Raw genomic sequence first — 64,837 nt, forward strand, 5'->3', positions numbered from 1 at the left:
CAGGCACAGCGTGACAGACGCAGCCACGGACCCTCAGGGACACATACGCCCCGTTCAGTGACAGGCTCAGCCGCGGACACACTCCTGGCGGCGCCATCCCGGGATGGCACACGGACCCCCGTCCTGAGTCCATCGTGGCAGCAACCACACGATGGTCACACACACACACACACACACACACACACACGCACACACAGACCCGAGACTGCCTGGCTCTGCCCACCAGCCCCACACAGACCACCTCGCAGACCCATCGGGGTCCCCACCTCCCCCGGGCCCATCCCACTCAGTGACACCCGCCCACTGCACAGGCGGCCCCAGGACTGGGGGTCCAGCCTCTGGTTCCTCACCCCAGGAAGTGGAGGAGGTATTTTTAGTTACAATTAACCTCCCGCCCAATTTCCCTCCTTGCCGGTGGCACATCCAATTGGTTTAATTAGAGAAGATTAAGTGAGAGGCATTTCCAGGCACCGGGAGAAGGTGGGGGAGGAGGAGAGGAGCCGCCCTTCCTCCACAGTCCAGGATCCCCTATTCCCCCCTCCCTCCCCAGCCAGGCAGGGGTTGCATGAAGGCAGCGGCCTCCCCTTAAAGCAGACCTCAGGCCTTGACCCAGCCCTGCCCTTCCCCAACAACCTTTCCTGGCCTGCCTTCAAAGGGGGTGGGGGGGGTGGGGGGTCGTTGGAAGTCCTTCCCACTGTCTATCCCTCATCCATCTCGCTTCAGTCCTGGGGAGTTTGGGGAGAGAGAAATACTAATCACAGTCACCAAAACAATATTGAACCCAGAAAATAGTTAGTGTTAGGCCCTTTAAAAATCATAGAATCTTAGAATTATGTTTAAAAAAATGAGAGGCCGTGAGCGGAGTGTTTAACGCGCAGGCTCCCCAGCTGCCAAGCCGCCTGGGTTGGATGGAGACGCACACTCTGCAGCTGTGTGACCCCGGGCGAGCCATCTCGCCTCTCTGAGCCTCAGTTTCCTCATCTGGGAAATGGGGAGCCTGCTCCAACCTCCTGTTGGGGCTCAGCGGTGGGGTTTACCGGGTTGGTAGGTCTGAAGCTCCTGGAAAAGAGCGTGGCACACAGCACGCGCCGGACGAAGGGTGAACGCATGCATACAGGAGGCAGGCGCGCTCCCACCCCTGTCACCTTTTCACAGGCTACACGACATGCTCAGGTGAGGGGTCCACTGTGGGTTTCCCCCACGAGGACATCAGCTCCGCGAGGGCAGAGGTCTTTATCCACCGACGTGCAGGGACGAGCAGAGAGCGCGGGCGCAGGAAATCCCTGCGGCCCGAATGAATGAATGACACGGTGGAGGCGGTTGCGGCTCAGAACTACGGACTTGCCTCCTCCGCTCTCCTCCTGCCTCCTGCGCACCCACTGGGTGCTGGGTGCTGGGTGCTGGGAGGCCCCAGGCCATCCGAGCTGGTGATGGAGAGACAAGCTCTGCCTTCTGACGGGCTGGGGTTCAAGCCGATCATGAAGCAGGCCAACAGGGGGCGCTAGGGAGACAAGTGCCGGTCGGAGGGCGGGATGCTGTGGTCTGGCCGCTCCTGGTTTTTGCGGAGGCGACCTCTGAGCCAGGACAGGTGTCCCAGGCAAAGGGAGCCGCCAAGACAGAGGCCCCGAAGTGGGGGGTCTGGTCGTTTTCCACTGAGAAGAGCCTAAGCCACTGAGCGTCTGCCCTGAGCTCCACGGCGTCTGGGGACAACACAGCTGGGCGGTCAGACCCCGGACTCAGCAGCGGCTGACCTTCCCGTGAGGGATGTTTCATGCACGGCCGCCTCGTCTGGGGACCGGGGCCTCTCCCTGGAGCCTGGCGCCCCGCCTGGCAGGAGGTGGACAGAAGGGATCCGCTGTGTGAATGAATGAATGAACAGAATCTCAGAGTCTTAGGAGACGGGTCTCCCAGTCCGTGGAGCCTCCTTACACCGGCCATTGTGGGCCTAACACGGCTGGGGACAGAACAGGCCCAGGGGCCCCGGGCCTCAGTTTCCCTGTTTGCACAACGAGGATTCTGAGGCTGCAGCATCGTAGGAGATGAGCGCAAGTGCCTGGTGCTTCCAGGCGGGCTCTGAGGGTCTCGGCACGTCCCCAGCCCGGGTGCACCATCCAAGTGAGTGTCACGGGCTGGTGAGTGGCAGAGCGGGGACTTGAACCTGGGCAGGTCCTGCTGGAGTCGGGGTTGTGATCTCCCTGCTGTCTGGCCTGTCGGTCTGTTGGTCACACACGAATGTTTCTGCAGGTGGCTGTTTCTGGAACTTTCCCTGGTGTCAGCCTCTGCCCACATCCTGTGGGCACCCCCCCGGGTGTGATGTCGGTGAGTGTGGGAGCATCAGCACATGTGAGCATGAGTGAGGACGAACATGCATGTCTGTGAGTGTGTGTTTTGTTGTATGACCATGTGTGAGCGAGTGTGAGCTGAACATGTGTGAACGTATGAGTGTGAGAATGAATGCATGTGTTTGTGATTATATACGAGTGTGAATGTGTGTGATCATGAGTGTGTGACGTGTGATGCGTGAGCATGTGTATGCCTGTGTGCAAATATGTGTGTGAAAACATAAATGTGTGGTGGCTTATCTGTGACTCTTCCCGGAGTCACAGTGTGTATGTGTGTGTGTGTGTTTCCATGCCTGTGTGTGGCCGTGTTTCTGAGTGTGGGTCTATCTTTGTGTGTGTCCTGTGTGTGTGCTGGGGGTGTCCGGTTGTGTGTATTTCTGAGTGTCAGTGTGAATCTTGGCATTGGCTATATCTGTAGCAATGTGTGTGTCTGTGTGAATCTCCGTCCGGGGTCTGCTGGGTGGGGCTCAGGGGCACACATCTCTCCTGGTCCCCCACACCCACCATGACACACACAGGCGCCCAGGGGCCTCGAACACAGAGCAGATGTGAGCACGATTGGGGTGGGGCTGCCCTGACAGGCGTGACACCCTTGCATGATGCCCTGTACAGATCTAAGGAGGGGCCAAGAAGGGCTAGGGGGCCACCCAGGAGAGGGCCTGGGGGCGGTGAGGGGAGAAAAAGCAGGGGCCCTGGAGAGAGAGACCAAAACTGAAAAAGATGGAGACAAGAGACACAGAGTGAGGCGAACAGGACTAGAGAGAGACACCCCCGCTCTGCCTTCTTGGTCTCTCTGGGGGAGCAGGTCTGGGAAGCTGAGAGACCCAGGGGCTCGGTCAGCCCATCAGCGTCTCTAGTCACAGACCGTGGCCTCTGCCTGTGACTGAGCAGGGCACTGTTCTCAGCATGGCCCTTCCACACCCCCATCAATCAGCTCAGCAGGCCTGTGCGCAGGTATCGCCACTCTCCCCATTTTCCAGATGTGAACGCTGACGCCCAGAGAGGGGAAGTCACTTGCTTGAGGTACCACAGCTGTTATGTTCCAGAGGCTGGATTTGAACCCACGTCCATCACGGTGAGGCTGTTCAAGGCCCAGCCTCTTCATCTCCCGTGGGACAGATGGAGAAGGTAATCTGAGAGCCACAGTGTGGGAGACTGATGCCAAAATGGCCACAATTCTTCCTCCCTCCCTGTACCCACATCTCTTGCAATGTGAGTTTGCAGCCACCCCAGTGGGCGGTGGAGTCTATTTCTCCTTCCTGGAATCTGGGCTGGTCTTGTAACTTCCAGTGGCCGGGAGAATGCAGCAGAGATAATCACGTGGCAGATCTGAGCTGGGGCCTCGAGAGGCCTTGGGCCCATCTGCTCTCTCCTGGAGTCCAACCAACCCTCTATGTGAACAAACCAGACAGCCTGCTGGTCGGTGTCACCACGCAGTCCAGTCGCTGCTGTTGCCCCTGTTGCCAGCCAGCGGACCCTCAGAAGCAGAGCCCCCAGCAGAGCCGTAGCTGCCCACAGATGCACAAGAGAGCCCTGTGGCAACCACCAGAACTGCCCAGCTGACCCTAGAATAAGATACCAACCCACAAATAAGGAGCTAAAAAATAGTTGGCCTTTTGGGCCACGAATTTTTTTTGGGGGGGGAGGTGTTTGTTACACGGCAATAGCTGACTGATACATACAGAGTGCCCAAGAAGAGAGCAGGATAAAAAGTATCAATTATTATTACAATTAGTGATTCATGAGCTTCAAATTGATGAGAATTTGAGTCTGGGAAGAGATACAAGAACACAGATTGGTGGCTTTTTGTTTTTAAGACTTTATCATTAAAAAAAAAGTAGAAGACATCAGAGAAGGGAGGTAGGGGAGAGGGGAGGGGGGTGGGCTGGGAGGATGAAGGAGACCTCTCCAAAATGTTGGATCCAGGTGACCCTCCTTTCCTGATGGCCCCAGCCCACCTCCGATCCCTTCTTTGTCCTGGAGGCGGGGGACCCCCAGCCGCCATCTTATGAAGACTCAGGCCCAGGATCTCAGCTCAAGTTCTGGGCGGAGGTGAAGGCAGAAGCAGGGCGCAGGGCCTGGAGGCCTTGTCTTTGTCCTTGAGAGACCCTCGCGTGGGCGCTCAGGCCCCCCATGTCCCGGAGGGGCCCCAGGGAGGTAGGCGTTGAGTGAGGGAGCCGTAAGAGGTGGGGTCCTGAAGCCAGAGGGCCAGGCAGGGACCAGAACCAGATGTGAGCCTGGTGGTCACAGTCCGGAGGCTGGGGTCTGTGGAGAGGGGAGGAGAGGTCACATCAGGAGGTAGAGGGGGGGTCTGGCCCCACGTCAGCCCCCACCAGCCCCACAGTGAGAGGGACGCAGAGAGGGAAAGAGAAACAGAGAAAGAAGGAGACAGAGTCAGAACAGAAATGGAGGAGGGACAGAGACAGACAGAGACGATGAAAAAGAGACCAGGAGACAGTCAAGACCAAGAAAGACTTAGAGAAAGACAAGGAGAGAGAGACACACAGAGGAGGACAGAGGAAGAAACATCGAGAGAATCAGAGATGAAGACGTGGAGAGAAGGAATGAGGTGTACAGAGGTAGGAAAAACAGAGAGAGACAGAGAAAAAGACAAGGGCAGGAGAGAGAGGGAGGACAGAGAGAGAAGGGGAGGATCTCCATCTCCTGACCCCAGAGGTCCCCTGACGCTCACACCAGGCCACACCTGTCCACGACTGATCAGAGCAGGGCCAAGACCCCCACTGGCCTGCCAGCTCTGAACACAGCCAGCCATCTGTCCTTCCCACGCTCAGGCCTCCAGTGCCCTCCACGCCTAAGCCCTCCCAGGTCTCCAGTCCCAGCTCCCAGCCTTTCTGTTGACCCTGAATTCACTACCCACCCACCAACTCACTAGCCTCAGTCCAGCCCAATCCTTCCCCCCGCCCGTGTGTGTGTGTGTGTGTGTGTGTGTGGCTCATAGCCAGGAAGCTTCTAAGTGCACCGGGCCTTTGCACATGCTGTTCCCTCCTCTCCTGCATCACTCCTATTCTGCTGGTCTCAGCTCCAAAGTCCCCTCCTCCAGGCAACACTCCCTGAATCCTCCAGTCTGGGTCAAATGCCTCCTCCTGCAGGAAGTCCTCCCTGAACCCTCCAACCTGGGTGTGATGCCCCCCCCCCCCGGGCCCCTCCACTTCTTGGGTTCCCTCATCCCAGCCCTGAGAACTCTGGGTTGTCACTGTCTGGGGACACGGGTGTCTTCCCCACTGAATTATCAGTCCCCTGAGGACAGGGCTGGAGGTGGTATGGTCATTATGGTGTCCCGAGCACCACCCAGCACAGGGACGGGCACAGAGGAGCTCAGGGAATGTGTATTGAATGAATGAATGAATAGATGCTAAACTAAGGAGTCTGGACTTCATTCAGAGGGCACTAGGAAGCTATAGAAGAGTTTTAATCCAGGGAAGAGTCAAAATCTGTGCTTTAGAAACTCCAGGCTGCCTCTTAACCCTGGGCCTTTGCACATACTGTTCCCTATGCTTTCTGAGCCCAATGAAGCTATATAAGTGACCTCTTCTCTCCGAGCCTTAGTGTCTCATCTGTATAATGAAGATAATAATAATCTCTCCCTCTTGGGATTGTTGTGAAGGCTAAATGAGAAGATACTCTAAAGTCTTAAGACCTGGGAGAGTACAAGAATGCACCATACTACCTTGCTCCCCACTCTTACCCAGTGGACTCCTATTCATCCTTCGATGCCCCACCCAGAGGCCGCTTCCTCTACAAAGTCTTCCCTGATATCTCAGAGATAGCTGATGACTCCCTCCTTTGAGCAAGCTGTGTTTTATTGTTTCAACTGTTGCACAGGATTGTCATTGGTTTCTGATGTCCCCTTCCTCAGAAACCCAGAACCTTCTCAAGAGCTGGATTCTACCTGAGGCATGTCAGGACGTGGAGTGGGGGTTCAATATATGTTTGGAGATGTAGGTAATGTATGGATGGGTGGATGAATGGGTGGGTAGGTAGGTGGGGGAACACAAGGATAAGTTGACAAGTGGGTGCACACATGGGCAGGTGGGTCAACATGGAGGTGGGTGGGTGGGTGGGTGGGTGCGTGGGTGGACAGATGAATGAATGAGTAGGTGAATGCGTGGTTGGATGGACAGTGAGTGGATGGATGTTTGGTGGACGGTGGGTAGATGGATGCCTGATGAAATTTATGGATGGATGACTGAGTTGATGATGGATGGACGGATGGATGGAGAGATGGATGAGTGAGTTGATTATGGATGGGTGGATGGATGAGTGAGTTGTTTATGGATAGATGGATGGATGAATGAATGAATCATCTTTTCACCAAGCCCTGGAGAACCCTCAGTTCAGGGAGCCAGGCTGACCCTGCTCTGGGTGGGCACACTATTGGAGTCCAGAAGTCTTAAGAAGGTTTGAGTCACACAACCTCCAACCCAGTACCCCTCTATATTGGACACTCACACTTCTGAATCCAGCGTCTACAGATAATGCCACTCTCCTTCTAAGTTCAAACTCATCCCCATTGATCCTGGAGACAAAAGAGGAGTGTTACTGGGTCTTCACCAGACACCTGCATATGCCCTTAAGTCCCTCCCACCCCTTCCTTCCCCAGGGGATCCTTCTATTGGGACACACTGAGTCATCGTTTAAGAGGGTGCTGGTCCTTTAAGGAAAAGTGGAGCCTTCCAATGGGTGGGAGGAGCCTGGAAGAAGCCGACCCAATGAGGACCAGGAAATCTGCATTTGCATCTCCAGCTCCCCTGTTATGCAAATGAGTCACTGTATTATTCATGAACGTAATCCCATGAACTTAATGCCAGGAGGGGCGTGGTGTGCTGGGGGCGGGGCTTAGTTAGGGGCGGGGCCTTACCTGGCGGCCTGCCGGTCATGTGTGGCTGAGTCTCCGTGTAGCCCGCCATGGGCTGGCTCTCCGGGCTGAAGGCTGCACCCTGCCCTGCGAGGGGGGTTGAGGGTGCAGGCTGAGCCCCAGGATGCCGGGTCCTGACATTCCCGCAGGAACACGAGGCCCTCTCTCCCCACCTTCTCCCTGTACCTGTGCGGTTGGATTGATCGATCATTGGTTGCACGATGCGTCTCCGGGCGTTAATGAACCTGGGGGGGTGGGTCATGGAACGGAGGAGGGTGTAAAGAGTAGGAGATGAACAGACAGAGACACTGAGAGAGCCGGGAAGAGAGGACAGGGAGAGGAGAGGACAGGCTCCGAGGGGCGCCGGGGCCTCCTTCAGCACCGCGGACAGCGCCCGGCCGCCCACCCCGGCTGCCCCACGGACAGCCCACGCCTCCCGGGTCACTCACCAGTTGTTGACCTGCAGGATAGTGAGCCCCGTGTCCTGCGCCAGCTGTTTCTTCTGCTCCTCCGAGGGGTACGGGTGCTGTGGCCACCAGCAAGGGTCACCTGCCGGCCCGGCGGCCATCTGATCCCCAAGGCCTGGCCCTTCCGGGTCCCCGGGGATGGCGAGCCCAGGCTGGGGCAGGGGCCAGGACAGCCAGCGCGTCTGAGCTTCTCTGGGCTCCCCCGGGGCCCAATGGAGGGAAGCTGAACCGAGCTTAGGGCAATTACGCCCGTGGGCGCCCCGCCTCTTCCAGCAATTAGAGACTAACTGGCCAGCTCTCATTAGGGAGACAGAGCGTGCGGAGGGGGCCAACACCCGGAAAGGAGGCAAAGCCGGCACCAGCCCTCTGAATCTCTGTCAGAGTCCCCCGTGCATGACTCTCCTCGTCCCAGTCTCTATCTTTCCCTGTGGCTCTCTCTCTGACTTAATCTCTCTCTTCCGCTCTCCCTGTCTCTGTCCCTCTGTGACTCAGTCTTTCCCTGTGTCTATCTTGCTCTGATTCAGTCTTCCCATATCTCTCCATCTCTATCTTTGTTCCAGCCTCTCTCTGTCTCTCTTTTTCCAGCTCTCTCCAGGAGGCAGTGTTGTGCAGTGGTTAAGGCCAACTGCCTGTATCTGAACCCACTTCTGGCTGTGAGACCTCTGAGCCTCTGTCTCCCTGTCTGCAAAATGGAGCTAATAATAGCCCCGCCATCATAGGGTATGCTTGGCTGGATGGTGGATGATTGACAGCTGGGTGAATAGATGGGCGAATGGGTGGATGGGAGGACTGAATGAGTTAAGAGCCCTCAGCGGCGCCCGGCACCTGGCACCCAGGTAGCGCTCACGGATGTCTGCCCCTGTCAATCATCTTGAGATTCTCCCTCAGTACTTCTCTCCTGCCTCAGTCTCCCATCTCTGGGTCTCTCTCGGGGCCTCAGTCTCTGTGCAGCCATCCTTTTCTCTCTCCCTCTATGCCCACCCCGCACCCGGGGCCCCAGCACGCTCACCGAAAGATGCTGGAACAACCAGGCTCTCATGATGTTGGTGGCCACCTTGGGGAAGATGCCCCTCTTCTTGTTCCGACGCCGCTCCTGGTCCAGCTCCTCGTCCTCTCCCCCAGAACTGGGAGACGCCACGCTTGTGTCCAGTCCGTCTCCTGAGGGGCGAGAGGCATGTTGTTTGTGGACAGTGAGGGTGGGGGACCAGGGGGACCCAGAACCCTCACCCAAGACACCACTTCACATCCCAGCCGTCTTTGCCCTCTGGAAGTCCTACTTGTTGTCTAACTTCAATCCTCAGACTGACTCCCACATGTCCCCTCCACCTCCCAAGCTTCTCACCTTGGTCACTAGAGTTGTCCCCACTCTGGGAGGCCAGGCCGCCACTGGATGGACCCGGGGTCCCCAAATGTACAGACCCACTGTCCTCATGGTCTCTAATCCAGGTATTATTCTGGAAAACAAGAGTTGAAAGTCAGTGCCAAGGCTTGGGTACCATATAGCACAGTGGCTACGATTGTGGGCTCTGGAGCTAGGACTCTTGGGTGTAAAGCCTGTCCCTGCCTCTTTCCTGGCTGTGTGACCTTGGGCAAGTCACTTTACCTCTCTGTGCCTCAGTTTCCTCACCTGGAAAATGGAGGACAATAACGGCCCCCACCTCACAGAGTGTGGTAAAGACTCAATGAGTTAATTTATGTAAAGGCACATAGCAATCGCTCAATAAAGATGAGCTTATACAGACTGAAGGCACCTTATCTGAAATCCTCGGGGGCCTGCAGTGTTTCAGAATTCAGAACTTCTCACATTTTCAGACAGTAAATCAGTGCACACACCGCGTATTTCATAGCACCCCCAGCAGGGTCTGGGGCATAACCTCATCATCAAACCATTCACATTTCTGCAGCAAAATGGATGAATATTTAACTAAGTGGAATAAATAAAGGCTATAAATAGTCTCTCATTAGTTCAGGTCAGATTTTGCTGCCAAATGAGTCTGCACTCAACTTATGGGGAAAAAACCCCACAACTTTCAGTTTCAGAGATTTGGGGGGGGGTCTCAGAATTGCAGATCAGGGAGTCTGGGGCTGTGTTTTCTTTATGCAAAGTCCGACACACTTTGAGGAACATGACAATGTGGTGGAGTCACCCTCTGCCCCAGCTGTGTGTCCCAGGAGGCCGGCCCACCCATAGATACTGCGTGAAGACCTCTTTGTTGATTACCTTAGGTTTGGTCCAATTTCTGGGAGGCAGATTGGGTGCAGGGGGGTGGAAACAGTCACCTGCTGTTGCTGAACCCTGGGTACCCCCCTGCCCTACTGATTGCCCCAGACCCTGCCCACTGCTTTATAAACAGTCCCTCCCCAAATGTGGGTGCATCATTCATGTCCTGCTGGGGCCCAGCCAGAGACACCGGAGCTCAGAGAGGATTTCTGCAGGCTGGGTATGTGTGCATGGAATTGTGCATTTGAGAGCACCGGGGACGGGTTGTGTGCAAACCGCAGCAACGTCGGGTCTGAAGGCTTTCGAGCACGGCTCTCACTGTCGCCCGTAGCTCTTCTGCCACCGGATCCGATCGGATGCTGTGGGTGAGCATCCACATCGGTGTCCCTGAAGTTGTCCTGACACTGTCGTGTGTGTGTGGCATGTAAGTGTGAGTGTGCCTACGTCTGCGCCCGAGATGGCAAGGCTGTCTCTGGAGGGGAGGTGGCCGTGGCGTGGTTGTTCCACGGGCAAAGCTGGGATATGCAGTGGTGTTCGAGCATCGTTGTGTCACCCTCTGAGATGGCCAGGTGGCTCTATCTGACTATTGCAAAGCCACGTTTTTCTGTTTGTGGCTGTAGTTCGAGGGGTGGTTGTCCTATTTGTGATCCTGCTTCCTGCACAAGCAGGCGGGTGGCTCTGTGACTATATCAGGGTGGGCCACGGCCATGGGGGGTATCAGAGCCCATATGTGTGGCTGTTGTGTGGTTGGGGTGTGTGTACCACACACACACACACTCTAGAACAGCACTGTCCCAATCAGGCTGTGTGGTCTATGACGCTGTCCTGCAGCTGGGGTGTGTGTGTTTGAGTTGGTGGCATACGTTATTGCCCGGCTGTGAGTGAGAACGGCTGTGACTGCATAGCTGTGTGGGAACCCGTGTGGGTGTAGCCGAGTCTAGGGGTCCTGTCTAGGGGTCCTGTCTGCAGCTGTTGGGGTGTGTGTGTGTGCTGTCGTCCAGCCGTCTCCCTGGCTGTGCGGCTGTTGTGTGGTTGGCGCATGCCCCGTGGACAGGCCGTGTCTGACCGCGGCTCTGAGGCTCTGTAGCGTGTGTGCCCTCAAGCTGTGGCCCAGCGGCCCGGACACGGCTTTGGTGGTAGGGAGATGCCTGGTGCCCCACCTGATCCGGGAGGCTGGGGCAGGACGCCGGGCAATCCTCAAGATCCTCCCTGTAGCCGCCGTCCCGCTCCTCGATGACCAGGTCGATGGGCATCTTTCCCTTGAGGCAGGTGATGTAGCGGTGACAGAAGTTGTCGCACAGGTCGTGGACCTGAGGGGGCACCGGGGGTACTGGGGGGGCCACCCGGGGGCCAGGGCTGGGGTGCACAGGGATGGGGGTGGCATTCTGCCCCAACTCCGGGGGAGGGGGAGGGGGGGCGGGGGGGGGCAGGCAAGGGTGTGAGGGGAAGTGAGAAGCACTCACCTTCTCCAGTTCCAGCAGGTGGCAGCGGAGCACCTGGATGGCCTGTATCATCTGACAACAGAGACGGGGGGGGGGGGGGGGGGGGGGGGGGGGGGGGGACGGGACGGACCACAGAGGAGGGAGAGAGGGAGGGAGGGCAGAGCGAGAGGAAGGAGGATGAGGAGGAGGAGAAAGGAGAGAAAAAGACAGACAGAGAAACACGAAGAGTGAGATAGAAAGACACAGACAGAGCAACAGAGAGAGAGAGAAACCGGGAACAGAGATGGAGACCCAGAATTAAGGGAAGAGAGAGCGTTACATTGAGAGTCAGAGACAAACGAGGAGAAGGAAGAGGTGCAGGAGACAGAAGGGGGTCCATCACAGGAGGAGCGAGCCGAGGGGTCTGTAATAATACTAGCCCACCCTTCCCCTGCCTGCCCTCGGCTCCGTGTCCCACCCTTCACCTGCGAACTACATTTCCCAGAGTCCTTTGCCAAAGGGTTCAGCCAATAGGAAGCCCTCGTGGGAGCTTAGAAAACAAAAGGGAGAGAGAAGCCAGGGTATTTCTCCCTCTCCCTCTCCCTCTCCTCCCTGCTCTTCTCTCTCCTTTGCACCTGAGTCCTTGCACTCATTGTGGCGCAGGCTCTGTCCTCCCAACTGATAGAACAGCTTATCAAGTCCCCATTCGGTGCCAGGCCCTGTTCTAAGCTCCCGTGAACTCATTAATTACCCACAACAGCCCTACAGGATAGAAGTTACTACAGGCTACACTTTACAGATGAGGAAACTGAGGCACAGGGAGAGGGAGCTCCTTTCTCTGGTTCACAGAGCTAGTAAGTGGCAGAGCTGGGATTTGAACTCGGGCCATTGGTCCTGTTCTCAAACTCCCGGCTACACTGCATTGCAGATGGGCCACAAATCTCGATATTTGAGAACGTGGGTCAGCTCCCCCAACCAACCCCAGGGCTATGGAGGGCAGGACAGGAGACCCCTTGGAGGAGGGGGCATTAGGGAGGGCCGGGGTCTCACCAGATTGTCCAGCTCTGGGTTGGAGGAGAAGAGGGGCCTCTCGGAGCAGACCTGGGAGGAAGAGAGAGGCCAGGGAGGGCACGTCCTGTCTCCCGCCCGCCCCTCCTCACTGGCACGTGGTGGATGGGGGGTGCCCACCTGCTTGGCAAAGGCAGCAATGTCCTCGTTGAAGGAATCGGAGGAGCAGATGTCACCGCCCGGGGGTGTGCCCAGCCCAGCCCCGGCCCCATCACGGGGCGAGCACGTGGCCAATTCACATTTCTCAAAGACCAGGGCCAGCAGCGGAAAGAGCGGGTGTCTGGGGGGAGCAGGAGAGGAGAGGGTTCACGAGGGCAGGGCAGGGGTCTGCGAAGCATGGAGCAACTGGGAGGGGGACAGGAGACCCAGAGAGGAGAGACGGAGAGACAGAGAGAGAGCGAGATGGAGTGCGAGAAAGAGAAACAGACCCAGAGAGACAAAGAAACAGAGAGTGGGAGAGAGGCCCACATCCCGAGACCCCACGGAGCCCTCGGCCCTCACCCCACTCACCCGTAGATCTCGTCCTTCTCCCTCTTCAGGCCATCGCTGTCCAAGCCCGGGGGAGGGGGCTGGGGAGGCCGGTGGGGGCCGTAGGGCCCCGGGGCTCTCGATGCCGAGGGCACTGCCTCCGAGAAGCCAGCCAGGGCTGCAGTGCCATCCACAATGCCTGGGTAGTGGGGCAGCTCATCGTACTGGGGGGAGGTGAGAGACAGAGAGAGAGAGAGATAGCCCCAGGGAGATGTCAGCGCCAGCAAGAGACCTCCCCACCCTGGGACCCAGGAGATGCCCCCTCTCTGCCCCAGGAACCCGCCCTTCTGTTCCCCGAGTGTCCAAGCTCCACCTCCTTATGCCCCCAATGTCCGTGGAGCTGCTGGGTGGGACTGAGGGCCTTGTCTCACGGCCTTCCTTGTACCCCTGGACTGTGACAAATGTCCCATCAGAGATCCTTGAGGTGAGGGCAATGAGGGTCTTGGATCTGAGGGTCAGGGTGGGAGGTCAGAGGTCAGGGATGGTCCGGCTGGTAACTACCAGCTCCTCACAGAGTGAGGAGGGGAGGGAAGAGGGGAGAGAGCCGTGGAGAGAGAGACAGAGGGGAGGAGAGAGAAATGGTGAGAGAGATGGCAAGAAAGGCAAAGAGAAAGACACAGGAGATAAAGAGAGAAATGCAAGGAGACAGAGGGAGAGACAGAGAGACGGAGGGAGAGGCAGAGAGAGACCGAGTCACGCTCACGGACACTTCCCACGAAAGCCATGCATCGTTCAGACACGAACCTACATACAGTCTCCCCCACTTCAGTTTCATTTCACAGCTGTCAAATCTGCACATCTGAGTGTGTCTTAACAACCTGTCACACCCCACCCACCACGTGAATCCAATACACACACACACACACACACACACAGCCAAACGCAGGGCACAGGAATGAATGAATGAATGAGTGAGTGAGTGAAGGAAGGAATGAGGCCTTGAGCACAGTGCCTGGCACACGTTCAATAAACGCTTGTTGAAGGAAAGTATGACCCTGCACAACCACACAAACCCACTGTGCAAATAGCCCCACAGAGAAACCATGAGCATCCGGGTGAGATTTCTGCGTCCTGTCATCACAGAAGCGCGCGGAGCAGGGAGGCCAGAGGGGCCTTTAAATCACAAGGTCAAACCCTTTCCTTGGAGATGAAGGAACTGAGGCTCCAACAGGCGCAGGCACCAGGGACTCGGGAGAGGAGGAGCCAAGTGCTCCCACCAGGGTCACCTGCGTGTGTCTCTCCTTCTCTCCGCCCCTCACTCTCTCTTCTCCCAACTTCTCCTGAGCCCTGAAGTTGCTCCCGCCTTTCCCCGCATCCCCAAGATGTGTGCTGGGGTCTTCAGTCCTGCCACGTTCGCATCCTCCTCTGCCCCCAAAGGTGCAGACTCACCTCCTCGCCTGTCTCCTCCGGGTTCGCCCATCCCCAGGACCATAAAAGAGAGAAGCCCTCGGCCCTGCCTGGTGAGACCCACCTCTCCCAGCACTGTGCCCACCCCTGACCCCCAAGCACTGGGAACAAAAGTAGACCAGGGAGAAGGACTGGGGAGGGCAGCCAAGGGTGGGGGGTAGGATAAAGGGCCTGAGATAGAGGGGGAGACAGGGGCAGAGAGGGGGGAGACAGAGGGGCAGGGAGAGGGGAGACGAGAGGGGCAGGCACGGGGGAGACAGGGGCAGAGAGGGGGAGACCGAGGGGCAGGGAGAGGGGAGGCAGAGGAAGAGATGGTGGAGAGGGCGGGATGGGCTGGGGGAGACGGAGGGACGGGAGACGCGAAGACGGGCTGGGGCGCACGGTGCCCGCCCTCAGACCTACCCTCCGGGCCATGGGCTGAAGCCGGCGGCCGCTGCTGGGTCCCTCCAGGGCCTGGCGGGCGGGGAGGGCGCAGCCGGGGGCAGCGGCCCGGGTGGCCGGCGGGGCCGACGCCGGGGGGTGGGGCAGGAGGCTGGGTGCCCGGCCCCCCCACCCCCCCGCCGTCAGCGGCCGGCGCCGGGCGGGGTGCAGGCTGCGCGCATGGACCCCCGGCGCCCTCCCCCGCGGGGGTCACAGCCAGGGGCGCATGCCGGCCGGCGGGGGGCGAGCAGCGGGGGCGGGTCGCCCGAGGCCCCCTCCCCGGGGCCCCCGGTCCCTGCCCGGGTCCTGGGAGGACTGAACTCCCCGAGACAGACGGCCAGCCCGCGGGCCGGGGAGGGGCGCGGGTCCCGGCGTCGGCGCGCCCGAGGGATGCTGGCGCTCGTCTCCTCTCCCCTCCCGGTCTCTCCCTCTCTCTGTGGTCACATCCGGAAGTTCCACCGCGGAGATGCTTAACCCGCTGTCCGCCGGCGGCGCGGGCGGGCGGGCGCGTCCCCAGTCCCCTCCCCCTCCCCTCCCCTCCCCCACCCCGGCCCCCTTCCCGGGGCGCAGCGCTTCTCCCGGGAGCTCGCGTGTCGCAGCCTCCCTGGGTCTTCCTCGGTCCCCACCCCTCCTGCCGCCCTCTCTCCGGCTCGCTCCCCACCCCTCTCCGGCCTCCCCCCACCCGGGCCGCCACAGGTCCCTGCCCCCCTCCTCTCCCTCTCGCTCTCCGCCCTTCCCCTCTCTCTCTCTCCATCTCCCCGCTTCCCTCTTCTTTCTACGTCTTCGAGTCTCTCTCTCTCCATTTCTTTCTCTCAGTCTCTCTTTCTCCCATCTCTGCCCCACACATCTCTGCCTCTCTCCATCTCTCCCTGCCCCTGCGCTCCCACAGGCCCCCCCACCCTTTCTCTGTTCTCTCTCCCTCCCTCCCTCCCTCTCTCTCTCTCTGACTGTGAGATAGCATCAGAGGAGAGAACTGGAGGCTGGAAGTAGCCAAACCCCATATTTTAGTTTCTTTTCTGCCTCTGGCCCCCTAACTTCCCTCCCCTGGGAGACAGGGACACGCGTGTGCCTGTGGCTGAAGCCGTGTGTGTGTGTGTGTGCGCGCACGCACGGGTGTGTGTGTTTGCAGGAGTGACTGCGTGCGTTGTCTCTGTCTCCGAATATGGTGAGTATGGGGTGTGTGTGTGTGTGTGTGTGTGTCTGCCTGAGTTTGTACATACAATATCTAGGCCCTGGACATCAGGGTGTCGGCACAGGTGTGTGTGTGGTGCGCGCGCGCGCGCACACGCCTGGAGGTATCACTCTCTCCCTCTGCCCATTTTTGGCCCCTGCCTTTCAGAAGATTCTTAGCGTGAAGTTCCCTCCACTGCTCTGAGGAGTCTGTGGAATCTCCAAAATTGAGGGTAAATGATGTGGCCGGTTGCGTATCTGTTGGAGCGCAGGTCCATAGCTTCTGTATGATTCCTGAAGGAGTCTGGACCCACCAGCTTTTGAAACTGGTGCTCTCAGGAGATAAGATTTCTGCAGTGAAAATTTATTGAGCACCTCCTGTGTGCTGGGTGGTGTTCTGGAGATAGAGCAGAGAACAAAAGACAAGCTTCCTGGCCTCCTGGCACTTGCATTCTTTTTTTTTTTTTTTTTGTGAGGAAGATCAGCCCTGAGCTAACATCTATTGCCAATCCTCCTCCTTTTTGACCCCTTTTCTCCCCAAAGCCCCAGTAGATAGCTGTATGTCATAGCTGCACATCCTTCTAGTTGCTGTATGTGGGACGCAGCCTCAGCATGGCCGGAGAAGCGGTGCGTCAGTGCGCCCGGGATTCAAACCCGGGCAGTCAGTAGCGGAGCGCGCGCACCTAACAGCTAAGCCACGGGGCCGGCCCCTGGCGCTTGCAGTCTATTGAGGATGGGGTGGGGGAGAGAGAATAGTCCAGTAAGTAAATGTATAAGTATAAAATAATGCCCAGAGGTGACAAGTGCTCTGAAACAAAGTAGAATAAGGATGGGTGGGGGGGTGGTGAGGGGAGGCATGATATAAGCTGGACAGGGAAGCCCTCAGAGGAGGTGACATCTGAGCAGAGACCTGAGGAAGGTGAGGCGGGGAGCCATGCAGACATCTGGGGGAAGATCACTCCAGGCTGAGGAACGGCAGGTGCAAAGGCCCTGGGGCAGGAATGTGAACAGTGAGGAGGCCAGCGAGGGCAGGATAGGAGAGAGACACCTGGGATTCGTTCTGTCACTGGCTTTTTCTACATTAGGGGTCTTTCTCTTCTGGTGTCCTCAGATTCCTGAGGGGATGTGCCAATGGGTGTCAGGAGACCTGTGAACTCCCTAAAATTGCATGGCAAATTACAAGTTTGGTGCTGATGTATTTTTCCCCCATGAAGACTGGCCATAGTTTTCATCCTATTGTCACAAAAGTTTACTTGACCCCCAAAAGTTACCACCCATCACTCCAGAGGGATAGCACCAAAGAGAAATGAGACAGATTGAGAGAGAAGGGGACAGAAACGGTGGGAGGGGGTGGGGGACAAGGACCCAGAGGGAGGAGGGACGGAGATGGAGGGGGAAACAGAGACCCAGAGAGATGAGGACAGGGGGCCAGAGAGAGGGGGAGAGAAATGCAGAGAGAGGGGAGGCTGAGAGAGGGGGCTGGAGGCAGTGTGCCCACCCCTGCTGGGCGCTCTAAGGATATTTTTATGACTCTCATAAACAGCTCTACCTCCCCCGCCTCCGGCTTCTCCTCATCCTCCCATCTTGTGGAAATTAAACAAAACTGCCCCGGCCCAGGGCGGGGGGCAGCCAGCTGGAGCTACAGCATGAGGGATTGGGGCTAGGATAGCAGCAGCACTTCCCAGCGGGAGAGGGCGACAGGAGGCTGTGGGGAAGGGTGAGGACGATGGCCCTGGTCCCTCTTGGCCCCTGCGAAGGCCCCTCCTTTCCCATCCAGGCTCAGCCTCACCCTCAGGCCCCCTCCTCTTCTCTTTGTCTCTGTCTCTCCCTGTCTCTGTCTCTCCCTTCCTCGCATGCCCTCACTCTCTGTCTCACCCAGGATCTCTGTCCCTGTCTCTCTCCTGTCCCTTCTCTGTCTCTGTCCCTGACTCTTGTCCTCTGACTCCCCTCAACACACCGACACACCGTCCTCCCTGGCTGTCTCTGGGTTTTCTCCAGGAATCTGGGGTCTGGACCCACCTCAGACTGGTCCTTCCCTCCCTAAGCCTCAGTCTCCTCATCTGCTGGATGGGCGATGGGCTTGGGTGGGGGGATGATGGGGAAGCGGTTAAACCAGAGGGTGCCAGGGCTCCCGGGGCCTTGGCTGAGTCTGGGGTCCCCCAGGCCAGTGGGCGCTCCCCCCTAAAGCTCTCACACTCAGCTGTCCACGGGTGATGCTGGCCCTTTAAGGAAGGCGGAGGGAAAGCCCCCCCCCAGCCTTTAATCACTGCCACACACACCCCGCCCCCTAGATAGGGGTTTTGGAGCAGAAAATTAATTTAAATCACTTTTTAATTAAAGATGCAAAGCTCTTCTGTCTGCCCCCTCACTGCCCTCAGCAGAGGTGCAGGGTGGGGGAGCACCGGTCTGGGCCCCCAGCCTTGCTTTGAGTCTTGGGGGTGTGCTGAGGTCCCCCCCAAGCTGATTGTGAGAACAAGAAGTGTGGCCTGACCTGACCATCCCAGTGGGGCCGGAGGACAGAGGAAGGAGGCGACTGTGATTTGACTGGGTGGTGGTCCCAGCGAAGGCGTGGGACTCGGAGAACGGCCAAGACAAAGTGGCAGGAAGAGACACGGGGAGATGAAGGAAAGGGGGGCAGACTGAGTTATCGGGAGAGACAGACAGAGGAGGGGGTGGAGAGAGACAGAGGAAGAGACAGAGAGAGACAGAGAGAGAGAGAGAGATACACAGAGACAGAGAGAGAGAAAGGAGAGACAGAGAGAGATGGGGAGAGAAAGAGAGGAGAGAGACAGAGAAAGAGACACAGAGAGAGAGAGACAGACAGACAGACAGAGGGGGGAGAGACAGAGACACAGACACAGGGAGAGAGAGAGGGAGAGACAGAGAGAGGAGAGATGGAGGGAAAGAGAGAGATTGAGAGGGAGAGAAGACCGAGACATAGGGAGAGATGAGTTGTTTCCTCCACGGCTCTGAGCTCAGAGAGACCCTCCAGCCCCCAGACAAGGAGGAGGGGCCTGGACTCTTGGGCATAAATCTTTTTAATTAAAGAGAGGAGCGAGCTGTTGGCAAGGGAGAAATAGGAGTGTCTGGGAGAGAGACTGATGGGGGAGGCAAGGGGCTGGAGGGAGGAGGGGGGGAGGCGGTCCCTGGGCTTTCTGACTCCCATGCCCCCTGTCTGTCTGTCACACACACACACACACACACACACACACACGCACACACACGTACATGTCCCATCTCTCTCTGACCTCAGGCCTCCTCTGCCAAGCAGTCTTCCTCAAATGGTCCTGGACACTTGGACCCTTGCCTCCCGGGGGAGGGAGCAGGTGGGGTCCTGGCTGGGGGGCCCGTGCGGCTGCATCTGTGAGGCTGAGGTGGGGGCCCCTCTGTGCAGTGTGTGGAGGCGTGTTAACTGAGCGTGCGCGTGTGCGTCTGCTGGTGTGTGAGCCTCTCACTCAGCGTGGGCAGTCTCCCACGGGAGCGCCCCCTGGGAGGGGCCCGCCCTCCAGCCCCCCTCCCCATTCACCAGATGGGAAGGCCCCAGGCCTAGCCCGTCCTGTTGAGCCCTCCCTGAGTAGACCTGGGGGACCTCCCGGGTCTCCCCAACACAGGCTCCCCCAGCTTGGCTGCCGACCTCCCAGTGGCCTGGGCAGTCCCCCCACCTGCACACTGACCCCTGGGGCTGTGCCCACCAGGCAGCCGCCGTCCCCAGGGACCCCCAGGCCCCCCCAGGATCTGCTCTCAGTGGCTGCCCAGGGCCCCTCCTGTTTTCTTTCTTGGTCCTACTAGCTCTCTGCCTCAGTTTCCCTCTTTGTCATCAGCTCTGGCTTGTCTCTCTGTCTCTGTCCCTCCTCCCTCACCGCTAGACTCCCCCCAAGGATCTGTTTCTCTGCTCAGGGGTGGGGGAAGAAGGGGTCCTAAATGAGGGACCCTCTGTGTCTCTGTCTCTGTATCGGGTGTGTCTGTCTGTCTCCTATCCCTCCATCTTTCTCTCTGTGTCTCTGTTTCCATCTCTCTTTCTCCCAGTCTCTCTCCCCCCCGCCCCCACTCCATCTCTAGGGACCTCCGTCTCTGGGCCTTTGTGTCCCCCCCCCCCCCCGCCTCTGTCCCTGGGCTTCAGGCCTTGCAGAGATGCATCGCCCCCCGAATCCCCACTTCCTGCCTCGCCTGGCGGGGCTGCAGGGGGAGGAAACATTTGTCTTGGCGGGACCCCCACCCCGCGCCGCTCCTGCGCCCGCGCCGGCCCATCCATCACCGAGCTGGCGACTCGGGCGGCTCATTTGTCACCACCGCCTGCCGCCCCGCCAGGCAATCATACCATTAGCCACGGCTCGGCACAGGCCACCGACCCGCCTGACCCGGCGGCGGGGCACGGGCGCGACTCCCCAGACCCTTCCTGCCCTGTCCGGCTACCTTCTTCTCGGACTCTGCCTTGCTCTGCACTTTCTCTTTGTGCCCCTGGGTCTCCTCCTCCTCCTCCTCCTCCTCTCTCTCACTGCGTCCCTCCCTGTCTTGGGCATCTGTCTGTCCACCCGTCTGTCCCATGTGTATCTCCCTATCTCTGTGTCTCTCTTTCTCTGGATGATTCTCTGTGTCTCTGTCTCCCTCTCTCTCTCTCACAGTCTCTCTCCCTCCCCCTGCCCCCGATCCCCATCTCTCTCTTTCTCTGGGGACCCCTGTCTCTCCGCCTTTGTGTCTCCATCTTTCCACCTCTGTGCCCCAACCCTCAGTCCCTGGTGACTTTTGTCTCTCTCCTTGTCTCTGTGTCTCTGTCTCTGTGTCTCTCTCCCTCGCTGTCTCTCTCTGCCCCTGTGTCTCTCTGTAACTCTATGTCTCTGTCTCTCTGTCTCTCTATCTCCCTCTGTCTCTGTCTCTCCTTCTCTCCCCCACCTTGCCCGACTCTGGGCCCTGTCTGGCCGTCCCTACGCCTTTTGGTCTCTGGTTTTCTCTCTGCGCACCCTGGGCGGCGGCCTCTCTCTGGCTCTGTGTGCTGGTTAAGGGGCTGGAGGATAGCTTTAAACCTCTGGCACCATCTCTGCCCGGATTTCTCTGTCTCCCATCTCCCTCAGTGTTGTGGTCTCTCTCAGTCTAACTCTCTCTCTCCTCCTGTCTTTATCTCTGGCTCAGTTCCCTGCCCCCGCCCATGTTTTGTTCTGTGACCCCGTGCCCCGCTCCTCTTCTCTGTTCCCTTCCCCTCCACCCTGTGGTCCCTCCTCTACTGACCCCAACTGCCCCTTTCAATCCATCATCCTTGACATTTCCTCCCCTCCACCTCGCAGGGAGAAAATTGCAGGGAGAGGGCAGGGGACCGGGAGGCGAATAGCTGGGGGAGGGGGGAGACAGGACAAGAGGGCCTTGGGAGGCGCTGGAAGCCCATCCTTTCTCTCCCCCGTCCTGAGTGCCTGGAAGTCCTCCCTAGAGTCTGACTTCCATCCTCAGGAGGATGGCAGGATGCAGAGGAGGTGCCAGGAGTCAGCCTTTCCCTGTTCCCGAAAAGGAGCAGAAGCCGTGTGCTCAGAGGTGCCAAGAAGGGATCTGGGGGCGTGGGGCCAGGAGACGAGGGACCTGGCACAGTCGTGGTGCCCATGCATTTCCCTGGAAGAGGGAGGTGGTAAGGCCCTGTGGGCTGTGGATGCCCCTTCATGGCCCTATGACCCAACAGCAGCTCCCTGGCAGGCACCTGCGACCCCCCACTGGATGCGCTCTCTGGCCAAGGCACGAAGTGCCAGGTGTCAACCCCCAGAATCAGCCCTCCATCAGCAGACAGGAGTTAGAGGATGAACACCCAATTTCCCCGCCCTCAGGTTAGGCACCCCGGGAGGACTCTACACAGTCCCCTGTGGACCCTCTGCCCACAGGGGGTGACTGCTCATCAACACAGCCTTTAATGGTTCCCCTCCCTTCCCTGGGACATGATGGATGAGCAGAGAGGGGGGCAAGGGGAGAAGAGATCCCCCTGTGTTGGTGAATTGTGTACGTCCACTTGGCTAGGCTATGGTGCCCAGATATTTGGCCAAACACATTCTAGATGTTGCTATGATGGTATTTTTCAGATGGGATTAACATTGAAATCACTTGACTTTGAGTAAAGCAGATTACCCTCCATAATGTGGGTGGGCCTCATCTAATCAGTTGAAAGCCTTAAGAGAAGAAGACTGAGGTCCCCTGAGAAAGAGGGAATTCTGCTTGCAGACGGCCTTTGTACTTGACCTGCAACATCATTTCTTCCCTGGGTCTCCAGCCTGCTGGCCTGGCCTGCAGAATTTGGACTTGCCGGCCCCCACAATCACGTGAGCCAGTTCTTTAAAATAAATCTCTGTTTATCTATCTACATGTCCTATTGGTTCTCTTTCTCTGGAGAACTCTCACTAGTGTACCTCCCAAATATAAAATGCTGTGAGCATGTGAGACATGGCAAAGAAACAAAAAGAACACAAGAGTTCAAGATGGAGCATCCATCAACTGATGACTGGATAAACAAAATGTGGTACATTCACACAGTGGAATATTACTCAGCCATAAAAAGGAATGAAGCCCTGATCCAGGCTACAACATGGAGAGATCTTGAAAACATCATGCTAAACAAAAGAAGCCAGCCACAGAAGGCCACATATCCTATGATTCCATTTCTATGAAATTTCCACAATAGGCAAATCCATAGCGACAGGAATGTGGCTGCCAGGGGCTGGGGGAGGGGGAATGGGGAGCGACTGCTAATGGGTATGGGGTTACCTTTCGGCTGATGAAAAAATTCTGGAACTAGATAGTGGTGGTGGTGGCACAACATCATGAATGTACCAAATTGCATGCTTGAAAATGGTTAAAATGGTAAATTTCATGTTATGTGTATTTTACCACATTTAAAAAAAAAAGAGTTCCAGATGTAGAGCTAGATAGAAATGAGGAGACAAGAGGCAGTGATGAATTAGCTGTAAGGAGGGTATATTAGTCTCCTGTGGCCGCTGTGACAAAATAGCACCAGCTCAGTGGCTTGCGACACCGCACATTTATTCTCTCACGGTTCTAGAACCTGAAAGTCCAAAGTCAGTCCCGGGGGCCAAAATCAAGAGTCAGCAGGGCTACAGTGCTTGTGGAAGCTCATCTGGGGACTGTGGCCTTCCTTGGCTTGTGGCCACGTTGCTCCAGCCTTCCAGGCCAGCGTCTTCAAGGCTCTGCCCGTCCTCACACGGCCTCCTCCTCTGTGTGTGGGACAGTCTCCCCCTTACAAGGATCGATGTGATTGCATTTCGGGCCGAGCCAGGTCACCCAGGATCATCTCCCCATCTCGAGATCCTTAACTTAATCACACCCACAAAATCCTTTTCATTACACAGGGTAACACATTCACAGGTTCTGGGGACGAGGACGTGGGTGTCCTTTGGGGGGACATTAGTCAGCCTACCGTGAATGGCCACCAACACTGTCTCCCCTCCCCCATGCACACACTCCACCCATAAAGAGGTGGTGTCTATTTCCCCGCCCCTTGAATTTTGTGACTTGCTTTGACCAACAGAATGTGGTAGAAGTGACCGAGGCCTAGAGGCTTCCACTGCGCCTCTCCTGGAACTCGGCCACCAGGCTGCTAACAAGTTGGTCTAGGGCTGGCCTGGTGGCGTAGTAGTTAAGTTCATGTGTTCTGCTTTGGCAGCCGGGGGTTTGTGGGTTCGGATCCCGGACGTGGACCTACAATGCTCATCAAGCCATGCTGTGGCAGGTCTCATAGACAAAATAGACAAAGATGGGCACAGATGTTAGCTGAGGGACAATCTTCCTCAGCCAAAAACAACAACAAGAAGTTGGTCTAGCCAACTAGGGGATAGAGGGGGGCTACATGGAGAAGTGAAGTGGACCAGCCCGCGGACTGCCACTGCCAGCCACGTGTGAGGGCATCTTGCACATTCTAGCTCCAGCCAGGCTCCAAAGCGAATGAGTCACACAACGACCTCCGCCAACACCACATGGAACAGAAGAGCCTCCGTCAACATGCAGAATCGTGAGAAATAATGCACGTCTCTTTTTGTTTTCTTTTTGCCAAGGAATATTGGCTCTGACCTAACACCTGTACCAGTCTTCCTCTATTTTGTATGTGGCATGCCGCCACAGCATGGCTTGATGAGTGGTGTGTAGGTCCACACCCCGGATCCGAACCCTTGAACCCCAGGCCACCGAAGCAGAGTAGGCAGAACTTAACCACTGTCCCATGGGGCCAGCCCCTAATACACCGTTTTTTTGTTTTTTTTTTTTTTTTGTGTGAGGAGATCAGCCCTGAGCTAACATCCGCCAATCCTCCTCTTTTTTCGCTGAGGAAGACGGCCCTGGGCTAACATCGATGCCCATCCTCCTCCACTTTATATGGGACGCCGCCACAGCATGGCTTACCAAGCAGTGCGTTGGTGCGCGCCCGGGATCCGAACCAGCGAACCCCGGGCCGCCACAGCGGAGCGCGCGCACTTAACCGCTTGCGCCACCGGGCCGGCCCCCTAATACACCGTTTTTTAAGCCACTAAATTTCAGGGTGGTTTGATCCTCAGCAATAGATAACTGATAACAGACAGACAGACAGACACACACATACACACACAGCAGCTGGGGGAGGGGGATTCCTGACACTTGGAAACAACAATAAAGACAGGAGTGAAGATATAGATTGAGAAAGCAAAGCACAAAGAAAAAGACAGAAGTAGAATTAAGGAAATGCAAGAGACAGGGTCACAAAGAGACAGAGATCTTTGGAAACAGAGATCAAGGGAGAGACAGCAGTGCAGAGACAAGATGCAAAGAAAGAGAGAGATGGACGGGGCCCGTCTGGTGGCATAGCGGTTAAGTTCGTGTGCTCCACTTTGGCAGCCCGGGGTTTGCAGGTTCGGATCCTGGGCGTGGACCTACACTACTCATCGGTGGCCATGCTGTGATGGCGACCCGCATAGAAAATAGAGGAAGACTGGCACAGATGTTAGCTCAGGGCCAATCTTCCTAAGCAGGGGGGGGAAAAAAACCTCCTCTGTGATTTTAATATGATGACTCAGAATAAAAACTACATTTTCCCAGCTCCTCTCACAGCTAAAGGTGGCCGTGTGAGTCAGGTCTGGTCACTGAGATGTGAAGGAAGTGATCTGTGGAACCCCTGGGTCACAGCCTTACAGAGAACGGTGGACCTGGCCTCTCTCTCCCTCCCCATGCTCTGGTTGGTATGACGCCATGGAGATGAGCCATCTGGGACTAAGATGAGGGCCGTACTCGCTCTGTCAGAGCAACAAGATAGAAGAAACCTGTTTTTTAATTGCTCTCCTGAAATAGAGTTGCCGTAACACATGTTGACTGTCACACAAGAGAGAAATAAACTCTTATCTTATTTAAGCCACTATTATTTTGGACCCCTGTTATTCACATCTAAACCCATATCTAACAACTATTAATAAAAACATTCATAGGAAGCCCTTACGAGGGCTTCATATATCTTAGGCACTTCCTACACTTTACAGACACCTCCTCCTTTAATCAGTTATCACCTCCATTATACAGATGAAGAAGAGGCCCAGAGAAGTTAAGTAACCTGCTCAAGGTGGCACAGCTAGTGAGTGGTGGGGCTGGGATTTGAATCGAGGAAGTCTGACTCCAGGACCAACGTCTTAGAGTCATTTAAGTCATTAACTAATTTGAAAGTCCAATGAATGTTCTAGGCCCTCTCCTAGGGAAAACGCTCCTGCATATGCGGTTTGCACACAAGTCTACAGAGTTCGTGAAACCTGCCCACTGACCTTCTTGGTCTGTGTGGACTCCAGCTTAAGAAGCCTCATCTAGTCTCTTCCCTTGGCGTCTGTCTTGGTTCTTGGGAGCACCCAGAAGTGGACTGACTGATTCTACAGAACCAGAGTGTACCAGTCAGTGCAGGCTGTGTTCTGCTGCAGTAACAAACATCCCCCAAATCTCAGCTGAATGAAATAAAGATTTATTTCTTGACCAAGCTGTAAGCCCACTGCAAGTTGGCTGCATGTCACCTTCACTCAAGGACCCCACGCTGTAGAGCAGTCACTACCTATGACATTACGGGTCATCGTGGCCAAGGAAAAAGAGACACGGCAAAGCATGCACTGGCTTTTAAAGCTTCTACCCACAAGGGTCACACATCACCTCTTCCCTCTTTCCTTAGCTCAGGCAAATTGCTTGGCCACTACTGGATTCAAAGGGCAGGAATGTACAATCTTCCCACGGGGAAGGAAAATGGAATATAATTTACAATATGGCGTTTATGGAAAAGAATACGCGGGGCTCACAGAAGCATCGAGCGGCCTGGAGAACCAGGCGTGAGGCTAAGTTTCTAGAAAGAGAGCCCCAACCATGCCCTGAACCGACCTGACAAGCAAACCGCCTCCGCAGCCACTGAGGAATCAGAATCTCGGATGCCCCAGTTTGCATTGCTGCTGGGACTGCGACGTACCTGCTCCTGCCCCCAGCATCATGTCACTTCTGTGTCTGCAACCCTTGATCCCTCCCGGAGTCAGACCGTGCCTGTCACGCCATCCCCACCAGCTAAACGGAGCCCATACGGAGCCTCCCACTGCAAGGCGCTCCTTCCTGATTCAAGACTTGTGCGGGTGAGCCTCGTTGGTGGGACCTAAGTCACATGTCTGGGCCCTGGATGCAAAGGAAGCTGGGAAAGTGACTTTCCTGGTTCTCTCTGGAGGAGAGGGGACTCTGAAGGCTGGAAATTCCCCCAAACATAGTGAGTGTATTTAGCAGCCACAAATACAAGAAATATCCACTACATGCTGACGTTACAGATGAAAAACTGAGGTCCAGAGGGGTCTGAGTTGGGACTAGAAGCCTTCAGTAAGTCACGTTACCACAAACTTAAGGGCTTAAAACAACATTTATTTATTCTCTTATGGTTCTGGAGGCCAGAAGTCTAAATCAAGGTGTTGGCAGGGCTGCGTTCCTTCTGGAGGCTCCAGGGGAGAATCCATTTCCTTGCCCTTTCCAGCTTCCAGAGGCCGCCTGCATTCTTGGGCTCGTGGCCCCTTCCTCATGTCGCTTCAACTTCTTGCTTCCGTTGTCCCATCTCCTACTGGAGTGGTCTCTCCCTCTGCCTTTCTCTTATAAGGAGCCTTGTGGTTTCATTTAGGGCCCACCCAGACAATCCAGGAGAATGCCCCCATTTTAAGATCTTAAACTTAATCCCCTCTGTAAAGTCCCTTTTGCCATGTAAGGGAACATATTCACAGGTTCTGAGGATTAGGACGTGGACATCTTGGAGGCCGTTATTCAGCCGACCACAGTGTCCCACCAGTGTGGTTTAATGGGATGCCTCCAAGGGCTCTCTGTCCTCTGGCCTCCTGGAGGCTCGGCCACTGGAGGCCCTCGAGTGAGGTCAGAGTGTTCACACCCGCAGCTCCCACCAAATTGGGCAGCGGGGGTGGGGTGGCCCCCTCTGTACAGACACCCTCTCCAGGTTCCAGAAGTCACCCGTGTCCTGCTGTGTCTTGCTACAGATTCTTGCCCTCACGAGTCCCATCCCGACCACCACCTCTCACATCCTGTTCAGCATGTGGCTCCCACTGCACTGTGAGCCCGCGAGAGCAGGGTCCAGGGACATTTTGGTCACTGCCGTGTCCCCAGCAGCGCCAGCCACAGAGCAGGCACACAACGGATAAAGGGAATTAAAGACTCCCTGGGAAGGGGCTGGAAGGAGAGGAACGGATATTCCTCTCGTCCGTTTCTTCGCCCCTGGGTTTGGGGATTTAGCATCTGGGACTCAGGTGGCAAAGCAGGCCCATAGAGAGCCTGCATTTCTCCATCCTTCTGAAGCTGTTTGTTCCAGGGTGGCGATTGTGGGTGTGTGTGTGTGTGTGTGTGTGTGTGTGTGTGTGTGAGAGAGAGAGAGAGAGAGAGAGAGAATGTGAAATATGAAAGCGAGCAAACAAGTTGGGAATATCCAGAAAGTATAACTATTACCATCTATTGAGCCAGGTATTATTCTAAAATAGATACATCATTTAATACAACAACCCTGTGATGTAAGTACCATTCGTCCCCATTTTCTCCCATTATCATTATTGTCCCCATTTTCCAGATGGGGGAGCTGAGATACGGAGAAAGTGCATCATTGTGCTGGGTAATCATTTAACTCCCTCCCAAGTGGACGCCCTTGGAACTCCTTGCAAGGTGCGAAGCATGACGTCTGGGCTGGGATGAAGGGCCATGTGTCATGTTCCCCATCTCGTGCACGTCCCCAGCTCTGGATACAGCTCTTTGAAGCTGAGACGGTACTCACCTCCCTGCCCACTTGCCTGCCTCTACACCGCTCTCCTTGCGCACACCTGGTAAGACAGAGGCCTCCTTTTCCATTCTGCACGCCGGACCTCATCCTCCTCCACCCCTGCCCTTCCTAGCTGTGAGAGTGAGAGCTTGGGCAGGTTGCTTCACCTCTCTGAGCCTCAGTTTCCCCCCCTGGAGAATGGGGGGATTCCTAGGACTCGTGGTGGACTGCACAAGGCTGGGCCTAGGAGAGCCCGGCACGGGCATCGTGGGCTCTCCATCCCTGCCCGCTGCTGTGGGCACGGTTCCCACGGACTTCAGACCCCAAATGCTCCCTTACGCCCTTGCACGCGATGCCCTCCTGCTCCACACGTCCCCCCACGTTGGGGGAAAAGCTGCTCATGCCCCATATCTCCCTCCAGCACCCCCTCTCTCCTCCACATCACGATTCTCCAGCGTGGTCCACATGCCCTGACTCAGTTTCCCTGCTCCCACTCTCTCCTCACTCTAGATCAGCCTGACTTCTGCCCCCGCGCCTTCCACCAAACCGCTCCTGTCAAGTCCTAAATCTCAAGGTCGGGTTGTAGTAAATATCTTCATCTACCTCTCCACAACCTTTGGCCCTGTTGACCACGCCCTCATTCTGGAAACTCCTCTCTGAGCTCCAGGTGCTCCAGGCTCCTGGTTTCCCACCTCCCTCTCTGGCATGTCCTTCTCTGTCAACAGATTTCCCATTGTCCACGTGCCCCTCAGACGTTGGGGCTCCTCAAGGCACCATTCATGCCCTCTTCTTACACGACACACTCCCTGGGCAGCCCCCCCCGCCCCCGGTGGCTTGGTGACACCTCATTGCCAACAAATCCCAAATCTCTCTCAAGTGCAGCCCCCTCTCCTGAGCTCCAGGGGTCCCCTGGCTGTCTCCCCTCCCTGACATCTCGGGATGTCCCATAGGGTTCTCACCGCCAGCATGGCCTCACCTGGATCCAGCATATTCTCCACGCCTGTTCTTCCTACCTATCCGCACCTTGGTTCCCCAAGCCCAGGAGAGACCTCACTGTCTGTGCTGGAAATTCTCCCCACTGCCCCCCACTTCCAGATCCACTCTCCGCCCCCCTCCCCCCCAGAGGCTGAGCTGGGTGCCCCAGCCTATTACCTCTCTTGACCTCTGGCTTCTGGTTGAGTTCAGCCAATGGGAGGCACCAGCAGGAGACTGGGGGTGGGAGGAGAGTAAGGATGGGGTGCTGACTCCCCAGCCCCTTCTCCCTCTCTCGGGCGTGGGCGGGCAGTGCCTGCCCTCCTCTCCTATGCCATGGCTACAGCGACAAGTCTCAACACTTGAGGCAGCCATCAGCTCACCTTGAAGCCGGGCCGGTAACTGCTCCCTCTACTGCTAGCCCCGAGGTACTGCACCTGCCCCCGTCTGTTTCTCTTGACCCCTCCGACCCCGTAATAGCGCTTTCTGTAAACTTTCCCAGGCTACTCCATTTATGCTCACCACTTCATTCCTGCCAGGGCCCTGCCCGATCTCCCAGCCTCCAGTCTCGCAGGTAGACACAAGGAACGTTTGAAAATGTAAATCAGACAATATCCCCCGTCCCCCCTTTAAATCCCTTCCAAAGCTCCCCTTTGCTCTTAGGATAAATTTCAAGCTCCCTAGAGCGGCTGATAAGGTTTCCTGAGCTCGCTCCACTCCCCACTCCGCATGCACCTCACAATCCATTCATGCTAACCATTTGCAGGAATATGAAAAAGCCAGTAACTCACAGGTCTGCACACCTTTACATAGGCTGTGCCGTTTATCTGGAGTAGCATGCACACACACACGCGCGCACACACACACACGCACACCTCCTTCTATTTCAGGATTCTGAGAAAGTTACTCGCTTTATTCAGGAAACCCCCATCGACGCCAGCTCTCCTGCTCAGGCAAATTCGGGTCCTTTTTTATGTTCCCAGGAGGCCCGATGAAGAGGAATAGTTTGTGGCTGATGGAATGTGGGCGTGGCTACGGAAGCTCCTGGGCGATGTGTGGGGGCGTGGCTAAAGAAAAGCTCTTGGGTGATGGATGGGGGAGTGGCTACGAAAGCTCCTTGGTGATAAATGGGGCGTGGCCAGGGAAGTTCCTGCGTGATGGGCGGGGGCGTGGCTAGGGGACGCTCCTGGGTGATGGATGGGGGCGTGGCCATGGAAGCTCCTGTGTGACGATGGGGGCGTGGCTAGGGAGGCTGCGGGCGATGAGTGGAGGCGTGGCTAGGAAAAGCTCGTGAGGACTTTTAGTGCGGCTGGTGTATCCGTGGGTGTGTCCTGCAGCGGGCTGGGGGCATAGTACAACCCAGATTACTTGGTCTATTTCACAGTTGCCCAAATCTCAATCAGAGATCTCACTCGCTCCCTCCTCCTGAATCCCAACTTCCCACGGGTAGGCTGTTTTTCAGGCAGAATTTCAAAGTTTTATGGCAACTTGTACAGAAATCACAGAGAAAAGAGACAGCGACTGGTGCCGATGAGCTAGGAGTAGAGGGGGGGAGGGGGTCACAGGTCCGGGATGCTGGGGTGATGCACAACAGGACGACAGAACACTAAAAACCAGTGGGAAGCAGGGTGTTATGGGGGTTGCAGGGTCATCCTCAGGGTCCCAAGAAGTGGGCAGCACTCCCCACACCCCAAGTGTGTCCTTTGGGCAGGAAACATCAACAGTAAGAAAATGCAGACGGCCTACCAACAGGTGGGTGGCCTCCAAAGTTAAAAATGCCCACCCAGACTCTCTGCCCCCAGTTCCACCTTCCCACCCTGCTCCCCATCAGGCAGAGATGTGGCAGCATTTGCTGGCTTGTAGCATTGGTCCTCTGGGACCCTCGGTCTCCTCTTCGAGGGTCCTGCCCGGATTGGCTGGCACTGAGGGCAAAATGAGCCTTCTAGATTGTCAGGGGAGATAGGCTGGACTCCCTTTGATTCCTGGCCTCCTCCCCAAAGCTGATTCTTATGGCTGGGGGAGTCTGCTGCCCTCTCAAAAGGAAAGTCTGTCACCCCCCCTTCCCCAAGACATGCACCCTCCCGCTTCCCCCCTCCCCCAAACACACTATATACACACACAGCCCCCCCCCCCCAAGGCGTGGCTGGGCTCTCAGAGGTAGTGGAGGCGACTGGGGGCGCTGGAATGTGAGAAGTTGCAGGTTCCAAATGTTCCTCCTCCAGCTCTGAAACCCCAGACTGCTCCCCTCCCCTTCTCCAAGCCTCGAGGATGAGTGTCCTCCCAAGGCCCCCAGCAGAGAAATCAGGGAAGGCACGCCCCTCCCTTATGCACGCACCCGCCCTTTCCTCCCCCAACTCTGGGGCTGCACGGAGCTCCCTTAGGGTTGCAGGGAAGGGTTGAGATCTGTGACATCTGGGATGGATCAGCCTCCTTGAAGGGTCCCCCAGGGAGGGCTAAGTTCTGAGGCCCTGGGGCACAGGTCCGTGGTAGTGGGCTCCTCTAGCGAAAGGGGCTCTTAAGGGATGGAGCAAGGCTGGGTGTCTGGGCTGAGAGATGATAGATTCTCTAGAAGGTCGCTGGGGGGAGGGTCTCAGGGGAAGGGCCTCGAGGTGGCAATCTCCCCAGGGGTGTAGACAGTAGCTAACAGGAATGGGCTGCAGTCACTCGCCAGAGGACCTGGAGAGGCTCCCAAGGGCAAGAGGAGGTTGTTAGTGGGGGCAGAGGAGAGGGGCGATCAATTCCCAGGAGGAAGGGAGGCTGAGTCCCAGAAGAGGAGGCTGACTCTCTGGAGGCCAACGGAGACCAGCGAGTAGGCAGCAGGTGCAGCTGTCTCCAGGGGGCGGCCGAGTCTCTGGGCGCGCTCTAGAAGCCTCGGATGTGGCAGTAAGCCTCGAGGCTGGCGAAGAGGATGTAGAGGAACCAGAGGCCCAGGAAGAGCGCGGTGGTGGCGAGCTTGGGGCCGCGCGGGCCGCCCAGCTCGCCGCCGATGTGCGGCCGGCGCCGGTAGAGCAGCACGGCGATGCCCACGAAGGCGAAGACGGTGAAGAGCGTGACGGAGAAGGCCAGCGTGCCGGTGCGCACCTCGAAGGGGCGGCCCTGCACCGCCCAGTACACGGCGGCCACCGACCAGGCCACGCCCAGGCCCAGGAACACGTTCACCGCGTTGGAGCCCGTCACGTTGCCGATGGACGCGTCCGCGCACTGGTCCTGCAGCGCCGCCACCTTGCTGGCGAACGTGTCTGCGGGGCAGAGGCGCGGCCGTCGGAGGGGCTCCGCCCGCCACCCGCAGGCGCCGGGTCTGCCTGGCCCCGTCGACCCAACACCATCCCCCCGCTCCAGACCCCCGTGTAGTGCAGGCCCCCTCCACTCCTGGAGCTCTGCTCACACAGGGCTTAAGGCCCTTGACGCCACCCAAGAGGCGAAGCTGACCACCATCCCTGTGCCTGCTTTCTATGGGACCTGCTGTCTGCTTTCTATGGAACTCACTGCCTGCTTTCTATGGGACCCGCTGCCTTACTTCTGTGGGACCCGCTGCCTGCTTTCTATGGGACTTATCTGCATTCAGTGGAGGCCAACAACCTACTTTCTGTGGGACTCCCTGCCAGACATGCAGCCTACTTTCTGTGGGACCCATTGCTACATTCTATGGGATCCGCTGCCTATTTTCTATGGGACCCACTGGCTGCTTTCTATGGAACTCACTGCCTGCTTTCTATGGAACTCACTGCCTGCTTTCTGTGGGACTCACTGCCTGACTTTTGTGGGAGGTAGTCTCTGCAATCTATGAGGCCTGCTGCCTACTTTCTATGGCACTCGCTGCCTGCTTTCTGTGGGACTCACTGCCTGACTTTTGTGGGAGGCAGTCTCTGCAATCTATGAGGCCTGCTGCCTACTTTCTATGGGACTCGCTGCCTGCTTTCGATGGGAATCACTTTCTGCTTCCCATGAACCCACTGCTTGTTCGTCAATGGGCCCAATCATCCTCTTGCCACCTGGCTGGACAAAATGTGAGGCTCAGGCCCCATCCACATGCACAGCTTTCCCGTCAGTTCCCCACTGGGTTTCCAGCAAGCACACAGCCTGGTTTCTACGGCCTCCAGCCATTCCTGAATGTCTTGCTAATAACTCGAGTCTCTCGTACAGAGGGCAGGCCCCAGAAAACCCTTCGCCAGTGGCGGCTCTCTCCAGGACCCACCATCTGCTCTCTAGGCCTACAGCGCCCCCACCTGACTGGTGAGCACACTGATGCAGAAAACAAAGGTGGCAGCTCCCCACACACCTGCTATCCCCACTCCTGGGGGAAGTGCAGTCTCGGCCACCTGGTTCCTAAGGGACCCTCCCTCGGGTTTATTTGGGAAGAGAGGATCATGGCCGTTGTGTTTTGATGGGACATATGCTTAGTCTCTGAGGCCCCAAGAGTGTATTTCCTCCTCCAACATCTGGTTTCCACTCTGCCCCCTCATGTTAGTTAAAGCTTTGCGATGCACTGGCCTGGTTCCTATCATGCCCACCCACATAGTTCTATGGAATCTTCCATCTGGCTTCTTGGGGGGGGCGGAGGGGGGGATGACATCTTGTTTCTGTGGAACCCACTGAGGGGTCCCCACCTCATTTCTATGGGACCCCTCTCCCCACACCTGTCTCTTCAGTGCCCTGCCGCCTTCTTTCCATGGAATCCACCGTCAGCTTTCTGCCATTTCCCACCACCTTAGTTCTATGGGACAGTCTACCGGCTTGCCTTTGGGGAGGATTCAATTCACATATTGAATTTAGGGGGCCCCCTGCCTAGTTTCTATTATGCTCACTGCCCTATTTCTATGGGACCCACCGTACGGGTTCTGTATGACTCTGTCACCTTATTTCTGTAGGACCTTTCTCTTAGGCTCTGCTGCCTGGCTTCTCTGAGACCCTACCCCAACAAGCGGTCTCGGGGGGTTACCGGGGATGGAGGTGCCCAGGGCCACGAAGACGACGGCGTTGACGGAGTCCTTGAGGCCAACAGTGCAGCCGAAGTGGGAGGCGAGGTCCCCAATGAGGGCGGTGAGCAGGCCGATGACCAGGATGCAGACGCCGAAGCAGGCCCAGCCGTGGCAGTACTCGGTGGGGGGCACGCAGGCGAACAGCACCTTCCAGAACACCGTCAGGAAGTGCATGACGTAGTCAAAGCAGGACGGCAGCTGCTCCTCCCGGGACCCGTCCTCCTCCTCCTCCTCGTCCCCTGTGGGCACACGACCCAGCTGGGGCACACACCCATGCCTCCTTCCTCGCCTGCAGAGCCCTGGTTTTGTTTAACTTCCAGGGAGTCCCATAAAATAAACTGCTTTCCCAGAATCCCTTGCAGCCAGGAGAGTATATGGGCCCAGGTAAAAAGATTCACTTTCCCAGAATCCCTTGCTGCTAAGGATGGCCATATCCTTCGCTAAAAATATTCCTTTTCCCAGAAGCCTTTACAGCTACCGACAGCCATGACTGCAGCTAGAAATAGTCACCTCCTCTGATTTACTGCAGCCAACAGTAGCCACATGCTCAACTAGACTCACTTTTCTAGAATCCCTTATAGCTAGAGAGAGCTATATACCTAGGTAACATGAGTTACTTTCCCAGAATCCGTTGAGGCTAGCAACAGCCATGTCCTCAGACAAAAAAATAACCACTTTCCCAGAATTCCTTGCAGCGAGTGGCAGTCACGTCATCAGCGAAATACTTGCTTCCCCAGAATCCCTTGCAGCAGTGGCCATGTGACCCAGTCTGGCAATGAGACCTAAACAAGGGTTTCTGGAAGGCTCTATCTAGCTATCCTGATTTGGGTGCTGTGATACGGATGTGTCTTCCGAGCCTTGTAAAGGATGCCTCCTCCTTAGAGTTGTCTGTGTCACCAACTGTGACAGAATTTGACCCGCCTTTGACCTACGGTAACTCGTGTAATGGGAAGGCGCAAAAGAAATGTTCTGTCTCCCTCGCCCTAGACTGAGAAGCGTAAAGCGATGAGTGAGGAGCCCCGACCAGACTCGAGTGTGCCAAGCATTACATCTGGGAGGAGGCTGATAAGAAACATCATAACCCCGGACCAGTCGCTCAGAGCAAGTCAGGGAATAAAAGCCAGGCCAGCCGCCAGACCATGACGCCACCTCCCATGTTTCCACCCAAGGGCTCCTCAGAGGCCCTCCCCCGAGTAAAAAGGAATTGGAAACTAAAACTGGGAACTCAAATGCAACAGGCACGCTGCTCCTTCCTGCTTCCCTGCTTCCTCTTTCTTCCTGCCTGGAATGTGGGCTTGACATCTGGAGGAGCAGCAGCCATCTTGCAACCATGAGGGCAAAAGCTGAGCATGGGAAAGAAAAATAAAGAAGGAGCCTGGGTGTATAATGACATCACTGAGCTGCTGCTAACTCTTTATTGTCTCCTACAGATTTTTTTTTTGTTTTGCGAGAAAAATAAACCGCAGTGTGCTTAAGCCACTTGGGGTCGAGTTTTCTGTTGTCTGCCACAGAATGCATCCTTAACTGGCCACGCTGAGACACAGTAGAGGTCAGAGCACGGTGGACACCATCTTGGGAGGGAGAGGCTGCTACTGCTCCATCACTTGGGGCTTTTCCCTGCCCTACCCCAAATCCTGCCTTGGCTTCCCACTGTCCTCAGACACAGGCCCACATTCCTGGGCTTGGCATTCCAGAACCTGCAGGCTATGGCCTCTGCTTACTTCTCCAGCGTTTCCCATCTAGAGGGAGACTCATGGTTATGTCTATGATTCTGGAGTCGTCTCTCTGGTGTCAAACCCTGGCTGTGCTGTGTGATCCTGAATCAGTGTCCTAACCTCTCTGAGCCTCCCTAGCTGAAGAGATGGGAGTAATAATTGGCCTGCCTCAAAGAAGGTTGTGATGGGCCGGCCCCCTGGCTTGGCGGTTGAGTGCGCGCGCTCCGCTGCTGGCGGCCCAGGTTCGGATCCTGGGCGCGCACCGACACATCGCTTCTCCGGCCATGCTGAGGCCGCATCCCACATACAGCAACTAGAAGGATGTGCAGCTATGACATACAACTATCTACTGGGGCTTTGGGGGAAAATAAATAAACAAATAAAATTATAAAAAAATTAAAAAAAAAAAAAGAAGGTTGTGATGACTTTACGTGACATGAGGCAGGCCACGTAAAGTGCTCTCCATGTTGCCTGGCACATGTCCAGCGTGACTGCTATTGTCGTGTCATTGTTGAAGGCCTCTTCCGGTGCCTGGGGGGATTCAAGATACTCCAAACCAAGTCCAGCCTGCAAAGAGCTGACGGTTGAGGCAGGCAGGTGAAGGAATTACGAAGCCCCCCGAAGTGCAAAATGGGACGAGATTCATCCCCTAAGGGAGCGAGCACAGCCCTTCTTGCGCTCACATAAAGAATCAAGGGGCTGGCCCGGTGGTGCAAGGGGTTAAGTGCGTGCACTCTGGTGTGGCAGCCCGGGGTTCGCAGCTTCGGATCCCGGGCGCACATCGACGCACCGCTTGTCAGGCCATGCTGTGGCAGCGTCCCACATAAAGTAGAGGAAGGTGGGCATGGATGTTAGCCCAGGGCCAGTCTCCCTCAGCAAAAAGAGGAGGGTTGGCAGATGTTAGCTCAGGGCTGATCTTCCTCACACACACACAAAAAAGAATCAAAAGGCAATTGTGGAACAAAATGTAAAATGATCAAGCCTGACGCAGATACTCTGGACACATTAATTAAATGACTTCACACAGGAAATGGACCTCGAGGCTGCCTGGCACTCAACACATCTTCACTGTCGTCATTGTCGTGGTTATTGTCACTGTTCTTATTACATCATGGTTTCATTCACCCCGCGCTCCGCCACTCCCTCTGATCGCATCCCCGGCTTTCTATAGCCCCGTGGCCGACACACGCTGGGCCCCCAGGACCCTCTCACACCCACAGTGTCACTTTCATGCAACCCTCTGATCTCCCCTAAGCCCCTCGAGGACCCGCTCTTGCTCCCCGCTGTTCTCGGAATGCAGCTCGAATTCCTGACCACATCCTCCAAGACCCCTGCACATACGGCCCATCTCCTGCCAGTTCCGACAGCCTCAACTCACACCCCGTCCCACCCTCTCCCTCTTCCCTCCACGAGCTCTCTCAGCTCCAGGGGCTTCCCCATTCGAACCACTCCACGGCTCCCCCGTGCTCCCCAAACGACACCCAAGCTCCCGACTGTGGCCTGTGAGGACCTGCAGAGTCTGGATCCTGTTCACCTCCAGCCTCATCCCGTGCCTCGTCTTCACACCTGAAACCAGTCACCCCCGCAATCTCGCACACTTCCAGACTCTGTTCTTGGTCTTTCCTCTGCCTGGAACGCCTCCCTATCTTCTCGCCCCTCCTGGCTAACTCCTATTCCCATTTGAAGACTCAGCTCAGAGGCCCCCTCCTCCAGGAAGCCTTCTCTGACCTCCAAGCTGGGTCAGACACCCGATCTGGGCTCCCACAGCTCCTGGGGGTCCCCCGTCCCAGCCCTGCCCACTCTGGGTTGTCACTCTCTTGTGACAGATCTGTCTGACCCGCTGGACTGTGAGCTCCATGAGGACAGGCCTGGGTGGTCATGGTCATCTCCTTGTCCCCAGCAATGTCCTGTGCAGAGCCAGATACAGAGGATCTCGCAGAAATAGATGTTGAAAGAATGCGGCTTCAGAGGGAGACGCCACTTCATTTCTATTAGGCCTATAATCTGGTGTCTCTAGACTGCTACCTGGTATTTTTCCATTCCTGAAGCCTGGTTTCTTTTGATCCCACGGACCAGTTTCTCTCCAACCCACAGTTCCTCATGTGTTTTCATTTCCAACCACAATTCCTTGTCTGTTTTCAGCTCTTACCAGATAAGGGACAGAAGCCCTGAGTTCCACCTCGGCCCTTTCTGGATTCCCTGTGGGACTTCAGATCACTCCCTCCTCTGTCTCTGGGCCTCAGTTTCCCCAATCTGTATCACAAAGGGCCAGCGCTGGTCTCCAAGATAGTCTGTGAACCCAAGTGTCATAGTGTCCCTGGCCACAGGGGGGCAGTGTGGGCCCATCTGAGGCCTAAGGAGGGCAGGAACCACACAGGTGGGAGAGAGCTGGGTGCGTGGTCACTGTCGCCAGGGCAACAGAGGAGCCCAGGATCTGTCTGGGGAGGCCATGCCTTTTAACCTGTTCCCACCCTCCAACTGCCTGACATCAGGACCCCTCCTCCCTGTAGCTCTCCACCCCGTCCCTCTGTCTCCGCCGCAGACTTTCTCTCTGTCTCCCTGTCCACCCGCCTCTCTCCAGCCAGCTGCAGCTTACGGACTGCATTCTCTACATCCCTTGTGCTTTCTCCGCATCTCTGTCCTTCTCCACGATTCTCTGCGCGCCTCTCTGTGTGTCCGTCTCTCCAGTTTGCATGTGTTCGCTGTCTCTTCCTTTGTCTTTCTGTCTCTGTCTCTGTCTTTTTCTTTGTGTTTGTCTCTCCCTGTCTTTCCCATCCTCCTTGTCTTCTCTATTGCTCTCTGTCCTTCTCTCCCATCCCTCCTTCCCTCTCTCGGTCTTTCCATTCGTTTCTCTCCCTCTTTCTGTCTCCCTGTGTCTCTCTCTGCCTCCCTGCCTCTCTGTCTCTCCGTCCCTCTCTTCCTCCCTCCTCCCTCCCCACTCACCTGCGCTCACCGTGATTGCCTCTAAAAACTGCTCCCTCCACGAGTGGGTCCCGATCACCAAAGCCAAGTTCGTTTTCTTGATGAGTTTATCCACCGTGTTCTGGGGACGAGAGAGTCGATCACTCCAGGGCAGCTCCATGAGGGACACTGCGGTGGGGGGCTCACACCCCCTGCTCAGGGGTCCCCAGCCTTCCACACCCCAGTTCTAACAGCAAGAGGGGAAAAGGGAGGCGTATGCTGTCCGCGGTGCTAACGGAGGGACCTGGAGGATGGCCTCGGACCCCTGGTCGCCCCTCCCTTGTGACCCTCACAGTTGATCCCCTCCTGGACCCTCCCCAGGGAAACGACCCAGGCAAGACTCCAGGAAGGTGAAGCCCCAGAAAATCACCTTAAAGTCATACGACTCCTCGATGATGACCTCCAGCCGGCAGTTTTCCCCGAGAACCGGCTTGCCCATTTCTGCTATCCTCCGAGCCTCCTCCTCCTCCGCCGACAGCTTCCTGTCCCCGTTCCCTGCAGCAGGAGGGATGGGAGTTAGACTCCAGGCAGGCCTACCTGTTCCCACCCTCCTGACTGGGCCTGCGATCCTTTACCACCTGTTCCCATAAAGTAAACCCTGTCTGATCTCCTCTGGGACACTTCCTTGGTGTTGCCCCCACCCCAGCCTGCCCCAGCCTCCCGTCGGACCCCATCTTCCCCAACCTGAGACCCAGCTCCCGTGGCTGGGCCATGAAATTTAATTGGTGGGCAATGGGGTTCACAGGGTGGGGGCTGTGTGACCTTGGGCGATGCCTTAGTCTCTCTGTGCCCCAGTGCTCATATTCTAAAATGGGCACAATATAGTACCTACCTCATGTGGTAGTTGCGAGGGTTAAAGGAGTTAATTCATGTGAAGTGCTTAGGACTGTCCCCGGCACATGATAAATAGTCAAAAATGTTACTTTCTTCATTATTTATTTATTTATTATTATTTATTTCTTTATTATTATCACCCACATCATTATCATCACCACCACCCTCACGGAGGAGGCGTGGGCTCTACATCCCAGCTCTGAAAGCATCCTAGAGTGTGACTGAGGTGGTGAGGAAGGAGGGGGATTCCAGATTTCGGTACAAATCTTGGCCCCTCTACCTGGCCCTGAGCTCATTTATCCCCCCAGAGTCCGCTGACCCCTTACCTAAGCCCAGCCCTGAGCTTGATTCTAACCGTGACCCCAAATGTAATTCTGTCACCCACTCTGACTCCGAACCCCAGCTTTCAATCCCGGATCTGACTTCACTCCAACCCCAATCCGAAACCCCAATCCCAGCTCTATCTCGCCCTTAAACCTAACCATCAATCACCCCAAGCCAAATCCCACATCTGAACTCCAGTCCTAAACCTGACCCCAACCCCCAACTCTGACACCATCACTAACAAAGCACTTGATCACCCAAACTGCCCCCTTTCCCTCCTGGGCAAACAGCTGGACTACATTTCCCAGCCTTCCTTGCAGTTGGGTGTGATCATGTGACAGAATTATGGCCAATAGAATGTGGGCACATGTGATAGACAGTGCTTCTAGGTTTGGCCCATGAAAACCTCCCCTGGGGCCCTCTGTATTCTCTCTCTGTCCTGTTTGCCAGCTGGATGTGGAGGGTCCAGGGAGAATACGAAAGCTCCATGGGACCGTGGAGCCACAAGATGGAATGACCATATGGCAGAAGAAAGCCACCCACCAACCAAGCACACTTTCATAGAACCTTGCCTGAGCAAGAAATAACTTTTATTGTGCTAAGCTACTGGGACTTGGGGGCCTATTTGTCACAGCAGCTTATATATATCACTTACCCTGACTAATATGATCTTTAGTCTAACCCCAATCCTAACCCCAAACCCCAGTTCTGATCTCAACTCTGAAACTACTCTGCCACTATCTCCAAGCCACTGACCTCAGCCCCAACTCTCACCCCAGTCTCTGATCCTGGTCCCAATTCGAACCACAAACCCCTCAAACTCCCCTCAGACTCCAACCGTAGCTTTGACCTAAATCTGACCCCAATTCTAATATGACCCCATCTCAAACCCACAAACTAACCTCCATCTTAACTCTCCCCTTGACCCTGTCCTAACCCAGCTCCCAAATCCCGACCACATCCCAGTCCTAATCAACCCGAAACCTGATGCCCTCTGACCCCACCCCAAACCCAAATTGGATTCTTTGACTTACTTTTCCCCCAACCTTAACTACAAATAAGACATAATCTTGGCCCCCAAACCCCTAACTGTAACCCCAACTCACAGTGGCCCCACCAACGCTAAGGCCAGCTCCAGCCCTCACCCACGGAATCTATCTTTATCTCACTTCCAACTTGCCTCACACCTGACCTGTAGCTTGAGTCTCTGACCCTCCATCTCCCTCCCCACCCCAGTCAAAGCCCAGAGGGAACTCCACTCACCTTGATTGAGCAGCAGCGCTGGGGAGAGACAGAGACAGAGAGAAAGTGAGATCCCTTCCCCGGGAAGCTCCGATCCATGAGCTCGAAGGAGGGCCCACAGTGGAGCCTCGAGGGGTCCCCCCCGACCCCTAACCCCTCCACAGTCCACGCACCTCTCAGCCCTTACCTGAAATCCCTCGCTTCAGCCACTGTGGCTGGCCCAGCTCGATGAAGAAATTGTCCTTCTTCTCATATTCCTCATCATCAACTATCTTCACCTGAAGGGTTTTCCTGGGGAAGGGGAAGGCAGGACAGCCAGATAACTCGCTCATTAGCCACCCAATTTCTCGAGCGCCCACTCCATCCCGGGCTCTAAAATCTCATTTAATCCTCAGGACCACCCTCGGAGGAAGGCTCTCTTATTATTCCCATTTGACAGAAACAAGCCCAGAAACAGCAGAGGAAGCTGAGGTTTATTCAACAGCAACCAGAGAGATCCCAACAAAACCTAAGTTAGATCAGGTCCCCCCCTCTGCTCAGAACATTCACATGGCTCCCATCTCACCCAGAATAAAAGCCAAAGTCTTTAGAACGGCCAGCAAAGCCCTGTGCAATCTGGCCCTCGTTCCCTTTCCGGCCTCCCACCCCTCTCCCCCTCGCTGAATCACTCCAGCTACACTGGCCTCCTAGCTGCTCCTTGAACATACCAGGCCTGCTGGTGCCTCAGGGCCTTTGCACTGGCTGTTCCCTCCACCTAGAACACTCTTCCCCCAGGCTCATTCCCTCACTTCCTCCAGTTCTCTGCTCAAACTTCACCTTCTTTCTCAATGAGGCCCACTTCCACCCCCTTATTTAATACTGAACTCCGTCGGTGCCCCCACCCCAGCACCTCTGGCTCCCTTACCCTGCTCTGTGTCTTCTTGGTTCCATACCACCTTTGAACACACCATCTAATGTGCTTATCTTGTTTACTGTTTGCCATTTGCCTCCTCACATTAAAACATCAGTTCTACCAGGGCAGTCATCTTTGTTTATTTACGCTCTTTGCCTAGAACGGTGCCTGGCATACAGTACGTCCTCTGTAAACACTTGCGAACTCTAATCCTTCAGCCCAGGAGACCCTCAGCTTCCTGCCCTCCCTCCCTACCACATGCGGAAGGTTAACTGAGTACTAATTGATTTTCTCAGCATCCCTGTTGCCATGGTAACCAGGGGGTGGCAGGGGAGGAACAGCCATAAGTTATCCGTCCCCTTCAGGCACACAGCCCACCCCCTCAATCACAAAGACCCACAACCCCAGAAGGCCCACAGCTCCGCCACTAGTAGCTCTTTCTGCTGCAGGAACCACATGGCCTGGCCTCAGAACCAGAAACACAAACACCCAGCCCACACAGTCACCCAGCAGAGGAAGCACAGCCAATCACACCGCCCACACCCACACACCATCACGCCCCGCAGCCATTCCCTATGCAGTGGCAAAATCGCACGGACCAGATGCCCGTTAGCACGACATCCCCCCACAGCCTGGGCGACATCGCCAACCTGCAGACCCCCGCCGCGGGACCACGTAGACTCTCCTTATATCTCGCTCTTTATGCCTCTTGGTGTCTGTTTATTCCCTTCAATGTCTCTCTCTGCATCTCGGTGTCTCTTTTGATCTTCCTTCGTCTCTCTGCCCATCTCTCAGCCTGTCTGTGTCTCTCTTTCCATCTCTCTGACTCTCTCTGTCCTAGCCTCTCCTCAGCCCTCTGCCTTTCTTTATCTGTGTTCTTCTCTCCCCATCTCGGTCTCTCAGCGTCCATGGAATGGAATAACCAAAGTCAACACAATTCAAGCAAAACGGTCTCAACCATAGTCACTCGACGGACCCATCTCAACACACAAATGCACAGGACACAACGACACTCATGCAAAGACAGACGCACACAAGATGGTCATGTGGGGGCACATGCCCACCTCCAACTTCGCCCCCTCCTAGTCTCTGGATATTTTAAATGTTCTTTGGGCGGAAAGAAAGCCCACCCTAGAGGTGGGCTGGGAGCTGTCCGCGGTGCTGAAATGCCACAATTCCGTGCAAGGAGCGGGGTCTCCCGAGACACGCTCTTCACACACCATGACACACGCAGACAGCTGCTGACACGGTGACACGCTGACAGAGTGATACACACACACCTCCGATGCTCACTCTTTCGCAGACACGCTGCGATCCACTGTCACGCAGTGACTGACAGGCAATGACACGCGCGACAACTGGCGCCCTGACAGGTGTGCCCTCAGGGGCCCCAGAAGGAGGAGAAACTCAAGTGGCGGGGGACAGCAAGAGGCACTTGAGCTAGATCAGGGCAGGACTTCCTGAGATCAAAGGAAGCAGCCTTCCTCCCCATCCTGATATTCTGTCACCCTCACACCTGCCCTCCTGTTTTCTGGCAACTCCACTCTCCCGTCCATCACGACCTCTGACCTCTGACCCAGTCTCTTTCTCATCCTGTCTCCCGTCATCTCTGGCTGACCCAAACTCTCTTTTCTCTCTGTAGCATCAGGAGCTGCTCTCCTTCCCTGAGAGAAGAATGTCTCTCTTTCTGTCTCTGTCATGCTCTCTGTCTCTTTTCTGTCTGTTTCTCTCTCTGTGACTCTGTCTCTCCCTGTCTCTCTTTCTCTAGGTCTCCTCTGTCTCTCGGTGACCGTCTGTCTCTCTCTTGCATTCTCTCCCCACCACCCCATCTCTGGGCATCTCTCCTCCGTCTCTGTGTTGATCCTGCCGGGGGGCCGCCCCTCCAGCCCGCCTGCTTCCAAGCACCTCTAATTAGCGCCTGCCCGTCAGAAGACGGATGTGTTTCCCTAAACGCTAATTAGCCTCCTGTTCTCTGTCGCCTGAAGCCACAGCTGGAAGCTTGGGCAGGGGCGGGGGACAGAGGGTGTCCCAGCCTGGGGAAGCCGTGTGGGGGAGGAGGGGACCTGTGGGGTCGCAGCAGCAAGAGGGAAGCGGGTTAGACTAGAGGAAGGACCGGAACATGCAGAAAGACAGCTCTCCCCATTCCCCCTGCCTCTTGGGTGTGAGAGATGGGGTCTGGGATGGTGCCCTCAGCCCCCAACTCAAGTTCTCAATTCTCAGAGAGAGAGAGAGAGAGAGATGGAAAGGCATGGAGAGTCTGTGGCTGAAATATAAGGAGTCAGAGAGTTAGATACTGGGGACAGAGATCTAGAGATTAACAGAGACGCAGAGATGCGAAGGAAGAGAGGGGGAGACAGGGAGAGCAGTGAGAAGCTGAGCGGAGCTGGGAGGAGGGGAAAGAGCAGCGCGGTGGGGGCTCTGCTCGGTGGGAGGAGCGTGGGCGGCAGGAGGAGGGAGACAGACGGGCGTGCGGGGGCGGCAGGGAGCGGGCGGAGCGGGGAGGCGCCGTCTGCATCCCAGGCAGGCGGTGGAGGATGTGAGGCTGCAGGCACACACGGGGGGACTGGACATCTGTGGAAGGGGGTGGCCGGGTGTCTGGGCCTGCGAACAGCCCTGACTCTGTTTTGGCGTGCGCGTCTGTGACTTTGTGTGTCCGTATGTGCCAGTGTGTGTGTTGGTTGTGTCTACATACGGACGCGCGTGTATCCAGCCCACCTCCCCAGACCCCACCCCGCTTTCCCGAATTCCAGCCCTCCAGTTTCCCCGGTGTCTCCCCAGGCCCCGCCCCCCCTTCCCAGACCCCCACTGGGGGGGTCAATCTTTTCCCAAAGCCGCGCCCATATTCCCCTTAGGTCTCCTGCTCTTTCCGCAGGCGGTTCTCCCTGCCCACAAGCTCCATCCTTTCCCCGGGCCCGCCTCCCAAGCCCCGCCCATCGCGTTAGCCCCGCCCATCTCCTTAGGCCCCCTCCCCATCTCCTTAGGCCCCGCCCATCTCCGTAGGCCCCGCCCATCTCCTTAGGCCCCGCCCATCTCCTTAGGCCCCGCCTTCTTCTGCTGTCCTTGTCTATTTCCTTGCGTCTCTACGCAGACCGCACCCATCGCCTTAGGCCCAGCGCCGTCTCGGTTCCACAGACTCGCCCTCCATTTCCACAGACACCGTCCCCCCTCGACAAGGCACTCCCCTCATCTCCATTGGGGCCCCCTGCTCAGGCAGCACTCCATCTCACCAGCTACCAGTGAAGCCCTCCACACTCCTCTCCCCAGGCCCCTATCCTACCTCCTCTCCCCTCTCTCCTCACCTGGCCCTTCTTCCTCGGGTCCCACCCTCTTCTCCCCAAACTGGCAGCCTAGTTCTCCCAGGCCCCGCCCACGTCCCATCCATCACCTTGGCCACGCCCCATCACTCCTGTCTCCTCCCTCCTCTCCCCCGCCCCCACCTTCCCAGACCTCTCCATTGCACGGGGCGTGGCCCCACCGAGGCCCCGCCCATTCACAAGGCCCCGCCCCCTCGAGCGACTCACCCACTCTCCAGCCACGCCCACCTCCCACGCCCCGCCCATGCGCCATCTCATCATCTCGGCCATGCCCCGTTACTCCTGTCTCCTCCCTCTTCTCCCCTGTCCCGCCCCCTCTCTGGGCCTCGCCCCGCCTTCCCAGAACGCTCCACCTCACGGGGCGTGGCCCCACGCAGGCCCCGCCTCCAGAGACCCGCCCACTCTCCAGCCACGCCCACCCCAGCCCGCCCCTCGCCGGCCCCGCCCCGCCCCCGGGCGCGCTCACATGGTCTCGTCGTCGCCGAACTCGAGCTCGCCGCACGCGTCCTCGTAGTGCACGCCGCCGCCGCGCGCCGTGCCGTCCACCGTGCGGTAGGGCAGGCGCACGGTGCCGCGCGCGCCCGAGCTGCGCACGACGCGCACGTCCACGGTGCCCATGCACTCGCTCACGTGCAGCAGGCGGTCCTGGAAGGAGAAGATGCCCGCGTGGTCGTCGTCCAGGATGGTGACCGTGGCCAGCAGCGGCGCCACCAGCCGCCCCTTGGGCCGCCCGCCGCCGTCGGGCTCGAACATGCCCTGCGCGTCGCCCACGCGCAGGTTCAGCAGGCGCACGAAGAAGTGCTCGTCCTCCTCGAAGATGTCGTCGTCGATGATGCCGATGCGCAGCTCCTTCTGTGTCTCGCCCGGCTTGAACACCAGCGTGCCCTCGCTGCGGCGGAGGAGGGGGAAGAGAGGGGCGAAGCTCGGTCAACGGCTGTGTCGGGGGGGAGGGCAGTCAGGGCGGGCTTCCCGGAGGAGGGGGCGGCGCCACCGGAGAACTCACAAGTATGAGGTTGGACAGGCGTTAAAGAAATAATACTGAGAGTGAATCAGGGTGGGTTTCCCGGGGGGAGGGGATGCAGGAGGGGAGCAAGACAGAGGTGTCCCCTCCCACCAAGGACCCATGAGGGCTAGGAGGGCTGGCATTAAACAGGTGATGATGGAGGCCCCGATCAGGCTTCCGGGGGGGGGGGGCCTTCAGTGGGCAGGAGTGAACAGCACATGCAAAGTCCCAGAGTGGAAAGGGAGCCTGGAATGTTCCACAACCAGGATTCCCAAACCTTCATGTGCACACGAGTCGCCTGGGGGCTCTTGTTGAAACGCAGATTCTGCTGCTAACTGCAGGTTTCTAACCAGCTCCCATGGGATGCCAACGGTCCTGGTACCTGGACCACACTTGGAGTAGCAGGGATGGAGGGCCCAGAACTGCCCTTGTCGCGCTTCTGATAAAAACCCTTCTGCGCTCCCAGGTACCCAAGAGAAAGTCCTCACTCCTTAACTTGGCATCGTTTATTCACTCAACAAACACTCCCTGAACACCTGCTCTGTGCCCTGTGCTGGGTGTGCTGGGACCACAGCAGTGAACAGGCCCTGTCCTCGCGGGGTCACAGCCCCACGGAGGGCCATATCACAGTGATGATCACACAGTGAATGATTTCATTGCAGTTCACTCATTCAACAAATATTTACTGAGCTCCTGCTGTATGCCAGGCATTGTTCTTAGTGTTGCGGAAACAGCAGCAAAACCAGATCAGAGAAAAATCTCTGCCCTGGTGGAGCTTCTGTTCTAGTGTCTGAGACGAATAATAAACATAATGTCAGGTGGTGATGGGGCTATGGAGAAAGAGGAAAGAGGTAGAGAGTGAAGAGAGGGAGCTGTGTGAGGGTGGTCAGGGAGAGCTTTTCTGAGGGGGTGACATTTGAGCAGAGACCTGAGGGAGGGAGCCATGTGGAGGAGATCTGGGGAAGAGCATTCCTGGTAAAGGGAACAGCCTGTGCAAAGGCCCTGAGGCAGGAGGGCCTGGAGTGTTTGAGGAACAGCGGGGAAGCCAGTGTGGCTGCAGCAGAGGGAGCCAGGGGAGAGAGTGGGAGAAGATGTCACCGAGGGAACGGGCAGATGTCACAGGGCCTCGGTGAGGACTTTGGCGTTTACTCTGAGTGACACAGGAACCACAGGAGGCCTCTGAGCAGAGCAGGGACGTGAGCTGGCTTAGGTTTAAAAGAGAGTCTGTTTAAATCTCTAAAGCACACGCAAGATGCTCTATCATGACGCTGGGGAGGGAATGAGGCAGTGACATTGGATTAGTCAGGGTGAACCTTGAGGGGACAGGGGATGAGTGGGCTCCTGGCAGGGCTGCAGACACCAAAACAGCTCTGGGATGTTAACGCATCTCGAAAATGTACAATTTCCCCTCCAGGCCCCTCCCACCAGGCACAGAAGGTGCTTGGCAACGTCTCCAAAACGTGCTATATGACCGATGTGTTTACTCTCATTACTATCGTCACTTTCAGAAGAAATGGGTCCTGGGCTCCAGTTCCCCAAGAGAAGCGCAGCCCTGCGGGAGGCGCAGAGGGGCCCCAAGATCCTGGCTAAGAGGCAGAACTGAGGACAAGACCTGGAGTTGGGGGATAAGGGGCTCCCCGGTGCTGCAGCCCTCAGCTTGGGGGACGCTGTCCGTGGTGGCCGAGGCACCCAGCGGGTGGGCCGACCTGCTCTAAGCCGGGCTGGGCCACCATGCCAGCTGTGCCAGCTGTGGGATCTCGGGCAGTTAGGATTCTGCAGCCCTCTGGACCACGGCTTCCTCATCTGTGAAATGGAGCTATTAATAGTGTCCACCTCCTGGTGGTGGTATAAGGATTGAGTTAATACAGGAGAAGCACTCAAAAGTTAGCTAGTGATATTTGCATATTAACGTTAGAATCTTAGAATCCTAAAGTTATGGGATGTTAGCAATGGAAGCTTAGGGATAGGAGAATGTGGGGGATTCTAGCCCCATCTTTAGCTAACAGTTAAAGTGGGCATCACCAGTAAAGAGACAAACAGGTATCCTGTGCCTCCTGGACACAATGCACCGAGGAGGACACAGCATCCCTTGCATGGATTCCTACCCAGAATGCATCACCTGAATCTAATCATGAGGAAACAGGAGACAAACTCAAAGTGAGGAATGTTCTAGCAACTGGCCTATCATCTTCAAAAGCGTCGGGGTCGTGAGAGTCACGGAAAGGCCGAGGGACTGATCTGGACTGAGGGAGACTACAGAGGCATGGCAGCTGAACACAGCGTGTGGTTCTGGGTTGGATGGGAAGAGAGGGACGCAGTGAAGACACAACCGTAAAGGATGTCACAGGGCCCCTGAGGAAGTGCAGGCAAGGGCTGTAGATGGGGTAATGAGACTAAGTCAGCGTTATGTCTCCCGAGGGCGGCGATCGGGCTGTGATGACGCAGGAGAATGTCATTAGTCTTAGCAGACGCACCCTCAAGTGCTTATGGGTGGAGGGTCATGCTGTCTGCAACTCAGGCTCATATAGTGCCCCGATTATTAATATTCTTACATATTAAAGAGAGAGAGGGATGCAAACGGAACAAAATACGAACAATTGGTGAATCTGGGTGAAGGTTATAGGAAGGTGCATCAGACTCCTTGCAGCCCTTCTGTAGGTGTGAAATTTTTCAAAATAAAAAGTTTGGGAGAAAAAGAACATGGGAATTGTAGAAACCAGGTATCAGAATCATAGAAGGCTAGATCCACTGGAGGCACAGAATCTGAGAAGATTAAACTCTGAGAACCATCAAGTCAGAGACTGGATTAGAATACCAAAATGTGGGAATCCTGGAATCTTAGAACTTTAGACCCTTAACGTGTCAGGATCATAGAGGCTTCAGTCTCAGAATCTTGGAACAGCTGTGCTGTTTGGGGGCTTCAGAGATCATGTTTAATTTGGAGAAACTGAGGCCCACATGGCCATCCTAGCCCATGTGATATCTGTGGGCAAATTAGAAAAAGGCTTCTCTCCTTCAAGACACTTTATTTCCATGAGTCAGGAAATTGTCATAATAGACACACAAATCTACAGTGTCCACCACGTGAATAGAGCATCCTTAGATATGGTGCTCTTGTGCAGTGCACAACCTCAACAACTGTACGTGGCAGCCCTGCCTGCTTAGAGTGAGGCAAGGACTTGCCCAAGGAACAGGGTCCAGGGCTAAACTTGGACTCAACTGAGGTGTCCTCCCTCCCAGTCCTGGAGCTAAGCTGCCTTGATAAGCAATGCCGGGCCTGTGAATGTCAACTGGGATGAAAGAGCAGGGATGGGTAGGAAGGTGTCACCTCTTCCTAGCTCTTTGGTTCCACCACCAAGCAGCATTTAGTCCTTCCATTCAAACATCTCAGTCCTGAGGTTCTTTGCAGGTGAGAAGGCAGCCTCTGATCCCAGCAGGTGACACCTCTACTCACTTCCGTCTGCAGAGGCTCTAGGCTTCAGACAGGGGTAATGCAGACCAGAGATGTGGGCAGGAGTGGAAAGGTGATGAAATGATTGAGTGACAGCAACCCCCAATATGGCGAATGCCTTTTCCTCAATCGAAAGAGGCTGGTATACGTGGGCTGGTGGGGGAGGACGGAGGGAGGAAGTCACAGGTGGCCCAAGGGGAATCCTTGCTACAGGATGACAGAACAAAGATCTGTGAACGGTTGTGCCCCACTTAGGGGAAGGCTGGGGAGGGGCAGGATAGGAGAGGTGGATGGGCACGGGCAGACAAGAGGATCCTAGACTGACTGAAGTGGAGGAAAAAACCTACAGAGGTCAGAAGCAGTGGAAAGATACAAAGACGTGATGGGGGCAGAGAGGGGAGACTGGGCTCCTGAAGCTGTTGCTGAGGCACAGAGGTGGAACTCGAGATCTATGAAGCAGAGAACTCAGCCCCAGCGAGAGAAGGGCCAAAGGGATGAGGGCTGGCTGCTGCGTGAGGGCAGAACCAAAGATCTGGGCCGGCCCCGTGGCTTAGCGGTTAAGTGTGTGCGCTCCGCTGCTGGCGGCCCGGGTTTGGATCCCGGGCGCGCACCGACGCACCGCTTCTCCGGCCATGCTGAGGCCGCGTCCCACATACAGCAACTAGAAGGATGTGCAGCTATGACATACAACTATCTACTGGGGCTTTGGGGAAAAAAATAAATAAATAAATAAAATTAAAAAAAGAACCAAAGATCTGTGAACAGTTCAGCCTCAGCTTTACTCCGGGGGGAGGATGCAAGGGAGGTACGGCGGGCAATTTAGCAGATGGAACCCGTGAACAGCCCAGCCACCAACACTCTCTCTCCTGTGCTCTGCTTTATTCTTTCTTCACAGCTCTTACCACCCCCTGACATTTTCACGTATTCAGTGTATATTTCCTAATGGGCTTTCCCATGCGGATGTCGGCCACATGTGGGCAAGGATTGATGTGTTTCCTTCACTGCTGGCCTGCACTGCCCAGATCTGTTTCCGGCGCATCGTGGACATGTGATAAATATTATTATGACGGAAACTACAGGAAACTTTGCACATCAGTTAACACAATGGACTATAAAGCTCTAATTCTTGAACGAGTGTGGTATGGACAGAAGAACTGCAAATATGGAGTTTCGTGGGCCACGTGAGGACAGAGGAGTTATCTATCTTGTTTACTGTTCTCTGTGAGGCCCCTAAAAAAGCATCTGGCACGTCGAGGGTGCCCAGTAGGAACTGCCGAATGAGGCTGGATCAGAGGTCTGCTCAGAGAGGGGTGTGGGGAGGGGCTGGGGCAGTGACACAGCAGGGTGCCAAGGGTGGGTGGCTTTATGGTGGAACTGAAGACCTGGGGACAACGTGGGCACCGTCTCTCTCCTCTTACCCTGCTTAATTCCCCCGTAGAGCACTTACCATCACCTGATGTTATTATAGGTTTCATAGTTTATGACTTTATTGCGACTTGAGGGTAGGGATCTTCGCTGTCTTGTTCACCACGGTATACCCCTGGTATACAGTAGGCGCTCAATAAATACGTTTACTTTAGTAACGGCGTGCGCGTGTGTGTGGAGGGGAGGGTGCTCGTTCTACCAGGTAACAATACACCCAGTGGAGCTGTAAGTCACACAGCGCGGCGTCCAGCACAGGAAGCCACAGGTAGCTAATGCACGTGGGAGGGGCGGCCTGTGGCCAGCGGACAGCCGTGCTCTGTGTCTTGTCCAGCCGGGCGCGTCACAGGGCTGGGACAAGCGTGTGCCACGCAGCAGGCTCCCCAAAGTGAACGAATGGGCGCAGACTGCAGGTCTGCGCGCCCGGGTAAGGCTGCGCGCGGGACGCGCCCAGGGGAGGGCGCGCCCAGGGGAGGAGGCGCCCAGGGGAGGGCGCGCCCAGGGGAGGAGGCGCCCAGGGGAGGGCGCGCCCAGGGGAGGAGGCGCCCAGGGGAGGGCGCGCCCAGGGGAGGGCGCGCCCAGGGGAGGGCGCGCCCAGGGGAGGAGGCGCCCAGGGGAGGGCGCGCCCAGGGGAGGGCGCGCCCAGGGGAGGAGGCGCCCAGGGGAGGGCGCGCCCAGGGGAGGAGGCGCCCAGGGGAGGAGGCGCCCAGGGGAGGGCGCGCCCAGGGGAGGGCGCGCCCAGGGGAGGAGGCGCCCAGGGGAGGAGGCGCCCAGGGGAGGAGGCGCCCAGGGGAGGAGGCGCCCAGGGGAGGGCGCGCCCAGGGGAGGGCGCGCCCAGGGGAGGAGGCGCCCAGGGGAGGAGGCGCCCAGGGGAGGGCGCGCCCAGGGGAGGAGGCGCCCAGGGGAGGGCGCGCCCAGGGGAGGAGGCGCCCAGGGGAGGAGGCGCCCAGGGGAGGGCGCGCCCAGGGGAGGAGGCGCCCAGGGGAGGGCGCGCCCAGGGGAGGGCGCGCCCAGGGGAGGAGGCGCCCAGGGGAGGAGGCGCCCAGGGGAGGGCGCGCCCAGGGGAGGAGGCGCCCAGGGGAGGGCGCGCCCAGGGGAGGGCGCGCCCAGGGGAGGAGGCGCCCAGGGGAGGGCGCGCCCAGGGGAGGGCGCGCCCAGGGGAGGAGGCGCCCAGGGGAGGAGGCGCCCAGGGGAGGGCGCGCCCAGGGGAGGAGGCGCCCAGGGGAGGAGGCGCCCAGGGGAGGGCGCGCCCAGGGGAGGAGGCGCCCAGGGGAGGGCGCGCCCAGGGGAGGAGGCGCCCAGGGGAGGGCGCGCCCAGGGGAGGGCGCGCCCAGGGGAGGAGGCGCCCAGGGGAGGGCGCGCCCAGGGGAGGGCGCGCCCAGGGGAGGGCGCGCCCAGGGGAGGGCGCGCCCAGGGGAGGAGGCGCCCAGGGGAGGGCGCGCCCAGGGGAGGGCGCGCCCAGGGGAGGAGGCGCCCAGGGGAGGAGGCGCCCAGGGGAGGGCGCGCCCAGGGGAGGAGGCGCCCAGGGGAGGAGGCGCCCAGGGGAGGGCGCGCCCAGGGGAGGGCGCGCCCAGGGGAGGGCGCGCCCAGGGGAGGAGGCGCCCAGGGGAGGAGGCGCCCAGGGGAGGGCGCGCCCAGGGGAGGAGGCGCCCAGGGGAGGAGGCGCCCAGGGGAGGGCGCGCCCAGGGGAGGAGGCGCCCAGGGGAGGAGGCGCCCAGGGGAGGGCGCGCCCAGGGGAGGAGGCGCCCAGGGGAGGGCGCGCCCAGGGGAGGAGGCGCCCAGGGGAGGAGGCGCCCAGGGGAGGAGGCGCCCAGGGGAGGAGGCGCCCAGGGGAGGAGGCGCCCAGGGGAGGGCGCGCCCAGGGGAGGAGGCGCCCAGGGGAGGGCGCGCCCAGGGGAGGAGGCGCCCAGGGGAGGAGGCGCCCAGGGGAGGAGGCGCCCAGGGGAGGAGGCGCCCAGGGGAGGAGGCGCCCAGGGGAGGAGGCGCCCAGGGGAGGGCGCGCCCAGGGGAGGGCGCGCCCAGGGGAGGAGGCGCCCAGGGGAGGGCGCGCCCAGGGGAGGAGGCGCCCAGGGGAGGAGGCGCCCAGGGGAGGGCGCGCCCAGGGGAGGAGGCGCCCAGGGGAGGGCGCGCCCAGGGGAGGAGGCGCCCAGGGGAGGAGGCGCCCAGGGGAGGGCGCGCCCAGGGGAGGAGGCGCCCAGGGGAGGAGGCGCCCAGGGGAGGAGGCGCCCAGGGGAGGAGGCGCCCAGGGGAGGGCGCGCCCAGGGGAGGAGGCGCCCAGGGGAGGGCGCGCCCAGGGGAGGAGGCGCCCAGGGGAGGGCGCGCCCAGGGGAGGGCGCGCCCAGGGGAGGAGGCGCCCAGGGGAGGAGGCGCCCAGGGGAGGAGGCGCCCAGGGGAGGGCGCGCCCAGGGGAGGGCGCGCCCAGGGGAGGAGGCGCCCAGGGGAGGAGGCGCCCAGGGGAGGAGGCGCCCAGGGGAGGAGGCGCCCAGGGGAGGGCGCGCCCAGGGGAGGGCGCGCCCAGGGGAGGAGGCGCCCAGGGGAGGAGGCGCCCAGGGGAGGAGGCGCCCAGGGGAGGAGGCGCCCAGGGGAGGGCGCGCCCAGGGGAGGAGGCGCCCAGGGGAGGGCGCGCCCAGGGGAGGAGGCGCCCAGGGGAGGGCGCGCCCAGGGGAGGGCGCGCCCAGGGGAGGAGGCGCCCAGGGGAGGAGGCGCCCAGGGGAGGGCGCGCCCAGGGGAGGAGGCGCCCAGGGGAGGAGGCGCCCAGGGGAGGGCGCGCCCAGGGGAGGAGGCGCCCAGGGGAGGAGGCGCCCAGGGGAGGAGGCGCCCAGGGGAGGGCGCGCCCAGGGGAGGAGGCGCCCAGGGGAGGGCGCGCCCAGGGGAGGAGGCGCCCAGGGGAGGAGGCGCCCAGGGGAGGAGGCGCCCAGGGGAGGAGGCGCCCAGGGGAGGAGGCGCCCAGGGGAGGAGGCGCCCAGGGGAGGGCGCGCCCAGGGGAGGAGGCGCCCGGGCGCTGCGCGCAGCCGGGCCCGCGCGCGCCGGGGACGCACCTGTACTCGTAGTCGGAGCCGGCCTTGGCGGAGCCGTCCTCGGTGCGGTAGTCCACGTAGAAGGTGCTGTTGCCCTCGCCGCCCTGGCAGGTCACCGACAGCAGCACGGAGCCGCAGTTCTCCAGGCAGTGGTAGAGGCTGGGCTCGAAGAAGATGCGGCTGGCGCCGTCGTCCTCGTCGTCGCCGGGGCCCTCGGCCGGGGCGGCCCTGCGCGAGGCGTCCGCCGCGTGGCGCCGCAGCACGTTGCCCGCGCCGGTCATCAGCCGCGTGGCCTGGATGCGGTAGAAGGCGCGGCTCTTCTGCTGGTGCAGCAGCGCGTAGTAGTTGGCGATGCCCACCAGCTGCTCCAGGTCTTTGTCTGGGTGCTTCTGCTTGAGGTCTTTGAGGATCTGGATGACCTCGCGCCGGCTGGCGTCCAGCTCGCGCGCCTCGGCGGGGCCGGGACCCAGGCCGCCCACCTCGCCCGGGACCTCGCCCCCCACGAACGTGCCGTCCAGCTCGATGCTCTTGGGGGGGTCGCCCTCGGCGCCGATGATGATGCCGCTGCGCGGGTCGGTGCGGTAGCGCTTGTACACGTACTTGTAGAAGAGCAGCCGCTTGTCCGCCATCCAGGCGAAGACCACGCACACCGGGAAGAAGACGAGGGTCAGCAGCGCCTCCCACACCTGCGGGCGGGCGCGGGTCAGGACCGCCGCGCCGCCAGGGGGCGCGCTCCACGCCGCCCGCCGGCCCGCCGCGCGCGCGCCCCGCCGCTGCGCCCCGGGCGTCGCCGGGCGCCCCCCGCGTCCCTCGCCCGCATCCCTCTCCATCCCTCTCTCTGCCCCCTCTTGGTCGCTCTCGTCTCTGTCCACCTCTGCCTCTCCCCAGTTCTCTCCGCCTGGTGTCCTCCTCCATCCATCCTGCCACCTTTTCTCACACTGAGGACACGCCCAGCTGCCCAAGTGCCAGGACCACCTCAGCCCCCACTGAGCAAGACAGGCCCCCACCCTGCAGTGCCAGCCGCCGTCAAGGGGTAGAGCCTGTCTCTCTTCCTGCCTCTCGCCTCCTCCATCTTTTTTCTCCCTGCTCCACGCCCCCCACCCAACCCGGGAGGCCTCCACTTCTCCACACCCCACCCATCGCCCAGGGCCTGCTCTCTGCTCACCTCCTCCCCAAACTCCCTCTGTTCCCCCCGCCACCAGCGAATACAGCCCTTGCCAGACTCTCCCGCCTTAGGGTTTCTTTGGCCCTTGGCGACGGGATTCTGACTCTAAAAGAGGCACAGACTTGGCTCGGCATGTCACAGCCTCCTAAACCCAGTTCCCATGCCTACATGCCACCTCCCCAGAAAGAAGGCAATGCTGAGTTGAGACCCCGGTTCCAGAAGAGGGACGCCCGGCCCAGCCTCTTCTAAAATGGGGACATCCCCAAGACCAGACGAGCTTATGGACCTCTAGCACTTAGCACTGTGGGTTCTGTCCGACAAATGGGAAATACTCAAGAGGGGGAATTAACATCACCATTATTATTATGCACGCTATTATTTTGGGCTCATTGAGGTCCAGGACTCAGTCTGCCCACGGCCTGACAGAGGCCTGGGCACAGACAAGAACCATGCACCGACACTCGACAGTTTGCCCTGAAAATATTCACGTAGAGGCTCCCATGTTACCTTTCTCATCAAACATAAGGAAGAAAAGATTAAAGAATATTTACAATCAGGTGGCCCCAGGGGTATCTTTAAAATGAGCCTGGCAGGGAAAATATCTTTTAAGATCCAATGGCCCTGTCCCCTTGTCGCTGTTTACTGATGGCTTCGAGAAAAGGCAGGACTAGGAAATAGTGAGACGGCACAAAGCCGCCAGGCAGGTGTGAAAAGCAGCCGAATTTTCAGCATAAGCTGTAAAATGAACTCTCCCGCCTTGTAACTGAGCTGCCCACTGTGGATATTGCCAGGGGGATGCTCTCTTAATCAGAAGACAGTCTCAAACCCCTAGGAGTCGCTGTCCTGCCTGCAGGGAAGTAAAAGGTGATTCTAGTAGATTCACCTCTTCCTTCTAGGTACCCACTGTGACTGGGCTCCTGGACGTGCCCACCCGGGGAGGGGAGGGGGCCCCGTCAGGTCTCAGCGAGCAGGAACGCCCCCCAGAGGGAGTATCGGAAATCTCTGGCTGTTTATGGGTTGCCACCATAACTGAGGAGGGGGATATGGTCCCAGGGGGATAGCCATCGACTTGTGGGACAGTCCCACACAACACAGAATTGTCCCACGTCCTGCCTGACTTCCAAACGTCCCACTGGACATTCAGGTTGGTGAAAATCCTGCTTATAATAACGGAAGTCTAGAACTCAACGCTCTTTTAAGTATATAGGAAGTATTTTCTGGTATGGTTTACGCCAAATAAGTTTTTTTTTTTTTTTTTGCTGAGGAAGATTGGTCCTGAGCTAACATCTGTGCCCATCTTCCTCTATTTTGTATGTGGGTCTCCGCCACAGCATGGCTGATGAGTGGAGTAGGTGAGCCTGGGATCCGAACCTGCGAACCCGGGCTGCCAAAGCTGAAGGTGTGGAACTTAACCACTACGCCACCAGGCCAGCCCCCAAATATGCTCATTTTTAATCTCGTGGCTACCTGCTCCTCTGCTAGACTCCTTGCAAGGAATGGTTTCTGATCTTTTCCTTTATCTCTTAAACCCAAACTTGTTCATTATCATAAGGTGCTGGCTTCTCACTTCCTTGTCATGACTTTGTATGTGGTCATGCCGAGGCATTTACATATGGAAATGCAGGCTGTTCTATTCCAGGTTACTTTCCTTTATATCAAGTCCGGGCATTATACTGATTTTTGGGAAGCCAACTGCGTAGGACATTCATGAACGGGAAGACCAGCTCACGTTTACTCTGCTCCAGGCTCGATTCTAAGCCCTTCCACGGGTAGCAATTCTCTGGACCCTCGCGGCAGCCCTCTGAAGTCGGTACTGTGATGGGCCCCATGAAACGGAGGCACAGAGCAGGTAAGCAACTTGCCCAAGGTCACACAGCGAGGAAGCAGCAGAGGTGGGATTTGAACCCAGGCCTCTGGCTCCGGGGTGCACGCACCAAACTCAGAGGCTCCAGTATTTAAGAATTTGACATCAGCAGAGTAAAGGGATGTAATGCAATATCTGTTATAAAAAGAGAACGTTGGGTATGAGGGTCAGGACCCATTGGGCTAGTCCCCCTGTCTCCATGGTTTAGATGTGAAAACAGCACTTCTGGAGAAAATCCAGAGCCAGACCCATCTTCTCCGTCGTCCCCCAGTTCACTGCATCTGGGAGGAACTGGGGTCATCTTTATTTCATGCCAGTTCTCTCGTGAAAATGTCCCCTAATTCTGGTGTCCATGTTACTCCCAAGGGGATCCTCTGTGGCTACTTCTCCACCCAGAGCTGTGGCGTTTTATACCCTCTGTTGCCACATCTGTGCCAGCTCCTTCTCAGGGGGGAGTCTCTCCTCCGCCCCCATCCCTACCCCTTCTCTCGCCCACGGTGTCTAAAATTCTTTTTCACAGTTTTACCGTAGATCCTTGTCAAAGACCGTTTTGAAAACCTAAGTCAGGAGACCACCCTAAATTTTTAATAGCGCCTAAGAACTGTGTGATTCGTCGTTCTGTACTTTTCGCCATGGCAGCCAGGAAGCTTAGAATTACAGTCATGAGGTAATCGCAGTAACTGGCTGTCTCCCTCTCCTCTCTCTGTCTTCTGATGCCACTATCTCCCCCTTTCCTCGCTGTAGTTTCTGACCCCTCAGTTCTGCCTTTATAGCATCTGCGAAGAATTTTTATACCTCTAGCTTCAGATCCTTCCTGGAAAGAAACGATCAACGGGAAGACTTTACAGATACGCATGAATGGATTAGACACATGTGTGAATGAATCCTTGGCAGCCTCAAATAAATTATGCATGTGCGTGAACGAATTAGGCCAGGCCCATAAATAAATTATGCAAATGTAGGCGGCAGCGGTGGGACTGTGGGAAATAAATTAGGCAAATATTTTAAAGGAAGCAGCTTGCCAGTTAAGACACTGGACAAATGAGAGGCAAATGATGATGTGAATGTGGACGTAAATTATGCAGCTGTGGGTCTAAATTTTGTTTCATTATTGGAATAAATTACGCAAAGTGGTCTTTGCAGTGGACTGGGCTTATACCCGTGTCAGATTGGATGTGAGTATAAATTACACTGAAGTGGCATAAATTATCCTAACATCAGAAATCAATTATGAATAATGAATGAATTATGCAAACCACGAGTGCATATCTGGCAAATACAGAGCTAGATTATGCAGATGTCGGCTTGTGTCTAGGCAAGCTCATGGGTAAATTATGCAGATCACACCAAGTTACCCAAACCAATTAGCACGGTCAGAAAACACCAGGCTGGATTATGCGAGTGTAGCATGAATTATGCAAATGGAGGATGTTTTATTGCAAAATTGAGAATAAATTATGCAAAAGACAGGGAGTGTAGGAAAACACGTGAATATATCTAGCTAAACTGTGAACTGCAGCATGCGTTACACAGATGACGGGGACTCTGTTAGCACACATGGCACCATTGTGAGCATTAAAAGGTGCCCCTTCTGGATGGGCTGGATGAGTATATTGCCAAACGGCACCCCCTCTGGGCAGATGAGCCCTTTCCAGGGCCTGCAGCACCATCCAGACACGGCTTGGGAGCACCCACTGGACTCCAGCCCCGACTTGCCTTCTCCAGGCCAATGCCCTTGTGCAGTGCGTGACCTGCACAACCATACCTGGCAGCCCTCTCAGATGTAAGCAGGCGTTTCTGCAAATATGCGCATTGACTCTCTGAGCCTAGGAAGCCACCCCTCTGGATTTTACAGACAGACATGCATCAAGGAGGCGTCCATGGGCCCTTGCTCACCTGGACGACCCCTGGGGAAAAGACAGCAAGGATGAGATAAAGCCAGACGTAGGCGAAGATACTCCAAGAGGCAGTGACAAAGAAGACTCTCAAGTGCTTGATCTTGCGGCTCTCGCCGGCCGGGATGACGTAGATGCACACGGCAATGACCACGAACATGTTGAAGGCGGCGCTGCCCACGATGGTGCCCGGGCCCAGCTCACCCGCCTGGAAGTTGTGGCCACAGACCTCGATGACCGACAGCAGGATCTCGGGCGCCGAGGAGCCCAGGGCCATGAGCGTGAGGTTGGACACCGTCTCGTTCCAGATGCGCACTGTGCCCACGCTGGTCTCGCCGTTGGCCTTGGTGATGGTGATCTCCTTTTCCTTGGACGTGATCACCTCGATGGACGCCATGAAGCGGTCGGCGATGATGGACACGCCCAGGAACATGTAGACCATGGCGACGAAGTAGACCACGGCCCGAGCTGCCTTGTCGCCCAGCGATGGGTCGTCGGGCTCCCACACGGGGAGCAGGACCCCCGGCTGGCAGCGGTTGGAGCCCTGGCAGCCCCCTGCGCTGGCGTCGCTGTCATTGGCCAGGGGACGCGGCAGGGAGGGGGTCGGGGTGGCCGCCCCCGAGCACGGGGGAGCCCCCAGGAGGAGTGCGAACCCCACCAAGGCCAGGGGAGCCATGGAGGGTGGCAGGGTCCTGTGGGGAGGAGGAAGTCTGGGTGAGGAGGGCAGACCCCTGTCCTTGAATGGGGGGGACTAAGGACTAACAGAGGGAGGATGGAGGGTGCAGGAGAGACAGAGATACAAAGAGACACAGACAGCTCCAGACAGAGACCAAGAGAGAAAGACACAGAAAGATAAAGACAGAGCAACCCTCACGCGATGCTGATGGGAGCGTAAATTGGTCTGACCACTTCAGAAAACTGCCGCTAACATCACGCACCCTAGGACTCAGCAATTCCACCCCCAGGTATGTACCCAAGAGAAACAGGCCACGTGTTCGCCAAAAGACACCTATGAGAACGTTCATCACAGCTTTATTTATACAAGCTCCCATCTTGAAACAACCCAGATGTGTATCAGCAGTAAGATGGAGAAATCTCTATGGAGCATGCACACGGTGGAATATTATGCAGCCCTGAAAAGGGAGTGGGCTACTGATGCACTCAACAACACAGATGAATCTCACAGACATACAAGGGATGAATGAAGCCAGGCACAAAAGAACAGACTGAATAATCTAGTGTGTGAGGCAAGGGGCTGGAGGCCCTAAATTCATTAGGTGACTCTAACAGTTTCCACCTTGACACGCTCAGATGGCTCCTGCTTGGGATTTGAGCCGTGGCGGGTGCTGGGGTGTCTGTCTGTTTCTCACAGGTGGGGCTGAGGAGGGGCTACCAGAGGGTCTCTCACTCACGTATTTCCCCGAAATGGTGGCAAGTGTCTGTCTCCAGTATGCCAGGGTCTCTGTGAGGTGCACAGTTCCTTAGTGGCTATGACATTTGAGGCCCCACGTGGGGTTTTTTGCCCCGTTTGTGGGTGTGGGGTCTCTACAGTTTCAATACTCTTCTTGCCTCTGGGCCTGGGTTTGAGTGGCTATTTCTGTGTCTTGTCTAGGTTTTCTTTAAACACACAAATCAGCTCACGCCCCCCCCTCTGCTCACAACCCTCCATGGCTCCCATCTCACTCAGAGTCCCAGAGTCCTCCCTCTGGCTCAGAAGGTCCGGCACAATTTGCCCCCGCCCCCCGCCCTGTTCCCTCTCTGGCCTCATCCCTCTCCCTGTCCCCCTGGCTCACGTGGCCCCACCCACACCACCGCCTCGCTGTTCCTCACACACCAGACAGGTTCTTGCCTCAGGGCCTTTGCACCTGCTGTTCCGCCTTCCTGGGACACTCTTCCTCACATATCCACTCCCTCTTCTCCTTCAGCTCTCCACTTAGATGTCGCCTCCCCTGACCACTCTATTCAAAAGATCCCATCCCCTTTCGGGAGTCCGCAGCCTTTTCACAGATGAGAGGACCAAGGCTCAGAGAGGTTAGATAATTTGCCCAAAGTCCCCCAGCGCCAACTCTGCGGCTCCCAGATTCTCCAAGAGTGGCCCCGACTTCCAGCTCCTCTGCCCTGCCCCTGCATTGCCATGGTAACCAGGAGCCTATAAAAAGGGGACTGAGGAAGGAAGGGAGGGGTCCTCTGAGCCCCCACCCTCCCTGACCTCTCTCCTGGCCAGCCTCAGTGCTCCCAGGAACTTCCCCTTCTGTCTGAAAAGTTCTTCTCAGAGTCTAACCCACAGCCTGCTCCTGACACACACCCACGTGCTCTTGGGTTGGGAGCTGGCTCCTCCGGGGGAGAGAGGCAGAATGTTGGCAGAACTTCCCCTAGAAGGAGTGCGTGTGTGTGTGTGTGTGTGTGTGTGTGTGTGTGTGTGTGTGTATAGGCGGGGGATTCTTAAAGGGCCACCGCACAATTAGCCCCCTCGGCAAGGCCCCTAATGATACATCTAATTAGCAGCCCCCTAATTAGCAACAACTTAGGCATAATTACAAACCCACCAGGATCCAAAGCAAAGACTCATGCTCTCTTCTCCCTCCCTCCTCCCCGGCTTTCAGGAGAAACCAGGGGCACAGGGAGCCAAGAATTCCACTAAAGCATCTAACTCCCTCTCTCATGGAAGGGCCACGGCCTGGGAAGTCCTCCCTTAAGTCTAACCACCTGTCTCTCCCGCTGCAGTCCTCGAGGGAGACCAGAGTCAGCCAATGGATGTTCTCGTGCCTGCCCTCCTGCCCAGGGGCTGGGCAAAGGAGCCTGGTTCAGCCCCTTTTCCTGCAAAATCTAGTTTCCTCCCCGCTGAGGCCTTAGGGGAGGAGCAGCCAGGGAGAGAAAGCACTAGATAAATATTTGTGAAATGAATGACCAAGAGGTCTGAGCCCTGTCACCGGGGACAGCTGGGCTCCCTCTGCTCGAGCCTCCTGCCTCTGCCTCTCCATCCACCGGCAGCGCTGAAACCTGATCTGGGTTTAGAAAGCAGGGGCAAAAGGATCGGGTTGAGGGCAGGGTGGACCATCTTTCCCCACCTTCGTGGGCCGGGAGCCAGCTGGGTCGGTGGTATGTGCCCCAGTTCTGCCTCACACGCCTCTTAGGGCCTTGGAGACCTCATCCGCAGGGTCTGGCATGCCAGGTGGGACCCCCTCCCTCGTGTCCCTCACGTTGGAGAAGGGTGGTGGTTCCTGACGGTGCTCGGGGTGTGTGTGGGGGTGCCTGCGGCCCCTCGGAGGAAAGTGTGGGGTGGGGACACGGCTTCTACACGTGCAGACTTACTGGCCCAGAGTGAGCCAGGTTCTGCCACCACCATGCAATGTCCCAGCCTGGGGATCCCCCCCAACACACACACATGGGCTATGATATGCAGATGGGTAAACTGAGGCCGGGAGGGGGAAAGAGCTTGGCCAAGTCCCGCAGCTTCAAGTCAGGGGCAGAGCAGAGATGGAAACTCAAGGGTTGGGACTCCTAACCTGGTGCTCTTATTAGCTCATCTGGATGCCCACGTGGGCACCTGAGGACCTCACCCTGCCCCAGCGTGGGCTACAGCCTCAGGCTCCCACCTTGCCCCGTGTCACTCACTCTCGCCCACCTTCTCCGGGCCCCCTTCCCTCTAGGAAGGCAGAGGATGTACTCCCTCTCGGAGCTCCCAGCGGGTGGTGGGGCTTTTGAGATCCGTCCCCACCGAGAGACAGGTCTGAGGCTGGCACGCCACGAGACGGACAGAGGGGAGGCTGCAGGAAGGATGGCCGGGCCCGACCCTGTGCCCAGTGCTGTGCCTGGAGTAGGCAAGGCGCTCAGGGGCTGTCCAAGAATGAATGAGTCCAGAAATGGACAAACGGCAAAAGAGGAATGGCAGTCAGGCTGCAGGAAAGACAGGTTCGGTCTACAGGAAGAGGAATGGGGAGGTGGGGTTGAACACAGACTGGCTCAACCTCCGCTACAAAGGGTGCAGGTTAGACTGCAAAAAGGACTGGTCTCAGAATGCCAGAAACAAGGCAGGGGAGAGGAGAGGAGCCCTGTCTTCAGGGGAGGGACGGGGCGCCTGCCAGCCGGGAGGGTGGGAGGGAGCTGGGCTGAGGAAGGGAGAGGAGTTGGGGGGACCCCGCGCCTCCTGGGGGAGCCCACTCTGCGGGGGGATCTTCTTCCACCAGGTCTCCCCCTGCCAGGGGTGGAGAGAAAGGTGTGTGGGAGGAGAGTTAAGCGGCTCCTAGGGAGAGGAAGAGAAGAGGAGAGAGAAACCGAGACCAGATACCTAGACACAAGAGATGGGGACGCGAGAGAGACACAGGGGCAGGGAAGAGAGAGGAAGACACACGCGGAGACGGGAGGAGACAGAGACCCAGGAAAGCTGAGACAGTCGAGAGACAGAGAAACACAGAGATGGTGAAAGAGGAAGGCAGAGAGAGACCTGGGAGTCTGAGACACAGAACAGACCCAGGCACAGAGAGATACAGCGAGAGGGAGACAGAGTGAGAGACAGACAGGGAAAGGGACTCCGAGAGGCAGCTAGACTCCCCAGGACCGAGACCCCTGAGAGATGTGGAGAGACAGAGAGGAGACCCAGACACAGGGAGGCGGGGGCTGAGGTAGAGAACGCCAGAGGGGGGCTGCCCCAAACGGGGTGGGCTGTTCTCGCCCCCTCGGGGCCCAGAAGGCACCCCCTCCCCAGCCCGCCATCTCCCTGGAACGCCCGAGGCTGAGGATGTTGGCGGCTGGTGACGCCCCCCCCCAGGAAGGGCCCTGGTACCCGCGCCCTGGATGTGCAGCCCCCTGCCCCCCATACAGGAGCTCAGGGAAAAGCGGCTCCCGCTCCTCAAACGGCCCCCCTCAGCCTGCCTGGGGTAACACCGTCCTTCCCCCACGCCCCCCGCAGCTGGGGGGTCTCTTACCTGCCACTACAGCCTGGAGCAGGTCCCCCCAGCGCTGGGCTGGCCGTGGTGGGCGACTCCGCCCGCCAGGGAGAAAGAGAGAGAGAGAGAGAGAGAGAAAGAGAGAGAAGCTGGAGAATGAGAGGAAGAGCTGGGGAGGAGGGGAGGGAGAGGGGATGGAGGGAGGAGAGGAGGAGGGGGGAGGGACACGGGGGAGGGGGAGTCTGCGAGAGAGGAAGGAGGAGGGAAGGGGGAGAGCGCAGGGAGGGAGGGGGAGGAGCCAGAGAGAGAGAGAGAGGAGGAGGAGGAGGCGGGCGGGAGGCCGGGGAGGGGCCTGGAGAGGGAAGAGGGGGAGGAGGAGGGGGAGGTGGCCCAACCCTCCCGCCCACCCTCAGGGTTCAGCACCACCAGCGAGGGACAGCGGCGGAGGGCGCTCCTGCACACGTGTGCCGGGGTGGGTGTGGGTGTGCGTGTGGGGGTGTGTTTTACGGGGATGTAATGGTCATTCAGAGGCATCCCCCACAACACACACAGTCTCTGATCCATACAAGGGCCCAAGACGCAAAAACAGCCACAAATAGTTACAGGCTGGCAGAACTGTGGGGAGAGCAAGAATGTTTAGCCAGATCCAAATTCACATGCTGCGCCTGCAGACATAACCTTACAAAGCGAGCCAGAAACAACCACCAAGGCAGGCGTTAATAATA

At 57.5% G+C, this 64,837-nt stretch overlaps 2 protein-coding genes across 5 annotated transcripts; both read right to left on the reverse strand.

Moving 5' to 3' along the window:
• Window positions 1-4,141: 4,141 nt before the first annotated feature.
• On the reverse strand, window positions 4,142-15,184 carry MEIS3 (Meis homeobox 3). 4 transcript variants are annotated; one of them, XM_058529707.1, is made up of 13 exons: window positions 14,733-15,183; window positions 12,906-13,087; window positions 12,516-12,675; window positions 12,378-12,428; window positions 11,370-11,420; window positions 11,067-11,165; window positions 9,028-9,139; window positions 8,695-8,843; window positions 7,668-7,744; window positions 7,405-7,463; window positions 7,222-7,305; window positions 6,813-6,879; window positions 4,142-4,607 (listed from the first exon to the last, which is right to left on the reverse strand). In XM_058529707.1, the coding sequence occupies exons 1-12, from the start codon at window positions 14,742-14,744 to the stop codon at window positions 6,830-6,832; spliced, it is 1,086 nt and encodes a 361-aa protein (XP_058385690.1). In that variant the 5' UTR covers window positions 14,745-15,183; the 3' UTR covers window positions 4,142-4,607; window positions 6,813-6,829. The 4 variants fall into 4 exon arrangements, with proteins under 4 accessions (XP_058385690.1, XP_058385689.1, XP_058385688.1 ...); XM_058529706.1 differs by having other exon boundaries at window positions 11,067-11,216; XM_058529705.1 differs by having other exon boundaries at window positions 12,378-12,675; window positions 14,733-15,184.
• A 16,057-nt stretch (window positions 15,185-31,241) lies between these two features.
• On the reverse strand, window positions 31,242-59,902 carry SLC8A2 (solute carrier family 8 member A2). Its single transcript, XM_058529708.1, has 9 exons — window positions 59,228-59,902; window positions 54,324-54,988; window positions 45,876-46,298; window positions 41,391-41,494; window positions 41,225-41,242; window positions 39,174-39,298; window positions 38,786-38,885; window positions 34,088-34,366; window positions 31,242-32,387 (listed from the first exon to the last, which is right to left on the reverse strand). Exons 1-9 carry the CDS (start codon window positions 59,900-59,902, stop codon window positions 32,011-32,013), a joined length of 2,766 nt encoding a protein of 921 aa, XP_058385691.1. The 3' UTR covers window positions 31,242-32,010.
• Between the last annotated feature and the right edge of the window lie 4,935 nt (window positions 59,903-64,837).

Source organism: Diceros bicornis, chromosome 34 (assembly GCF_020826845.1).
Source record: "Diceros bicornis minor isolate mBicDic1 chromosome 34, mDicBic1.mat.cur, whole genome shotgun sequence".
Taxonomy (NCBI): Eukaryota; Metazoa; Chordata; class Mammalia; order Perissodactyla; family Rhinocerotidae; genus Diceros; species Diceros bicornis.

Coding starts and splice junctions, on each gene's coding strand:
- MEIS3 (XM_058529704.1), bottom strand. Junction 11,217..11,369: donor ACCTGCTGGAACTGGAGAAG/GTGAGTGCTTCT, acceptor GTGCCCCCTCAG/GTCCACGACCTGTGCGACAA. Junction 7,306..7,404: donor CGATCAATCCAACCGCACAG/GTACAGGGAGAA, acceptor CCCCCCTCGCAG/GGCAGGGTGCAGCCTTCAGC.
- SLC8A2 (XM_058529708.1), bottom strand. CDS start 59,902: ATGGCTCCCCTGGCCTTGGTGGGGTTCGCACTCCTCCTGGGGGCTCCC. Junction 54,989..59,227: donor TTTCCCCAGGGGTCGTCCAG/GTGAGCAAGGGC, acceptor GCCCGCCCGCAG/GTGTGGGAGGCGCTGCTGAC. Junction 46,299..54,323: donor GGCTCCGACTACGAGTACAG/GTGCGTCCCCGG, acceptor CCTCCGCCGCAG/CGAGGGCACGCTGGTGTTCA.